At 38.5% G+C, this 71,840-nt stretch overlaps 6 protein-coding genes across 7 annotated transcripts; 4 read left to right on the forward strand and 2 right to left on the reverse strand.

Annotated features, from left to right (window-relative positions):
• Positions 1-313: 313 nt before the first annotated feature.
• LOC140767353 (putative disease resistance RPP13-like protein 1) lies at positions 314-5,377 on the forward strand. Of its 2 annotated transcripts, XM_073107222.1 has the most exons (3): positions 314-3,070; positions 3,176-4,037; positions 5,012-5,377. In XM_073107222.1, exons 1-2 carry the CDS (start codon positions 464-466, stop codon positions 3,527-3,529), a joined length of 2,961 nt encoding a protein of 986 aa, XP_072963323.1. In that variant the 5' UTR covers positions 314-463; the 3' UTR covers positions 3,530-4,037; positions 5,012-5,377. The 2 variants fall into 2 exon arrangements, with proteins under 2 accessions (XP_072963323.1, XP_072963322.1); XM_073107221.1 differs by having other exon boundaries at positions 314-4,037.
• Positions 5,378-12,710: 7,333 nt separating this feature from the next.
• LOC140767313 (phosphoenolpyruvate phosphatase-like) lies at positions 12,711-14,184 on the reverse strand. Its single transcript, XM_073107173.1, has 4 exons — positions 14,032-14,184; positions 13,737-13,852; positions 13,483-13,644; positions 12,711-13,173 (listed from the first exon to the last, which is right to left on the reverse strand). The coding sequence occupies exons 1-4, from the start codon at positions 14,167-14,169 to the stop codon at positions 13,095-13,097; spliced, it is 495 nt and encodes a 164-aa protein (XP_072963274.1). The 5' UTR covers positions 14,170-14,184; the 3' UTR covers positions 12,711-13,094.
• A 5,240-nt stretch (positions 14,185-19,424) lies between these two features.
• Positions 19,425-24,138, forward strand: LOC140767655 (putative disease resistance protein RGA1). The gene is made up of 3 exons (XM_073107650.1): positions 19,425-19,726; positions 21,259-23,576; positions 23,993-24,138. Exons 1-3 carry the CDS (start codon positions 19,425-19,427, stop codon positions 24,136-24,138), a joined length of 2,766 nt encoding a protein of 921 aa, XP_072963751.1.
• Positions 24,139-39,301: 15,163 nt separating this feature from the next.
• On the forward strand, positions 39,302-43,871 carry LOC140767656 (putative disease resistance protein RGA1). Its single transcript, XM_073107651.1, has one exon. It carries the CDS (start codon positions 40,122-40,124, stop codon positions 43,869-43,871), a length of 3,750 nt encoding a protein of 1,249 aa, XP_072963752.1. The 5' UTR covers positions 39,302-40,121.
• A 6,486-nt stretch (positions 43,872-50,357) lies between these two features.
• LOC140767657 (disease resistance protein RGA2-like) lies at positions 50,358-54,110 on the forward strand. Its single transcript, XM_073107652.1, has one exon. It carries the CDS (start codon positions 50,358-50,360, stop codon positions 54,108-54,110), a length of 3,753 nt encoding a protein of 1,250 aa, XP_072963753.1.
• A 1,761-nt stretch (positions 54,111-55,871) lies between these two features.
• On the reverse strand, positions 55,872-68,312 carry LOC140766732 (phosphoenolpyruvate phosphatase). The gene is made up of 10 exons (XM_073106315.1): positions 68,236-68,312; positions 66,644-66,841; positions 64,981-65,181; positions 63,052-63,163; positions 59,749-59,972; positions 57,939-58,077; positions 57,041-57,261; positions 56,741-56,862; positions 56,487-56,648; positions 55,872-56,128 (listed from the first exon to the last, which is right to left on the reverse strand). The coding sequence occupies exons 2-10, from the start codon at positions 66,821-66,823 to the stop codon at positions 56,050-56,052; spliced, it is 1,440 nt and encodes a 479-aa protein (XP_072962416.1). The 5' UTR covers positions 66,824-66,841; positions 68,236-68,312; the 3' UTR covers positions 55,872-56,049.
• Positions 68,313-71,840: the final 3,528 nt, after the last annotated feature.

Consider the following 71,840-nt stretch of genomic DNA (forward strand, 5'->3'; position numbering starts at 1 on the left):
GAGCTCGCCGAGGGTGGTGTTGACGGACCAAGAAGGGGCTCGATCTTGTGGCCGATAAAGGGGACGAGGGGTTCGTCGGAGGAGGAGAAGAGTGGGAGTGGGAGTGGGAGTGGGAGGCGGCTACAAGTGAAGTGAGGCTGTGGAACGAGCCAAAACCCAACAGTTTCCTCTATTTGTCACACTTAAATATCGAGGAAAAACTACTAGTTTCCCTATCATGGAGTTAGGAGGAAGGAGCAGGGCCACTCAATGGCCGCTTTATTCAACGACACTATCCTTGACGTCGGCTTGTACGAGTGGTTCTGATGAAAGAACGTATTTGCTGCGCATTTGCACAAAGCGTACAAACGGAAGACGGCAAGCCGGAACTGGGCTTCCTAAATATAAGATAGAAGGAGAGCTAGCTATTCTCTTTGTTCTACTCCTCCAGTTGTAAGGAAGAAGGAGGAATAGAGCTTCTACAATGGCGACGGGATTGGTAGTCGGTGGATGGTTCGCGTCGAGCATCGTTAGTAACCTCATCACTTCCCTCATATCCTATGTTAAAGAGGACCAGTCCAAGAGGCAGCTCGGCCTTAAGGCAGAGCTGAAAAGGCTAGAGAAGGCCCTTCCCAAGATCCAAGCAGTGATGGACGTGGTCGATAGCTGCCATATCAAGGAGGAGAACCCAGAGCTGGCGCGTTGGTTGTGGCAGTTTAGAGATGCGGTTGACGAGGCAGAGGACTTCATAGATGAGATGGACTACTACCAACTGGAAGAAGAAATCAAGGGGAAGAAGAGCAAGGTGAGTCATGCTGCCTCCCGCCTCAAAACTATTTTTGATCGTGCCGTGCGTAAGGATACCACTTTAGAAAGGTTGAAGAATATAGTTAAGGGATTAGATGAGGTTGCAGCTGATGTAGGGCATTTTGTTCATTTGGTGGGCAAATTAAAGCACAAGCAACCTTCGAACACGAGTAACCGTGATACTAGTTCCCTTTTACCTGTTGAACACAAAGTGGTTGGGCGAGATGATGAGAAAGACAACATAATAAACAAATTGCTAAGTTTCAGTTCTGCATCTGTTAGGAGGAATTTTTCCATTCTACCTATAGTTGGGGTTGGAGGGATTGGGAAGACTACCCTTGCACAATTTGTGTACAACGACGAGAGAATAGAGAAGCACTTTAGCCCGAGGATATGGGTGTGTGTCTCTAATAATTTTGATGTTCTCTCAGTTACAAAGAAGATTTATGAAAGTTTAAAGCTTCATCAAAATCATACCATCAATAATCTTGATTTGCTTCAACGGGAGATTTTAGAAAGTTTGAAGTCGAAAAAAATTCTGCTTGTGTTGGATGATGTCTGGAATGATGATGATAGAGAAAGTTGGGGTAAGTTACTAACACCTTTCAGTTCAGTAGAGGGTGGAAGCATGGTCTTATTAACAACACGAATGGGAAAAATTACAAAGATGATGACAGGTACCATGGAACCTATATTCTTGAGGGGTTTGAGTGAAAAAAATTACTGGGATTTCTTTAAGAACTGTGCATTTGGTGGTGAGGACCCCAAGAATTATAACAAACTGCAAGATATTGGAAAGAAAATTGTAAAAAAGTTAAAAGGGTCCCCCTTAGCTGCGAAGACTGTGGGAGGGATATTGAGGAACAATTTAGATGATGAGCACTGGGAAGATATCTTAAATAGTGAAATTTGGGAACTAGAACAAAGCCAGAATGACATAATGCCAGCTCTGAGACTAAGTTATCAGCATCTCTCTTCACACTTGAAGCCTTGCTTTAGGTTTTGTAGCATATTTCATCAAGATTATGAGTTTGATAAGGAGCAAATTATCTACATGTGGGTGGCTCTAGGTCTGGTTCGGAAGCCTATGAAAGGAAATAGACGACCAGAGGATATAGGACATGAGTACTTCGATGATCTGGTGAAAAAATCATTTTTTGATTGTAAAACGAGTTACGCAAGAGAGCACTATGTTATGCATGATTTACTCCATGAGCTTGCAGAATTTGTTTCCCAGGGTGAATGCTTTAGAATTGATGAGAGCTCTGGGCCCAAAAGTATACCTACAAGTATTCGTCACTTATCAATCAGTAATTCTGTTGCTCTTCCAATACCTGAGATCATCAAACTCAAAAACTTGCGCACACTTTTGATAAATTCAGATTCCAGTGAAGATGACATTCTTAAGGTGCTCAAAGGTCTGAAAAGCCTGTGCATATTGGTAGTGAGAAATTTTAATATCATTGATGACTGTATTAGTAGCCTAATACACCTCCGCTACTTAGCTAATCATGATATTTCTCATGTCCCTAAATCAGTGAATAAGCTTTACCACCTCCAGTTCTTGTATTATCATGGTAGTTTCTCCCCTGATTTCTCAAATTTAACAGCAGATTCAATCGACAACCTTATTAATCTTAGAATCCTAAGTACTCCGAATACTCGGAGGGGCAAAACATCAGGTATAGCGAGACTAACCTCACTTCAGATTTTGGAAAGGTTCATTGTTGCAGTGAATGGGAATAACTTTTTGGAGTTGAAAAACTTGCGAGAGCTCCGTGAACTAGGTATTGAGAACCTCAAAAACGTATCAAGGGTTGAAGATATCTTTGAAGCCAATTTGAAGGAAAAAGAGCACATCCAAAAACTGACTTTAAAGTGGACTGAGGGATATGATAAATGCAGTCGAAGCCCTGAGGTTGATGAACAGGTACTTGACACTGTTGAACCACATTCCAATCTCAAGAAATTGATAATAGAATATTATATGGGCCGCAGGAGTCCACATTGGATGTCTCTTCAATCTCTATCAAAGTTAGTATTTATTCAACTTGAGAATTGCAATGGATGGGAAGACCTATCACCTCTTGGACAGCTACCCTACCTTGAGTCTCTACAATTATATGGCATGCGTTCATTAAAGTCGGTTGGCAGTGCACCCGATAGGGGAACTGAGGTTTGCGTTTTCCCATCGCTGAAAGAGCTAAGAATTGAAAACATGCCGGCACTAGAAGAGTTTTATGGAGGAGCGACCCAATGGCTTCCATGTTTGAAAACTCTACAGGTTTTTAATTGCCCCAAGCTGAGAGTGTTTCCAAATCTGCCTTGTGGCTTAAGTGATTTGTTTATTCAAGGTGTGAATTGGGTTACTCTTCCACAATTGTGGCAGGACCAGGGAGAGGCATCATCGTCATCATCATCTCTTTCCTCACTGGAAATCTACTCTTGTGGAGACCTCGTGTCCTTAGCCGAGGGTTTGTTACTGCATCCTCAGCTTTTTACATCTCTCGTGGAGTTGTTCATAGAGAACTGTAGTGAGCTGACACATTTACCTATCGGAGGATTCAAGAAATTCACCTCTCTCAAGAAAATCATGGTATTCGATTGTCCGAAACTGCAGAACGACTCAACATCAGGAAGGTCCCTTCCTTCGTCGCTGAAATACCTTTATATATTTGATTGCTATGCACTGGATCTATTACTAACAAAGCTCCGCAAGACCTCGACTTTCTCCCTAGAGTGATTATCGTTGGCTGTACAAACATCAAATCCCTTCCCTTGGCAGAAGTGCTTGAAAGATGGAAAGCTCTTGAAAGATTGAAAGATGGAAGTGCTTGAAAGATGGAAAGCTCTAGAGCATCTCTGCCCGAAATCTGTATCTTGAATGCTGTATGGGAATCCGATCCTCAGCACTAGAAGAATGGGCGTTGAAGAACCGCACCTTGCTGCAAGCGCTATATATAAGAGATGTATCCTCTTGGCAGTTCCCGCTTGAAGAACTGCAAAGCCTCTGTTGTCTCCAAGTTCTAGAGGTATTCCACTGCAGAGAGCTCCAGTCACTACCAAAACTTCCATCATCGCTAAAAACACTGTGGTTGGATGACTGTCCTCCAGAGTTGGAGGAGAGGTGCCTACAAGATTCAGGTCCGGATTGGCCCAACATTCAGCACATCCCTAAGGTACAAATAGGCAAATACGATAAGGAGACATTAGCAGCTATTACTCTACAAGAACACAATCGCCGAACCCGGGTATGAGTTCTTTCACCATCCCCTTAATATTTAATTCCTCGGGATATCACAATGATTTTTCTATTCGTCCTTATATTTACATTTCTCCATTGTCTTTTCTTTTTCTATATCCAATGAAACTTTCATGTGCCTTCATAGCATTCCCTGTAGTCTAGTGCACCAGGATGCCCATTCTTCTTAAATTTTTAGTTAGTTAAATTCGTATAGGCAAGATCGTAGCACGTTCTCTCTCATTAACTATTTCCCTAGTTGGTCATTTTAGATTACTGAGAAACATGTTACACATTAGATGTTTCAGTAACATCAATACTACTTGGATTTTTCTGTTTGATCAATAACCAGTTTGCAATTCAGAAATGATGTAGCAAATTTTAATTTCAAGTTCAGTAACGCTAATGAGAACTTTATGAGATTCACATGTTTTTTCCAAAAAAATAGAAACTTATAGTTGATATCAATAATTCAGCTAATTACGATGATGCCTCTTCATCTTTATTTTTGTTGAAATAAAAGTGGACTTTTTATGATCCTATTTCAAAGAATTGTACAATTCCTACTGTGCTTATACGGTGGAGAAATAGTTTGGCTTGATGTCATGCTTTCATAGTTTCACTTAATACGGTTCAGAATAGTACGAAAACCATATTTGAATGACACTATAGGATAGATCCATATCAAATTATTTGCTTCTTTGTTTTAATTAGGTTTGAAAAACCGATATTGATTATTGCTCTATATAGATTCCAATCTTTTTGAAGGTTTTAGACAAGAAATGTGATTTCATGACAAAAACCCAAAAGACCATCAACTCATGATGTTGAAAAGAAAAGAAAGTGTTAGCAGAGATTGTGGTGGTCGGTTTGTATCTAGTGCACTTGGCTAGATAGAAATAGTAAAAATTTTCAATTTCCCAACAAGAAGGGACATGTTAGAGCTTCTACATCGTATTAATATTATGTTACTTTGCTGGGCAGGAATGAAGAATGCGGACGCTCTGGAGTAGAGGAAGCTGATAATTCTAGGAAAGGAGAAATAGAAGAAACGATTCTGTTGATCTTTGAAAATTTTCCTTTCTTTCATCCTGGTTGATTATGTCTAGTTTTTGCTGTCTTAATTTTGATGGTGATACTGTTTTGCTTGCTTTATTTTATTCAGTTTTGTGGTGAAATGATGTGATATTGTTGTTTTGGATGTTGAAACTTTATTTGGTGTGGGTTATAATGTTTAAACAGTGGATTAGGAGGTGTGGGATTATAATGTTTATGTTTTTTCTTTAAATAAAATAAACTCCTGATGTTGAACAGGAGAGATGGAAATTGTACACAAACTTGTTTTTGATAATAATATTTTCATTGAATTTCATGCCGATGCTTTCTTTATTAAGGACAAGGCCACGAAGAAAACGCTTCTACTCGGTAGAAGTAAAGGGGGTCTCTACCCAGTACTGTTTAGTCGCTCAATATCCACCACTCCTCATCATGCTTTGTCCGGTGTTAAGGTGTCATCCTCTCAGTGGCATCAATGTCTTGGGCATCCTACTTCAACCATTGCTAGGTCTATCTTGAAATCCAATAATTTAGATTGTTCCTTTGAACAAGAGTCCTCAGTTTGTAATGCATGCCAACGTGCAAAGAGTCATCAACTTCCTTATAATAATTCTGTTCGTGTCACCACCTCTCCTCTTGAGTTTATTCACTCCGATGTGTGTGGACTTGCTCAAGCTTCTATTGGAGGTTTCAAGTACTATGTAAGTTTCTTGGATGATTATAGTCGCTACACTTGGATTTATCTCTTTAAGCATAAATTGAATGTTGAGCAAATCTTTTATATTTTTCAAAATCATGTTGAGCGCCTCTTGAATTCCAAAATTTGTTCATTCTGATTGTGGAGGGGAGTACCACCGTCTCCATAAATATTTCCAACGTTGTGGTACTTTTCACCGTGTGTCATGCCACCATACCTCACAGCAAAACGGTGTAGCCGAAAGGAAGCACAGACACATTGTTGAAATTGGCCTTGCTTTATTAGCGCATGCCTCTATTTCTCTTAGATTCTAGGATGAAGCCTTCGTTACTGCGTGCTACTTAATTAATCGTTTGCTAAGCTATACTATTAATAATTCTACCCCTATTACACGCTTTCTCAACATTACGCTAGATTATACCTTTCTTTGCACTTTCGGTTGTGCATGTTGGCCTAGTCTTCATAAATATAATTCTCATAAGTTGTAATTTTGTTCCAAACTGTGTGTCTTCTTGGGGTATAGTTCCATGCATAACGGATATAAGTGTCTTGACAAAAGCACTGGCCGGGTGTATATCTCGCAAGATGTTGTCTTTGATGAATCCCTTTTCCCTTTTCCACGCCTCGGTCGGCCAACACTTCTTCTGACGCTATTTGTTTCCCTCAGTCTGATGCAGCTGCAGTTGCACCGCGTCCCATGCCTCCGATAGACGATCAGCGTGTCTGCATGATCGACGTCTCGGGTGCATGCAGTCTTAGGCTTGCTACCTCGACTCCTGGCCTAGGAAATCCTCCACTGCAGCAACCACTTAATGCGGCGACCTCAGCACTCGCGCCTTGGTCGGATTTGGCCCAATTTCCTGATGCACATTCACTGGGTCACGTAGCAGGCGATGCCAATATCAAGCTTGCACTAGATGCTGCTCTTGCTAATGCTCCACCTGTGCATCAAACGATTACTCGCCTCCGCGTCAACAAGACCTTCCCCAAGAAATTCACAGATGGCACTGTTCAGTACACTCCAAATCGTCGTGCTTTCTTTGCTGAGCCTATATCTCATCGTCTTGCTCTTTTAGATCCGGCTTGGTGCTTCGCGATGGAGGATGAGTTTGTTGCTCTTTAGAAGAATTGTACCTGGACACTTGTGCCACGTCCACTAGGCATCAACGTTGTTGGCAATAAGTGGGTATTCAAGCTTAAATAGCGTTCGGATGGTTCCATTGATAAACATAAGTTGTGTTTGGTTGCTCGGGGGTTCACACAGTAGTATAGTGTCGATTATTAAGATACTTTTAGCCCTGTTGTTAAGCCAGCCACTATTCGTTTGATCCTTACTTTGGCTATCTCCAAGGGATGGCATCTTCGCCAAATTGATGTGAGTAATGCCTTCGTTCACAATTTTCTTGATGAGGATGTTTATATGCAGTAGCCACCGGGTTTTAAAGATTCTCAGCATCTCCTATGTGTGCAAACTACCAAAAGCACTTTATGGTCTAAAACAGTCGTCTCGTGCTTGGTTTTCTCGCCTTAGCGACTATTTGCATCAACTTGGGTTTCAGTCCTCCAAGGCAGATACTTCACTCTTTCTGTTTCTCCATGGGGACATCACCATCTATATGCTTGTGTACGTGGACGATATTGTTATTGTTGGTTCTTTGCAGAAGGTTGTTGATCGTTTGTTGTGCACCCTGTCTTCCTCTTTTTTGATCAAAGATCTTAGTTGGTTGCACTATTTTCTGGGGATTGAAGTCATCTACAATTCAAGGGGAATCACTTTGATGCAGCACGAGTATGCCTCCAACCTTCTTCACCGAGCTCACATGGAGAATTATAAGAGCGTCTCAACCCCCATGTCTGTTACTAACAAACTTGTACGCGACTGTGGTACGGCTCTTGGTAATGATGATATTTTCTATTATCGAAGCATAATTAGGGGATTGCAATATCTTATGTTAATAAGGCCAAACTTTTCTTTTGCTGTAAATAATGTTTGGCAATATCTTTCCAAACCCACTGATATGCATTGGGAGGCAGTCACGTATCTTAAGATACATCAAGGGCACAGCAACTCTAGGACTCAGCATTCGACATTCTAGCTCCACCCTCCTGAGTGTGTTCACAGACGCAGATTGGGCTAGTTGTGTAGATGACCGCAAGTCTATGAGAGGCTTTGCAGTATTCTTAGATCCTAACCTGATCTCATGGAGTTCTCGCAAACAACCCACAGTGTGCCGGTCTAGCACTGAAGCTGAATACAAGGCCTTGGCGAATGGCACAGTTGAAGCAACATGGGTGCAATCTTTGCTAAAAGAATTGGGCATATGCCAGCCACGACCTCCAGTCTTTTGGTGCGATAATCTTCAAGCTACCTATCTAACAACCAATCCAGTTTTTCATGCACGGACAAAGCCTATAGAGGTGGATTTTCACTTCATCGGGGAGAAGGTTGCATTGGGTGCATTTGATGTCCACTTTGTATAGTCTAATGACCAGGTAGAATATGGTTTCACCAAACTGGCTACACGCTACATGCTTGATCGCCTACGACGCAATCTCAACCTTGTTACAGTTAAGATTGAGGGGAAATGTAAACATAGTAGATAGCGATATATTACGCATGCGAATTATGGCGTAGCATAATTGAAGGGATTAATTCTACTTATAGATAAAAGGATCTGATTGTATAGAATCATGAAGATATATTCTGTTGTACACCCTACCATATATCATGAAGATATATTATGTCTATATAAAGAGAATGACACCCGTCATCTGACTATTTCCCTACATCTCACCTATGTACCTGCTGGTACTTCCATCATTGTTGAAAATTCTGTGCATATTCTCTGTGCCCTGATGTCTGAGGAGGTAATTAATAAAAGATTAGTTGCTTTCTTGCATCCCTTGTATTCTTATATTATTGGCAAAGTGCAAATAAATGTAATGTGTCACAAGGAAATGACTATCCAATATGAATGTGAAAGTTATCATTGCATGTGTGTGAAGTGAATTAAATTAGTTGCTTTATCTTTTTTTCCAAAAAAAAAAAGGTACAGATGAATAAAAAAATGAAATAATACTTGTCAATTGTGTGTGAAGTGAATTAAATTAGGTTTGACTATAATATAAAGTTTCATTCTATTTAATTCAGTCTTAAAATCTATCTCATGTTTGAGTGTCTTACTAGGTTGAAGTATCAAGACGGATAGGTGTGAATATATCGTCCACTACTTAATATGCATTTGCTTACACATGTGGATCTATTCGTTTTGGATTTCATAATTATGAGGGACTTTTCACATTGAGTATTTTTACGTCTATAAAATTATTTTGAGAAAAGAAAAGCACATATGAATTCAACTCTCTGGACTAAAATGAATGAAATTGTTCTGAAATTGTTCTGATGTGGCCTAGAGATTTTTGAGGATTCATATGGTTTGATGCGTATATTTTGAAGATTTGTAGTTAAAATTTATGACTGAGGATTTTCTGTTTATCTCCTACTTGGTTTATGATTTCTGATAAAAAGGGAGAGAATGTTTTGGATTTGGACTATTCTGCTGTAACACCCCAAAACAAAAAAACAAAAAAAAATTACCCGACGCATGCGTCACGGAAGCCTGCGCACCCCGTCCTCCCTTCTCCTTCTTCTTCCCTTTCCCTTGCCGTGCACGCCACCTTCCCCATCTCCCTCATCTCTTCCCCCTCATCGCAGCCATCCCGTAGCCCCCTTCATTCTCTTCTCCACCTCACTACCCCTTTTCCTATTCTCTCTCTCGGGTTGCTGACGCCGGTGCCAACGGAGCCCGGACCGAGAGCCTTCAAGCTTGCCCCCCCCCCCCCCCCCCCCCTCCGGTAAGCCCTTCTCCCCTCCTTCCTTAACTTTTTCTTCCCTCCTCAGCCTCATGCTGTGCCGCCGGCATCGTCGGCCTCGTGCCGCACCGCCAGCGTCGCAGCCCCTCGGGCTTTCCGCCCTCCCTTCGTCTCCTCCCTCGGAAGAGGAATACCAAGGGAGGGTGGGGGGGTTGTTTAACCCCCCGTACCCCCTTTTTGTGGGCTGCGGTCATACCGCAGCCCACTGAGCCCTTGGTGGGCTGTGGTCCAGACCGTAGCCCACCCAACTTAGCCCACTAGGCTTGGGTTGGGTAGGCTATAGACCGCAGCCCACCAACCAAGCCTTTGGTGGGCTGTAGACCGCTGCCCACCAACCAAGCCTTTGGTGGGCTGTGGTTGGACCCCAGCCCACTTCGGCCAAACTTGTGGGCTACAGCCCACCTTGGCCCCTTGCCTATTGGGTTAGGTTTGAGCCTAACCCAATACCTCTAGCTTAGCTCTTTTGGGACCATTTGGACCCTATAACCCCATTTATCTTTTACACCTGATTTAATTAGCCTGATCCCTCGTAATGATAATTTAGTATCATGTGAATTTTAGGATAACATAAGACTCGCCCTAGGAGACTCTTGACTCATGTAATTGCCAACCATAAATACGCTAATAAGATAATTAATTCTATTAGTTCGCTAATCTTACGTATGGCATTACTTGCGTGAATTAATAGGATTAACACCGCGTGAGAAGGATTTTGGGATTCCGGAGGAGTCGGCTAGCTGACGAGATTTACTATTCGGTGGAGACCCCAGGCGAGTAGAGTTATACAAATCTAGAATAATATAATTACAGTCATTATAACTGTCATGACACTGTAGGAAATGTCGGTATTAATGCATGCAGTTGGTACACCCTGTTATATCTTTTGCATATGTAGTTATTGATAACCTGCTCATTATAATATTATGAGAATGTTAATGTAGCATCAACATTAGTGTGATAATGCTTTACATGTGTCCTAAATGGTATACCATTGCATAGATGTATGATTGTTGTGAATATAGAATGTAATGATAATGATGACTATAACATGCTTTATACACTCATAAACACTACACCACTTCCATCTATCATTAGTAGTCGAATTCTGACTAGGTATTACCCTTACTCACTCAGCCCAGGGTTAAGGGTAGAGTATATCTTATATGACTATACTATTAGTGGCCTACACCTGAGGTCGGGAAGCCTGTGTGGCATTCAAGTAGTTATACTGCATAGTTAGGACTAGATTATGATGATAGAAGAACATGATTGTGAGGCGAGGATAAAACTCTAGCGATACTCGACGACGCAGGGTTAGGGCATCTGTTGATGAGCTGAGGGCTCCCGATTCTCCCGCCGAGGGCGGTGATGATTTAGAGAGAGTGAGATATGGGCTTACGACCGGGGTCCTGAGTCTGATGGCCACAGACAACCAGTCACATGTAGTGTCGCCATACACGTGTAGGTGACATTACCGCTAGATATGTATATATCCCCCCTCGATGTATGAGATGATGGATGATTGTTTCTTAAGAGTATTTACCCTGTGTGGTGAATAGCTCGGTGAGCGATGATAAGTATGATTAATGCTTTAGTAGACACGAGATGACTAAACTGCTATTTTATTGCTATGCATAACATGTAAAACCTATGATTGAGATGTGTACGAATATGAGATTGTATCAAGCTTTATATCTATGTGAACTTATCATGATACGTTTAGGAACTAGCATGTTCCAAGATAGTGATTGGTAATCTTTATCAATTGCATTGACTTAGTAAATTGTGGTAAGTCATTTCAATAAGCATATCGTTATCATTAGCGAATATAGGCATACATTGGATATACACATGTGATGTCATTATTTTAGATTGTATGGATTCTACTCGCTGGGCTGTAAGCTCACTTCTCGTGGCGGTATTATTTCATAGCTAGGGGACGCAGGTGCGGGTAGCGAGGAGTAGCTACTTTTCCTTTTCAGTACGTATGTTAGTTGTATTAAGCCTCTGCGAGGGTGTGATGATGACGTTGTATTTTTGGACTTTAGCAAAGTATTTTGGATATATATTTGGAAGACTTGTTTTGACTTGTGGAACTTGTATCCGGACTTTTTTAGTTGAGTTTATTTATGGTGAAATTGTGCTGTTGTATGGCTTGTGAAATCCTTGTACTGACAGGTCATGTGATACACCACGTGGGAGGATTTACCCACGCGGTTTACACGTGTATTTGGAGGTTTGGCATTCCTTACCTTTAGAAAATTGAACTAGCGGAAGAAGTAAGTTTTTAGATCACCATCAAGCGATGAGGAAAAAGGGGTTTATTTTTAGCAAATGAAATGCTCAATTCATTACCACCAATAATAAAAGTAGTTTATTTTATTGGTAAAAGATAGGGTACCAATTGTAATTTCACTATTAATATGTAAGACATACTATCTATCACTAAATCCAAAACCCCAATGCCACAAACCGTTGACATCCGCAATTTAGTTTTGTAACTTTGCTGATGAAATAAACCCATGGGTACTTTAAGGTTAATGATAACATGATATATTGGATCCTTTGTTGGAAGAAGCAATGGAAGATATTTAATTTAGCGTTCCATTGCTCTGAATTGACCTGACATGAGAGTAGTTGGAGAACAGCTATGGGAAATAAGAGAAGAGTATCGAAGGAGTCTCAAGAGAAAATGAAGTAATCCTTCCCACATGAGTTTGAGAATGCATTGGCAAGTGAATTCATTTGATTGCATCTTTCTTTTTCAGTAGGATGTCATTTTGAACTCAAACTGCCCATAGTCCTTTTATTATCTGTGCATGGCTCTTTCATTTTCATATCATCCAATTTTATTTTTATTTACTTCTTTATTTTTTTCCTTCTTCTTCTTCTTCTGGATTTGACACAAAACAATTACACAACATCAAAAATTGGATACCCGGAGAGGAGTTTGTATCTCAAGATACTGCTTGTTAATGCCATTGAGAAACTATTGTTGCTATCTAGAGTAGTTTTGGGACTTTTGTCTGTGTTTTATGTTTAAATGCAACATTTAAATGTTCCAAACTTTCTTCTTATCATTACAATAGAACAGTAAGTTTGAATCATCACTGGTTGACAGAGTTTGATTCCTCATAGGACACTCAAGGTTGTCCTTGAAATGCAAGATGTATACTGAATCCTGCCAGAGGAATGTTGCACAATCTATTACAGTTTATCACACCCAGTTTCCTAGAATCGATGCATCTACTTCTCACAGTACTTAACAGAACAAACTCAACAACTTCTTCAGAAGGTATGTTTTTATTTTCGGCCCATACATGAGAAAAGTTTGATGCAGACTGTTTTTCAGCTTTTCAGTACATCCTGATACAGCCTCCAACATTTAAAAGCTTTTCAATTCAATACATCCTGATACAGCCCCCAAACATTTATAATCTTTCAGAATGTGGCAACGAAGATATCGCAGTTCTGGGAATGATGATGCTTTTTCAGTCTCCTTCGACGAGCATTGCTTGCCCTGTCAGCGTGGCAAATCATTTTGATCAGTTGACAAGAGTAAAAATATTTTGAGAAAGATAAATAGACATTGCATGATTTCTTTTTCCCAATGCCAGAATCTCAGTAAATTTGATATCAATTTTGTGATGGAGGGTTATTTACTTATTCTGTTATTATGCGAGAGATATAATGTTAGTACTAATCAGACAGAAGATTAAGAGAAAGCAACTTGTTTTCAGTAAATTTCAGGTTTCAGTGAAACTTTATTTTCATAAACCCGGCAACCAAAAAGTTAAAATATTTTTCTACCGGAGTCCGTTAAACTCACCAGTATTGGTTGTGAAATACAACAAGATCAGTTGGCACAGGCTTCCCATCATCATTTCTATTCCATCTGTAGAAAGCATGAGTTCTGTTTTTCAATTCTAATGTAGAATGTCCATAACTGGCCTCTCTAAATGCAGAGTAGTCTGGTTGCGGGTCAGAGAACCTATCAATTAGGAAGAAAAGAATGTGATGATCATTCAGGTATAGAATTAACTGAGAAACATTGAAAGGTTTTCTTCTGCAAACTTCCTTTACCGCAAAGCAAGACCTTCCTGATTGCCTCCATCACCAACGGTTACATAAATAGGAGCAGATTTATTAGGTACAGGATTACCAGATGTTATATTGTAGTTGACGTTAGAGATTCGATACTGTAGAAGAATAGAAATCTCAATTAGATGAAAAATGTTAAACAATTATTTAAAGGAGATACTATTTAATCTCCCAAACTAAAGAATATGTAGTATAATTGAGAAAGAGCATAAGATGCATCTTTTTAGTGGAAAGTAAAATCAGCATATCTACTTAAAGATATAGCTGAGGAAATCACCGATCTCTCATAGGCATGGACATGGCCTGCAAAGATGATGTCAACTTTGTACTGTACAAACCAACTCTCAAAAGCAGCTCTCATGCTTTCACCCTCCATATAGTGTGCTTCATTGCTGTTGTAAAGCGGCGCATGCATGAGCGAGATTAGCCATGGTGTCTTCTCCCTGTCCACTGGTTGCAGTTCCCTCAGAAGCCAATGCCATTGAGGAGTGTATTTAACTAATTCCAAGTTACCTGCACATTCAGTGCATGGATGAAGAAAGTTCGGAGAAAAACAACTTGAAAGAAATCATATGATGACAGCATGATGTAAGAGAATGCACGAATAAAATCATGTAGTAGTAATCTTTTAGCGTCTCCAGGTGCATCAAGCTCCCACTAATGCAGGGTCTGGCAAAGGAAGAATATATGCAATCTTGCCTCTATTACTAGAGAGACTGGTTACACGGCTTGAGCTTGAGATATTACCACTTGACAGACTGAAACAGGAAAGGAACTAAATATGATCTCAACTAGCATACAACTCCGTCAAAGATCAGCACAATTACAAGGCAAGAAGATTCTCAAGTTTATCCTCACAGTGCACTGACTTCCACAAGCTAACTCCTGTTTGGGCTTGAATTTATCTAAAACAAAAGATTTTTGTAGCTTCATTCTCTTCCAATTAAGCTTGAAAAGACCAGATTATCGAACTCAGGGGTTCAAGAAATACAAGAGAGCTAATAGCTGTTACTGGTACTACTAAACTAGACAAGCCCCCGCGACCTTGTTGATTTATTGCAGCCTGGTTGACTCCTGAAACTTTTGTCTACAGATAATAAATACATTTAAGCATAACCAAGTAAGACATTGTTAGTAACCACATTATATAAATGCTCAATAGAAAAAGATTAGAATAATAAGGTGAACATTACCGAAAGGAGAAGATAACTTGAGAGCACAATGATATCACGGCATTAGGCGTTGTGTATCTACAAATATGGTTTGAAAGTAGAAACTTCTCCCTAACTTCACACTTGTTTTATTTGCCAACAGGATAAAATAGGCCACGCTTCCATGTGGAATATCGTAGTTGCTCCTCGTTCTTGATGACCATGGGAAAATATCTTTTTAAATTTCATCGTGATCTTACTAAAAGCCTAGGACATTGCCTCAAATTAGTTGTGATGGATCGATTTTTAAAGTATGCAATCTTTACACTAGATTTGCTATAGTACATCACTAAGGAAATAGCTAGTTTGTTTCTAAGTCATGTGGTCAACTATTGGGGAGTTCTACAAAACATCGTGAGCAATAGGGATCCCCAATTCTTAGATCGATTTAGGATAGAGTTGTTCAAGCTCTTAAGGTCAAAACCTTACTTTTTCACAAGCCGTCATCCCCAAACTTATGGCCAAACTGAAAGAGTGGATACTCTTCTTGAGCAATATTTGTGGCATTTTATAAGTGCTAATTAGGGAGATTTGGTCAAATTACTTGACATTGTCCAATTCTCATACAACATGTTGTAAAGCTATGCATAAAAGAAAAAAAAAACTTTTTCAAAATTATCACAAGACAATAATCTTTCATACCACATACTTTGGTGGTTGACCACATATGCAGTAGTACTTCAACATGTCTTGCCAAGGAGTGGCATTAAAATATAAAGATTATAAAAGTCTATCTTGAGAAGGCATCACAAAAGATGAAAAAGTGAGGAGACAAGAATCAAAAGCCTCGAGACTTCAAAGAAAGGCAACTTAGTGATAGTGAAACTCCAACATTTTAGTGATGCCATTGCTCAAATTTTTTTTGCAAGGTGCATAAAGGATGTAACACCCAATAAAAAAAATTAATCCACCTGTGCTAGCCACAATCCATACCAAATTATCCTTCATTTTCTTTTTTTTTTCTTCTCTTCCCTCCACTTGTAATCACCCACATTTTTCCCTTTCTTCTTGTTGTGCCACACCCATCGCTAGAGCATTGCAAGTGTGAGCAGACCCTTTTTCTTCAACCATCAATGAATCCTCTTTCTCCTCCTCAAGATAATTTCACTTGGTTACATGTAGTCTTCCAACTTTTTTTTTTTGGGTGATTTGGCTTTTTCAAAGAGATTGTTTTGTGACCTCATGTTCACTCCACACCTGCTCAAAAAACCTTCTCTCAATGTCCTTATGTCACAGGTGTCGTATCGCCAGTTTCTTAGGATATTTTCATTGGTTGCTGTGTTATTTTCCTCTAGATGAAGCTATAGTTGCCTTTTCTTTAGAGCCCTCATGGCTTGCTTGGTTATAATAGAAATCTCCATAGTCGTTGACCATGGAGTGGATATTCCCTTGCCGTCGACTACACCAATCGACCCTCCCGGCCTTGTGCATCCTTTCTTGACTAGTTGTTGGTAGCATAGCTAGCCTCATATGTTGTTGTTGGTGATTGTTAGTAACCACCTCCTTATCCTCTCTTGGTTTGCCTCTCGCTAAGAGAGAAGGGGTTAAGTTAAGCTTAGGTTGAGTCTTAACCTAACCCAATTGCCTATGAGTGGGTTACGAGAAGCACAACTTGAGTTATGCCTAGGTTGGGCCTTGGGCCCAACTCACTATTATCCATCATCATTTCTGTTGCACACCTTCTATTGTGGTTGTGGATTCACACCCTTTTTGTTCTACAACCACCTCTATTCTATCTTCTTCTTTTTTTCTTGTTTGTTAGGTATGTTTAGGTTGATGGTTTGGGATTCTTCTTCGATTAGAAGAAATTCACAAAGTTGTGCACCTATGACAATTGGATCGTGACGGAGACGCAGGCTAATCTTAGGCCTTTATGCATCTGTGCATTTTGCTTGGCTGTTTTTCTTATTGTATTTTGTGTAAGCTCTAGTTCTTGACATCTTGATTTTTTTTTTTGTTAGCATATTTACTGTTGTAACTAAGTGGAGATCTTGTATATCAAGAGTCATTATTCTATCTCTCTTAATTTCTGTATCAAAAGTTTCTATTGAATGATTAAAACCTGCATCTATGGGCTTTCCTAAAATAAAAAAATGAGATAGGGTATAGACAAATATTGATTATGTGGGGACGACATTATAGGGAATAGAAAAGAAGACCAAGATAAGATATAGAAAAAATGACAAATGGTTCTTTAATAGGGAGGCAAATAAAATAAAGGGTAAATGTCACAAACCAGATCTGGACTGATTCAGATGTAAAAAGATTATGAAAATTTAAATGGTAGTAGCCTCATGAGCTGGGGTTCTAATTCTCTAGTTTCACCTAAATTAGAGATCGGGATGAAAAGTTAAAAATAAAATAGTAGAGATAGGTCAGAAAATGGCAGAACGATAAATATCTGATGTTGTGGCAGTCGTTGGAGGGTAGTGGACGACAAGGATCATGGTGGATGGCCGTAGGGTAGGGTGGCTTCTAGTAGAAGAAGGTGGTTAGGGTTTGGAAGATCGAGATACTTCTACGACTATGATCTACTCTTAAAAAGATAAAGCGATCTAACTGCTATGATAAAAGATAAGGACGAAAATAATAACTTGGCTAAACTTAAATTTCTTTAATGATAATTATCAACACATATCCACCTGTATTATAGGAGTAAAATCTCTAGCAGATCGGATCCACATCCGAATTATCCGATTTATTTGAAATTCAAAAAATAAGATAAAGTTAAGTAACTAACTTAACTTTGACTCGACTTAACCCATGTGGTCTAATCATAACAATCCATCACACTTCCGACACCTTGTCCTCAAGGTGACTAGTCTCTCACATCCTTGTACTCATACAACTTGTCATGCCAACTAGTGAATTCAGGTTCTTCCTCGAGTTTGCCCAAGAACATGACGTGGGCTGGCTGGCGTTTGTATTTATGACTGGGGGTAAATCGATCATCATAGTAAAAACACAAGCCTTTCTTCGATGCTCTTCCAAGTTGTTGGGTACAAAGCGGCGTGTGATCATCTATCGGTTAGATTGAGCCATTGGTGTAGGTTGAGTCAAGGTAGATGCCTTCTCTAGTGGCCCATGGGCTTGGGCCGTCTTTCTTCTCTCCTCCTTGCAGATCTGATTCAGCTGATCCAACTTAGACTCCATCAGAACAGCTAAAGAGAAGGCCTCGTCAGAAGTAGTGGGCCTCAAAGCCTTGACCTCAGCTTGAATGTCAGGTCTGAGCCCACTAATGAAGGTACTCTTCAAGGCCGAGTCAGACCAATTAGTGACTCGGTTGCATATTCACTCGAACTCCTCCTGATAAGCTCAAACTATTGTTGACTAAGTCAGCTTAGTCAACATGGCCTAAATGTCTTCGTACTGGGTCGGACCGAACCGAGCACAAATCGCATCCTCAAAGTCCTGCCAATACTCAAATAGTCGAGTCCACTCAGCCAACTGGTACCACCTAATCGCCACGTCCTCCAAGTGGAACGAGGCTAGCTGGACCTTCTAGTGGTCGGGTGTGCCATGGTATATGAAAAATTGCTCTACTAGATAGATCCAATCTAGTGGGTCTCCTCTAAAGAATTTTGAGAAATCAAGCTTAATGGTCTGAGCTTAGATCCTAAAATGTGGTCTATCATTGCCGGCAAAGTGACCTCATGGTCGAGGTTGGTCACGTGGGTCATAGGCCCACGGGTTCGACTTAGTTTGATGACGCGAGCCCAGTGGGACATTCCACCATTCATCCTTGGGTTCATACTCGTGCACGGGGTCATATTCATGGGTTCCAAACTAGTTCGCACAAGGTGGTCAAACTAGTTCGTAAAAATTTGGCATTCCTCAAAAATCGTGACTTCATCACCTTCATTCAAATAACCTAACCATAACCCTATAGCTGAATTTGAAATTCGACCTAGGGGCACCACCATAGGTTGCATGGGGGACAACGACGATTGGGTTTGATCGTGGGTCGCCAGCAATCAAGCCCTAGCTGGTCCTCACAGTGGTGGAATGGCACCAAGCTACGTTGGAAGGCCGAACTCGAGCTCGAGCTCAAGCTGCTGTAGCGGCGGCCATGGTGCATCGCCGACAAGTCCACCGACCCTAGGCGGCTGCGGAAGGGACTAGTGGCCCCACTACAGGGGAGTGACGATGGCGGGAAGCTACGACGGAGCCACCCCAGGTAGGAATAGCTTCCCAAGGTGATGGTTGTCTAGTTTAGCCACCCAACGATCGCTAATAACTACGACAGCCACCACGGGTTGGCAGTCGGCCTAAGAAAGCTAGCCGTGGCTATCGGTGGTCATGGAAGCACTGGACCCACAGCCACCAGTCGAGGGTTTGCTGCAACATAAACCGCCATAGCTCGCGATCTTCCAATCGGTGCGCGAACGACGGCCTAAGCTCAACAGCGGGGGTCCCATGGAAGGGACTAGACGTGGCAGCGGGGGTCGGGAGTGATCGGATGGCCACTGATGGGAGGCTAGGATTTTTAGCCCTAGCTCCCACCGTAGATGGGCAAGACAACTCGGGGGCCATATCTAGCAGCTGCTCCAGTGTCGCTGCGACGGCGAGCTTAGTCTATAGGGAGAAAGGCATTCTTTCTCAACCAGAGAAGGGGTTTTCACCGACGGTTGGACCTCCTCTCCACCTTCTTCACGATTTGAAGTTGGTGGCCGTGGTTGGACTATTTCTGCTGCAGTTGGCGGCGTTGGCAACGCTGGTGGCACGGGCTAGCTACATTGGGCTAGGAGAACAGCCGTCAAGGTTTGGATTGTCTTCTCAATCCTTTTGAAACTCTCCTTTGCTTTGACTAAAAAAAAATGCCTTTGCCCACACTGGCGGCTCATCGTCGACAGTTGCTCATGGTAGAGGGGACACCAGAGATACTTCCACATTAACAGAGATGAGTTCCTAACCCTCCATGATCGCTTCTTCCTCGTTCATCTTGGATCGCGTGTTAATCATCGTTCGAGGAACGTTGGCTCTAATACCAATATTACAAACCAAATATAGACTAATCCAGATGTAAGAAAATTATAAAAATTTAGGTTAGTAGCCTCGTGAGTTAGGATTCTAATGACTTTAGTTTCACCTAAATCGGAGGTCGGGATGAAAAGTTAAAAATAAAACAATGGAGATAGATCAGAATAGGGTAGAACGGTAAATATTCGACGTTGCGGTGGTTGTCGGAGAGTAGCAGACTGCCAAGGGTGGTGGTGGGCATCCGTAGGGTAGGGTGCCTACTGGTGGAAGAAGGTGGCTAGTGTTTAAAAGATCGGGATACTTTTATGGCTATGATCTACTCCTAGAAAGATAAAATAATCTAACAACTACGATAAAAGATAAGGATGAAAATAATAACTTGGCTAAACTCAAATTTTTTTAATGAATATTATCAACACATGTCCACCCCTATTTATATAAGTAAAATTTCTAGCGGATCGAATCCATATGCGGATTATCAGATAAAGCTAAGTAACTAATTTTATTCGACTAAACCCATGTGGTCGGATCGTAAAAATAAATTATAATCCGTAATTAAATTTTTTTCATAATTTTCCTCTTCTTCTAAGTAAATTTAGTCTCTGTATAATATTTTTAAATTTAATAATTTTAATTATCTTAAAAATATTTACTCCAATAATAAAATTAATAATACATTGTCTCTTTCGGTTCATCAATATCTTATCTTGTTTTTGAGCTTATCTTCTGTGCATCAGTTCAAACTTTGCCCGAGTAATGCACACCAACTTGTACTGCGTAGCTGTCTGCCTTCAAATCTTTGTAAATTTAAAATTTAATGCCAACCGCTAATGTCAACGCGTAGCTGTCTGGTTTCAAGTCTTTGTAGACTATTAAACTTATTGCCAACTTGACCCGGCTTCTATAGCTAATGTCAACGAGCCATTGATTAGAAAATGGAGCGCATGTCTTTCTGGCCTTCTTGGTGTAGGAACTACGAAAGGTGTGAGGCTGTGAGCCCTCGATGAACTATACATTATTTAATTGCCTTTTCTATTTAATTGCCTGTTGTTTATAGTTTGTGAGCCACGAATTATCCATTAGCTAGACAAGGATGACAACGCGAGTGTTAGACACGTAATGCAAATAAATTTGGACTAAGCCCTCCTCCTTCGATTGACCTCCATGCCAGGTTGCACGTAGAGTTATAAATGATGGGAGGATGGTGTGCATTTGCCCAGCGCATGCATAAAAGAGAGAGGGTGAGAGGAAGTCAAGTGTGTGCTTTCTTCTATTTGCTGATTCTGTTTGTTCTCCTCTTGATTTGTTGTGAGGAAGAAGGAGAGGAGGGCTTCCACAATGCCAGTGGGATCGATTATTGTTGGAGCAATTGCATCGGGCATCGCTAGAAATGTGATCACTTCCCTCATATCCTACGCCAAAGACCAGTTCAAGCAGCAGCGTGGCCTTCAGGCGGAGCGGCAAAGGCTGGAGAAGGCCCTTCCCCTCATCCAAGCTTTGCTAGAGGCCGTCGATGGAGGCCACGTCCTCAAGGAGAAGAACCCAGCACTCGAGGAATGGATGTGGCAGTTCAGAGATGCGGTTGAAGAGGCAGAGGACTTCATCGATGAGGTTGAGTACTACCGACTGGAAGAAGAAATCAAGGGGGAAAGGAGCAAGGTGAGTCGTGCTGCACCTCGCCTCAAAACTATTTTTAGGCGTGCGGCATATCAGGATCCCACTTTAGAGAGGTTAAAAGACGTCGTCAAGAGTTTAGACAGCGTTGTCGCTGGTATGGGAGATTTTATTAATTTGGTGGACAAATTAAAACACAACCAAGCTTTGATCCCCCCTAACCGTGATACTTCTTCCCTTTTACCTGTTTTACACAAAGTGGTGGGGCGAGATGATGAGAAAAACAAAATAATAAACAAATTGCTAAGTTTTGATTCTGCATCTGTTAGGAGGAATTTTTCCATTCTACCTATAGTTGGGGTTGGAGGGATTGGGAAGACTACTCTTGCACAATTTGTATACAACGACGAGAAAATAGAGAAGCACTTTAGCCAGAGGATATGGGTGTGTGTCTCTAATAGTTTTAACGTGCTCTCACTTACCAAGAAGATTCATGGATTGGTAGTTGATAAAGAACATACCGTCGATAACTTTGATCAGCTTCAAAGGGAGATTTCAGAAAGTTTGAAGTCAAAAAATGTCCTGCTTGTGTTGGATGATGTCTGGAATGATGATGATAGAGAAAGTTGGGATAAATTACTAGCACCTTTCAGTTCAGTAGAGTGTCGAAGCATGATCTTATTAACAACACGAATGGAAAAAGTTGCAAAGATAATGACGAGTACCATGGAACCTATATTCTTAAGGGGTTTGAGTGATGAAGATTACTGGGATTTCTTTAAGGACTGTGCATTTGGTGAAGAGGACCCCAAGAATTATAACAAACTGCAAGACATTGGAAAAAAAATTGTAGAAAAGTTAAAAAGGTCGCCCTTAGCTGCAAAGACTGTGGGAGGGATATTGAGGAACAATTTAGATGATGAGCACTGGGAAGATATCTTAAATAGTAAAATTTGGGAACTAGAACAAAGCCAGAATGACATAATGCCAGCTCTGAGACTAAGTTATCAGCATCTCTCTTCACACTTGAAGCCTTGCTTTAGGTTTTGTAGCATATTTCATCAAGATTATGAGTTTGATAAGGAGCAAATTATCTACATGTGGATGGCTGTAGGTCTGGTTCAGAAGCCTATGAAAGGAAATAGACGACCAGAGGATATAGGACATGAGTACTTCGATGATCTGGTGAAAAAATCATTTTTTGATTGTAAAACGGATTTCGCAGAAGAGTGCTATGTTATGCATGATCTACTCCATGAGCTTGCAGAATTTGTTTCCCAGGGTGAATGCTTTAGAATTGATGAGAGCTTTGGGCCCAAAAGTATACCGACAAGTATTCGTCACTTATCAATCAGTAATTATGTTGCTCTTCCAATACCTGAGATCATCAAACTCAAAAACTTGCGGACACTTTTGATAAATTCAGATTCCAGTGAAGATGACATTCTTAAGGTGCTCAAAGGTCTGAAAAGCCTGTGCATATTGGTAGTGGGAAATTTTAATATCATTGATGATTGTATTAGTAGCCTAATACACCTCCGCTACTTAGCTAATCGTGGTATTTCTCATGTCCCTAAATCAGTGAATAAGCTTTACCACCTCCGATTCTTGTATTATCATGATAGATACCTCCGTGATTTCTCAGATTTTTCAGCAGATTCAATCGACAACCTTATTAACCTTAGAATCCTAAGTACTCCGAATACTCGGAGGGGCAAAACATTTGGTATAGGGAGACTAACCTCACTTCAGATTTTGGAAAAGTTCATTGTTGCAGTGAATGGGAATAACTTTTTGGAGTTGAAAAACTTGCGAGAGCTCCATGAACTAGATATTGAAGGCCTCAAAAACGTATCAAGGGTTGAAGATATCTTTGAAGCCAATTTGAAGGAAAAAGAGCATATCCAGAAACTGACTTTAGATTGGACTGGGAGATATGAGGACTGTAGTAGAAGCCCTGATGTTGATGAGGAGATACTTGACGCCCTTGAACCACATTCCAATCTCAAGAAACTGAGTATAGTATGTTATATGGGCCGCAGGAGTCCACATTGGATGTCTCCTCAATTTCTATCAAAGTTAGTATCTATTCAACTTCAGACTTGCGATGGATGGGAAGACCTATCACCTCTTGGACAGCTACCCTACCTTGAGTCTCTACAATTAGGTAGCATGCGTTCGTTAAAGTCGGTTGGCAATGCACCTAACAGGGGAACTGACGTTCGCGTTTTCCCATCGCTGAAACTGCTATCTATCAAAGACATGCCAGCACTAGAAGAGTTTTATGGAGGAGCGACCCAATGGCTTCCATGTTTGGAAACTCTAGAGGTTTCTAATTGCCCTAAGCTAAGAGTGCTTTCAAATCTGCCTTGTGGCTTAAGTAAATTGTTTATTAACAATGTGAGTTGGGTTACTCTTCCACAATTGTGGCAGGACCAGGGAGTGGCATCATCGTCATCATCATCTCTTTACTCACTGGAAATCCACTCTTGTGGAGACCTCGTGTCCTTAGCCGAGGGTTTGCTACTGCATCCTCAGCTTTTTACATCTCTCGTGGAGTTGTTCATCCAGAACTGTAGTGAGCTGACACATTTACCTATCGGAGGATTCGGGAAATTCACCTCTCTCAAGGAACTCACGGTAATGGTTTGTCCGAAACTGCAGAACGACTCAACATCAGGAAGGTTTCTTCCTTCGTCGCTGCACAACCTTGGTATAGGGCATTGCGATGCACTGGATCCATTACCCAACAAAGCTCCGCAAGACCTCGACTTTCTCACTAGAGTGATTATCAATGGCTGTGCAAATGTCAAATCCCTTCCCTCGGCAGAAGTGCTTGGAAGATGGAAAGCTCTAGAATATTTGTCGATTAAGGATTGCTCACAGCTAGAATCCCTGGGGGGTCTGCAAGCACTCCCATCCCTCAAGTATTTGAAAGTGAACAAATGCCCTAGTTTAGTTGCAGATGCTTCATCATCATTGTCAAAGTCGCTAGTAGAACATCCCTCTTCCTCAACTTCCTTAATATTGGACGCGATTCGCATCGACGATCCCTCGCTGTTATGCACTGTGCCATTGAAAAGCATCTCCGCCCGAAATCTGCATCTTAATTGCTGTATTAGAATCCGATCCTCAGCACTAGAAGAATGGGCGTTGAAGAACCGCACCTTGTTGCAAGAGCTACATATAAGCGATGTATCCTCTTGGCAGTTCTTGCTTGAAGAATTGCAAAGCCTCTCTTGTCTCCTAGTTCTACGGGTATACCACTGCAGAGAGCTCCAGTCACTGCCAAAACTTCCGTCATCGCTAAAAGAACTGCGGTTATATGACTGTCCTCCAGAGCTGGAGGAGAGGTGCCTACAAGATTTAGGTCCGGATTGGCCCAAGATTCAGCACATCCCTACGGTACAAATAGGCAATTACGATAAGGAGACATTAGCAGCTATTACTCTAGAAGAACACAATCGCCGAACCCGGGTATGAGTACTTTCACCATCCCTTTAATATTTAATTCCTCGGGATATCACAATGATTTTTCTGTTCGTCCTTAATTTTACATTTCTCCATTGTCTTTTCTTTTTCTATATCCAATCAGGTGCCTTCATAGCATTCCCTGTAGTCTAGTGCACCAGGATGCTCATTCTTCTTAAATTTTTAGTTAGTTAAATTCGTATAGGCAAGATCGTAGCACGTTCTCTCTCATTAACTATTTTCCTAGTTGGTCATTTTAGATTACTGAGAAACATGTTACACATTAGATGTTTCAGTAACATCAATACTACTTGGATTTTTTTGTTTGGTCAATAACCAGTTTGCAATTCAGAAATGATGTAGCAAATTTTAATTTCAAGTTCAGTAACACTAATGAGAACTTTATGAGATTCACATGCTTTTCCAAAATATAGAAACTTACTTATAGTTGATATCAATAGTTCATCCTTATTTTTGTTGAAATAAAAGTGGATTTTTATGATCCTATTCCAAAGAATTGTACAATTCCTACCGTGTTTATATGGTAGTGAAATAGTTTGGCTTGATGTCATGCTTTCATAGTTTCACTTAATACGGTTCAGAATAGTATGAAAACCATATTTGAATGACACTATAGGATAGATCCAGATCAAAAGATTTGCTTCTTTGTTTTAATTAGGTTTGAAAAACCGATATTGATTATGGCTCTATATTGAAGGTTTTAAACAAGTAGTGTGATTTCATGACAAAATCCCAAAAGACCATCAACTCATGATGCTGAAAAGACAAGTGCTAGTAGAGATAATAAAAGAATTTCAATCTCCCAACTAGAAGGGACTTGTCGAGCTTCTACATCAGATTAATACTATGTTACTTTGCTGGGCAGGAATGAAGAATGCGAACGCTCTAGAGCAGAGGAATGAAAGAAGAACCAGAAGAAATTATTCAGAAGAACCAGAAGAAATGATTCTGCTGATCTCTGGAATTTTTTTTCTTCCATCCTGATTGCTTATGTGTAGTTTTTGTTGTCTTAGTTTTGATGGTGATACTATTTTGCTTGTTTTATTTTGTTCAGTTTTATGGTGAAATGATGTGATATTGTTGTTTTGGATGTTGAATTTATTTGGTGTGGGGTTATAATGTTTATGTTTTTCCTTTAGAAAAAAAATAAACTCCAGATGTTAAACTGGAGTGACGGAAACTGTACCGATCCATTTTCATGTAGTGGTTTTGTGGAATTTTTCAAGTTAATTAATTGTAAGTCTTCTGAGAAGATCAAAGCAAGAGTGAAATGATTATTACATACTTTGTTATTCAACATCTCCGAGTGGCACATTTCAAGTTGTATTAAAGATAATACGAGTGAGAAATTTGATACTTGTATTTATTTACCCTCTTCCAAATTCATGATGACTTTCAAAAGTAAAAGATCGTGGTCTTTATATCTGATATCATTGTCAATCTTGCAACTGGTAAATGCTTCTTTCACGTACTTATCTTAGCTCACAAAGACTGCAACTTTGGCAAACAATGGACTACATAGAACATTAAAGGGATAATTGTTTCTCTAAAAGGAATCGTTGCAGCCAAATCCCTCAAAATATTTATTCTCACAAATAATCCCATCCATCAATTATGAATTTGGATAAAGATTGATTTGTACCGTTTTACCTCTCCTTTAAACTGTGCCTTTTCACAACGTTTTCCCCAGATATCACACTCCGATAGAGGGCGTGTACGAGATGAGGAGGTGGATGTCAGTAAGTTCCAAGAGGGATTATGATATAAGTCCAAAATTGACGGGTATTTATATAATAAAACAGTTATTCAATGTTTGGTGCAATCTATAATCCATTCCAAGAATTCATATACATTTTTTTTTCCTTCTTTCCAGATGACATGACACGTCGGATCCCCATGAGAGAATCCTGATACTCTTTTGCCGAAGAATTTCTTGACTTGGCATTCCTTACCTTCAGAAAATGGAACTAACGGAAGGAGTAAGTTTTTAGATGACCATCAAGGGATGAGGAAAACAGGGGTTTAGTTTTAGCAAATGAAATGCTCAATTCATAACCACCAATAATAAAAGTAGTTTATTTTATCGATAAAAGATAGGGTACCAATTGTAATTTCACTATTAATATGTAAGACATACTATCTATCACTAAATCCAAAACCCCAATGGCACAAACCGTTGAGATCCGCAATTTAGTTTTGTAACTTTGCTGATGAAATAAACCCATGGGTACTTTAAGGTTAATGATAGCATGATATATTGGATCCTTTGTTGGAAGAAGCAGTGGAAGATATTTAATTTAGCGTTCCATTGCTCTGAATTGACCTGACATGAGAGTAGTTGGAGAACAGCTATGGGAAATAAGAGAAGAGTATCGAAGGAGTCTCAAGAGAAAATGAAGTAATCTTTCCCACATGAGTTTGAGAATGCATTGGCAAGTGAATTCATTTGATTGCATCTTTCTTTTTCAGTAGGATGTCATTTTGAACTCAAACTGCCCATTGTCCTTTTATTATCTGTGCATGGCTCTTGCATTTTCATATCATCCAATTTTATTTTTATTTACTTCTTCTTTTTTTTCCTTCTTCTTCTTCTTCTGGATTTGACACAAAACAATTACACAACATCAAAAATTGGATACCCGGAGAGGAGTTTGTATCTCAAGATACTGCTTGTTAATGCCATTGAGAAACTATTGTTGCTATCTAGAGTAGTTTTGGGACTTTTGTCAGTGTTTTATGTTTAAATGCAACATTTAAATGTTCCAAACTTTCTTCTTATCATTATAACACCTATTGTGACAATAGAACAGTAAGTTTGAATCATCCCAGAACAAAGAAAGTAGATACTTGCATGGGAGCACTTACACCAACATTGGTTGACAGAGCTTGATTCCTCATAGGACACTCGAGGTTGTCCTTGAAATGCAAGATGTATACTGAATCCTGCCAGAAGAATGCCACGCTGACAGGGCAAGCAATGCTCGTCGAAGGAGACTGAAAAAGCATCATCATTCCCAGAACTGCGATATCTTTGTTGCCACATTCTGAAAGCTTATAAATGTTTGGGGGCTGTATCTGGATGTATTGAATTGAAAAGCTTTTAAATGTTGGAGGCTGTATCATGATGTACAGAAAAGCTGAAAAACAGTCTGCATCAAACTTTTGTCATGTATGGGCCTAAAATAAAAACATACCATCTCAAGAATTTGTTGAGTTTGTTCTGTCAAGTACTGTGAGAAGTAGATGCATCGATTCTAGGAAACTGGGTGTGATAAACTATAATAGATTGTGCAGTCGAAACGAGTAAAAATATTTTGAGATAGATAAATAGACATTGCATGATTTTTTTTTTCCCAATGCCAGAATCTGAGTAAATTTGATATCAATATTGTGATGGAGGGTGAAACAACACCCGACACAGTATGTATCTAAATCCTAGTTAATGATATCACTTCTTTACTTAAATAAAAATTGAAAGAAATATTAAAAAGCAAAAGTAGAGATGAACGTCAAGATTTTAACGTAGAAAAACCTAAACGAAAAAAAAACTACAGATCCAAACTCGGATCAAACCTAATCACTAGAATAATGATAGTTACAAGACTGACTCACAAAACAATCCGTCGATTCTTACGAGTTTGTTCTTCTCAGTCTTGCTCGCTAGAACTCACGATTCACTGCTTTTCATGATTGATATCCAACCTTAGGAGCCCTCAAGATTGATTTTTCATCTAGATAGTCCTTAAGACGAAAGTTTAAATTTTGTAGAAGAGTCGGACCTTGTTCGTTGAAGAAGCGATGTAGCCTCAAGAATTTTCGTTCAAATTGGTTCACCAACACCACTAGAGTTAAAACATCACAATACTTATATAAGATCTCCAAGATATAACCAAATCCAAGTCTTATCCAAACTCACGAAAGTCCTAAAATTACAAACTTCGTAGGTGCGTTTGAACGCGGCTTGGGTGCGTTCGAACGGCCTGACTTGATCTCAGGTGCGTTCGAACGGGCCCAAGTGCGTTCGAACGTGGCGGCTTGATTTTCATAGGGTGCGTTCGAACAGGCAAGTACACTCCTCTGGATGTATGAATGCGCTGTGAATGTAGCAGGGTGCATTTGAACGGCCAATGACTGCATTCGAACACGCGCAGAAACAACACCCTCTGTCCGTGCAAACGCCCGCACTTGCGTTGGAATGTGCTTGTGACCGCTACTCTCTATCTGTGCAAACGCCTGCGCTCGCGTTTGAACGCACTTGTGAACGCTACTCTTTGTCTGTGCGAACGTCTGCGCTCACATTCGAACGCGCTTGTGAACGCTAGTTACTGTCTGTGCGAACGTGCTCTGAACGCAGTGTGATCGCGATGTGAACTCGAAAACTTTTCTCCTTTAATCTCGCAATTCTTTAAACCAAATACTTTCTAGACTTATATAAATGATCATATATATGTATAATATACAATTGACAACACTGAAAATCTAACAGAGGATTATTTACTTATTCTGTTATTATGCCAGAGATATAACATTAGTACTAATCAGACAGAAGATTAAGAGAAAGCATCTCCAGGTGCACGAAGCTCCCACAAATGCAGGATCTGGCAAAGGAAGAATATATGCAATCTTGCCTCTATTACTCGAGAGACTAGTTACACGGCTTGAGACATTACCACTTGACAGACTGAAACAGGAAAAGAACTAAATATGATCTCAACTAGCATACAACCCCGTCAAAGATGAGCACAGTTACAAGGCAAGAAGATTCTCAAGTTTATCCTCACAGTGCACTGACTTCCACAAGCTAACTCCTGTTTGGGCTTGAATTTAGGTAAAACAAAAGATTTTTGTAGCTTCATTCTTTTCCAATTAAGCTTGAAAAGACCAGATTATCGAACTCAAGGGTTCAAGAAATACAAGAGAGCTAATAGCTGTTACTGTACTACTTAACTAGACAAGCCCCCACGATCTTGTTGATTTATTGCAGCCTGGTTGACTCCAAAAACTTTTATCTACAGATAATAAATACATTTAAGCATAACCAAGTAAGACACTGCTCGCAACCACATTATATAAATGCTCAATAGAAAAAGATTAGAATAATAAGGTGAACATTACCAAAAGGAGAAGATAACTTGAGAGCACAATGATATCACTGCATACCACAGCGGAGAACTGCTCTTCGAAGCCATATAAGGCCTTGTGTATCTACAAATATTGTTTGAAAGTAGAAACTTCTCCCTAACTTCACACTTGTTTTATTTGCCAACAGGATAAAATACGCCACGCTTCCATGTGGAATGTCGTAGTTGCTCCTCGTTCTTGATGACCATGGGAAAATGTCTCTTTAAATTTCATCGTAATCTTACTAAAAGCTTAGGACATTGCCTTAAATTAGTTGTGATCGATCAATTTTTAAAGTATGCGACCTTTACACTAGATTTGCTATACTACATCACTAAGGAAGTAGCTAGTTTGTTTCTAAGTCATGTGGCCAACTATTAGGGAGTTCTATAAAACATCGTAAGCAATAGGGATCCTCAATTCTTAGGTCAATTTAGGATAGAGTTGTTCAAGCTCTTATGGTCAAAACTCTACTTTTCCACAAGCTGTCATCCCTAAACTTATGGCCAAACTGAAAAAATGGATACTCTTCTTGAGCAATATTTGTGGCAATTTATAAGTGCTAATTAGGGAGATTTGGTCAAATTACCTGACATTGTCCAATTCTCATACAATATGTTGTAAAACTCTACATAAAAAAATAAAAAACTTTTTCAAAATTATCACGAGACAATAATCTTCCATACCGCATACTTTGGTGGTTAACCACATATGCAGCAGTACTTCGACATATCATCTTGCCAAGGAGTGGCATCAAAATGTAAAGATTATAAAAATCTATCTTGAGAAGGTAGCACAAAAGATAAAAAAGTGAGCAGACAAGAATCAAAAGCCTCGAGACTTCAAAGAAAGGCGACTTAGTGATAGTGAAACTCCAACATTTTAGTGATGCCATTGCTCAAATTTTTTTGCAAGGTGCATAAAGGATGTAACACCCAATAAAAAAAACTAATGCATCTGTGCTAGCCACAATCCTTACCAAATAATCCTTCATTTTCTTTTTTTTTTCTTCTCTTCGCTCCACTTGTAATCACCCACATTTTCCCCTTTCTTTTTGTTGTGCCAAACCCATCGCTAGAGCATTGTAGGTGTGAGTAGACCCCTTTTCTTGAACCATCAACGAGTCCTCTTTCTCCTCCTCGAGATAATTTCACTTGGTTGCATGTAGTCTTCCAGCTTTTTTTTTGTGGTGTTTTGGCTTTTTTAGAGAGATTGTCTTGTGACCTTGTGTTCACCCCACACCTGCTCGAAAAACTTTCCCTTAATGTCCTTGTGTCATAGGTGCCCTATCGCCAATTTGTTAGGGTATTTGTATTGGTTTTTGTGTTATTTTCCTCTAGATGAAGCTATAGGTGCCTTTTCTTTAGAGCCCTCATGGCTTGCTTGGTTATAATAGAAATCTCCATGGTCGTTGACCATGGAGTGGATGTTCCCTTGCCGTCAACTACACCAATCAACCCTCTCGGCCTTGTGCATCCTTCCTTGACTAGTTGTTGCCAGCATAGCTAGCCTCATATGTTGTTGGTGGTGATTGTCAGTAACCACCTCCTTTATCTTCTCTTGGTTTGCCTCTCGCTAAGAGAGAGGAAGGGGGTAAGTTAAGCTTGGGTTGAGTCTTAACCTAACCCAGTTGCCTATGAGTGGGTTGTGGGCAGCACAACCCGAGTTATGCCTAGGTTGGGCCTTGGGCCCTTGGTTGTAATTAACTTCAATATATTTGGCCTAAAATGAGACTCTTGCATGGGAGACCAGATTTGACACAAGATGAAGGGCACGAAAAAAATATTGGGTTCTTCAAATTCAACGTGCGATCATCAAGCCATCAATGGAGCCAACATATTATTTTGGGCCTAAGACTAGACCAAGTGGATTTATTTGTTATCTTTCATCCCAAGTCGCTATGTATAGTTGTGACCATATTAGATCAATGCATTAAATATTAATTATCAAGAATTATAATCTACTCACAATAATTGTTATAAGTCAACTTTATTTTTGCATAGCAGTGAATTAGGGGTACCTATAATTGGTCCTAGTGGCACCTAAGACCGGCAATACTAATATCATTGTTATTTGGATTATAAATAGAAGAGTTTATAGTATATCCACCTAATCTCATAAGACATTGGCGCTTATTTATGTTTTAGTTCTATATAGGTATTATTCTTATGTATGGTTACTTTCATAACTTTGGTAGATTCACCACTGTACGAGAAAGATCTTAGAGCATGAGGTTTAGATAATTGAGGAGTGCATGCAACTGCAAGTTAGGCAAATGAATCCTTCATAGTCTAGGAGTAGTAAGGACACTATAGTTATAATATATTTTATGGATTTGTGGTACTCAAGTCATGCATGTACATATGCTTATTTAATATTCAACATAACTACATTTTATTGTTTCATTTTGCATGATAACATTTTGTTACTTCATTTATAATAGCTACAATGATCATTTACTCGCTCAGTCTAGACTCGGGGCAGAGCATATATCTAATATCAATATTTATATCGGCCAAAAGTCGCTAGGTCCGTGTGGCTAACATCGTGTACACTAGTTTGAGCTAATGTGAATACTATCAAATATTGAGATTAGACACTTATTGATCTTAAATTATAACTAAGAAATAGATTTCTTTTCCTTTCTCTTTTTTTTGCATATTCCCCTTGAAAAAAGAAAACCTAATTTTCTTTTTATAATACTTCATATGGGCCCCACTTCAATCTACTAATAGGAAATCTATAACAGGACTTGACTAAGTCCTATATGGAACGAGCCAAAACCCAACAATTTTATCTATTTGTTACACTTTAAATATCGAGGAAAAACTACTAGTTTTCATATTGTTGAGTTTTGAGGAAGGAGCGAGGTAATAACTCTATCTCGGACGTCGGCTTGTGCGAGTCATTCTGAAAGAACATGTTGGGTGTGCATTTCCACAAAGCATACAAACAAAAGACGACAAGGGGGAGCGAGGCTTCCTAAAGATAGGTAGAAGTAGAGCTAGCTATTCTCTTTGTTCTACACTTCCAGTTGTAAGGAAGAAGAGGGAACATAGTTTCTAGAATGGCAGTGAGATTGGTAGTTGGTGGATGGTTTGCGTCGAGCATCAATAGTAACCTGATGACTTCCCTCATATCCTATGTTAAAGGGACCAATCCAAGAGGCAGCTTGGCCTTCAGGCAGAACTGAAAAGGCTACATAAGGCTTTTCCTAGGATCCCTTGTATTCTTATATCTAATAGATATGAAAGGAATGATTAAGATCCGATAACATGGAAAACTTGGGTGGCCAGTTTCCCTCTTGAGCCTTCCTATGGAAACTTTTCTCGAATAGTGTCCCAACCCATGAATACCTCTATGGACTGAGATGTGGGCCTAATGATAACTGTGAGATGTGTGGCTTGTTCCCTGAAACAGGGACGCATCAATTTTACATGTGTCATTTTGCACTTGAGGTTTGGGCTTGTCTGGCTGAGCTGATCAAGACAGAAAGGTACAAGGCTTGGTCATTGAACCGGAATGGATCACACACAGGTGGAATATGGACCCGAGGACTAATAGTATGATTAAGGCTACTATCACGGCCACGATTTGGGGAAATTTGAAAGGAACAAAATTTCAGAATTTTCCAAGATAAAAATCAAGGGCAAAAGTGGTGGTAAGGAGGGCACTTGTGCTAGATCAAGAATATATGAAGAAGCCTGATGGTGTGAGTCGACCGAAAAACATTACCATAAAGGTGCGATGGGAACCTCCTCCTTTGGGTTGGGTGAAAATTATTGATGGGTCCTTCAAAGAGAGAGAATATTAGGAAGGTGTCTGGTTCACCATCAGAGATGAAAAAGGTGAATTCCTACAGGCAACGGTAGTTCTGACGATTAGAAATTCAGCTAACTATTATGAGGCTTGGGCCATGCAGGCGGGCCTGAGAAAAGCCTATGGAAAGTGGGATAGCTGGTTGTGGAGTCTGATGCTGCTACCTTGATAAGAATATTCAGAGGGGAGGACAGTGGCCCATGGCAGTTAAAAGGGATAATCCAAAATTGTTACTCAGTTTTGTCATCATTTAGAAAGATTAAATTCCTTCATACATATAGAGAATGATTGGTTATCTATGTTAGGGAGGAAATCTGCTACAAAATCTGTTTGGGGTAGGACTAATAAGCTGCCCCTGGAGCTAGACTACATTTTTGTTTCAGATAGGATGGACATTGAATGGGTCCACAGCCTTGGATGGCCTAGCTGTGGGAAAAATAAGAGCGTGATGTAACCATTAGCTGAGATATCAGCTCATTTTAAATCCAAAAAAAAAAAACATGGAAAGCTTGTAAGGACTTATGTTGCATTATTTGTTTGGATTCTTCCTCATCTATATTTAGATTTAGTTCTTTTACATTCTTTTGCATTATTTGTTTGAAGGTTTTAACCAAGAAATATGATTCATGACAAAAATCCAAATGACCACCAACTCCTAATGTTGAATATGGGATGTCAGGGAAATCTGGCCCATTGGCCCATCAGACCTTGCGTGGGCCAATAGTTCCTGGCTCCTAGAGCTAGCTTGTTGTCAAGCAATTCTCATGTCTTACTCATGGTTATCATTGGCATCATGTTTTGGCTTATATGGAAGCACCGTAACAGTAACAATATTGTATACAACTCGTTCCGTGAACCTCCTATGATAGTGTAAGAAAGAATGTTCGTCCTTATATAAGAATGTTATGAGATCTTAGCTCCACTGAACACTGGGCCTTCTACCCCTTCTAGGCTCATCCGCTGGGAACCCCCTCTATCTGGTTTTCTCAAACTAAACATCGATGTCTCTTTTTCGGGTCCCAACAAATCTAATAGGGCAAGCTTCATGCTGCGCACCTCACTTGGTTCCCCAATTAGCGCGGCAATCGGTATAGCGTTTATCTCCACTTTGGCTATTGAAGCAATCGGCCACTGGGAGGCCCTCCTTTATATCCGTCAATGGGGATCTCCCACCTAATTATCGAAATCAACTCTTTATTGTTCATGAATATTTTGAAGGGTCAACATTCGGTTCCTTTGACCACTACTGCGATCATTGATGACTGTTTATATTTGTTATCTTCTTTTTCTTTTTCATTCATCAACCATATATAGTTAACCAATCAGCTGACTAACTCACAAATTATGGTAGAAATATGGTTCTTAGTTGCACTTGGGAGGGCTAATTAATCCACTTCTTTTCTCAAGAAAAAAAAGGATATAAAGTGTTAGGTGGAGATTGTGCTGGTCGGCCGGTGCACTTGACTATGTTAGGAGAAAGTGCTAGAAAATTCAAGAGAAGATTGATCTTTTGATACTAGACACAAGATGAAGTGGATAAAAACTTTAAACTTTTCTTACTTCACTTACTTGGCATAAAATAAAATCACACACATACACACATACAAACATATATATATAGTAGTAGTTTACATGATTCTTAGTTATACTATATAACTCTTTGATTTCTAACTTCTAAAGAACTGAAAAGATTGCTATAATTCAAAGGCATAGAGAAGGCTAAGAATCATCTCAAAACCAAAGAACCAATGTTAAATTATTTTTGAATTCTACACTAGCCAATTAATCTAATTGACTAGTCATATGGGCTAACTTAATATTTCAACATTCTCCTCTTAAACTAGACCATTTTCATGTCGAGTTTTTTCTTCAATTTGGTGAAAGTATCCATCTTGGGAGCTTTGGTGAATATGTCTGCTAATTGATTTTTAGTATTGCAATACTTAATCTCGATTTCATCATCTTTGACCAAATCTCGAATGGAATGATATTTAACTTGAATATGTTTACTTCTACCGTAGAAGATTGAGTTCTTTGTAAGTGCAATTTTTAATTTGTTATTATAAAATATATTTGTGCCTTTTTATTATAGAGGATCGAATGCCTCGACGACCATAACAACAGTTGTAGATAGGGATGAAAACGGATCAGATACAGATCGGATAGTGCTTAACCCATATCTATATTCATAATTTGTATTCAGATATGGATATTGGGCGGATATTAAAATTTAAAACCATATCATAATTAAATGGATACGGATAAAATAGTTTTCGAATAAAAGATTGGATTTTAAACGGATGTGGATTGAATTTTAAACGAATTATAACCTTTCTTTTGGAGACAATTAACACAAAATATTAAGAGTTAAAAAAATTCGCATGTCAAATACATGTAAATTTAGCAAAACCGATCTCTATAGATCATATAGAGCACATTATTAGTAATAATATCAATATTTATTATTTAAATAACTACAAATTGTAAATTATTCAAAAAATACATGGGTAAATGGATATCCGATATCCATATCTGTATTCGAAAAATTATTCAACCCGTATCCTTATCCGTATTGAGTTGTTTACCTGTATTCAAATCCATATTTGAGATTTTTTTCAAAAATTTTATCTATATCTGAATTCGTATCAGGGTAGGATGTAAATTTTTCCGAATTCGATCCTAAACGGGTTGGATAATAGGTTGGGTCGGAGTTAATTTGACCCGTTTTCACCTCTAGGTGTAGATGATTATTATAAAGGCTGAGGGGATCTATATGAAGAATATCACAAGATGGGGATCCAAGGAAGAACCATGCAGCTAAATTTTCTAAAGATCAAAGACAGATTGGATCTACCATGTTGAACAATTTATTACATACCAAGGAACACCGGAGACCCACAAGGTCCTATTGGCCTCTTTCTACTTAGAAAGACGGTCATCTACTGGTACCATGCGGCACAATGAGTGCGTCCATTTTAGTTTGGCGCAAATTTGTGGAAACCTAATGTGTGTAGTTTAGCACGTCATTATGAAGATTTCTAGGTAGTCCTCACTAAACTAACCCAAGACTATGGTTCGAGCCTACCAGGAGGAGTTCGAGTACGTTTACAACCGAGTCAGGGGCTAGATAGACTTAAACCTTGAAGAGCATTTCAACATTGGCTTCGGCGTGATATTCAAGTCGAGGTTAAGGCCGCATGATAGTTGACACTCCTAAAGGCATTCTCTACCACACAAATAATAAAGAAGATTCGAGAGTTCTGGATCTTAACAAAAACACATTAGACCAATGCAGACTCAAGGTCTTAACCTCAACCATGAGTAGTGTTCTCAGTACGTCGCACTCTACTGGGTCTTGATTTTAGCCGAGACTAGCAGTAGCCTCTATTAAATCAAGGGTATCCTAGCTGCCTCACTCCTTCGCAGGCTGAGGAGTGACTATCTTAGGAGCTATCATTCTACTACGATGAGCAATATGTGATGGACAGAAGTGTGCGAAGGTTTCTATCACGCCCCAATTTAGAAACATGAAGGCTGCGAATCTCTAAGATAAACCTTGAGAAAACACGAAAGCACAAATAGTAATCAAATCCTAAAATAGATTGACACAACGGAAATCCTCCACATTAAGAGTTTATGAATTAGTTCTAGTTATTTAGATTTTTTTTTTCATGTCAGATTAGTATTTGTTGAACCTTATAAATGATCTAGATATTATTTTAGTTAGATTATTTTTTTGAATTAAAATCTTTGACTTTATTTCTGTTATAATAAATTTTGCTTCCTTTGGCTTCATATCTCTTGGGAAAAATCTAATGTCTCTAAGCAGGGTGCAATAGTTCCAACAGCAATCATGTTCTCTTATTTTCATTTTCGTATAGGGCTTATTTGGTTGCGGAATAAAGAAAAAGTGGAATTGGAATAAAATGAGGACTTATTATAGAATATAGAAAAATTTTATTCTAATTCTAACTTGGTGTTTGGTTGTAAAAGGAGGAATAAGTATTGGAATAAAAGTATGGGATAAAACAATTTTTGGTTGTGATAGTTGGAATAAGGGAAACCTATGATCAGATTGACCTTATTGTCTTTTCTTTGTTGAATATAAATGCATATTTGTTATTTTGTTATTTCTTCTTCTTATTTGAGAGAAAGATAAGAAATGAGTTTAAAATTAAATATAAATTATAAAATGTTTTGGTGCAAATTACCCTTGTTGTAGTTTTACTTGGTATATCTGATGATAGATATTTTTGATCTAGAATTTGAAAAAAATACTTTTTTATTATCTTAAAATGTGAAGACAATAAAAAATTCTAACTAATCATAATATTTAAATTTAAAGTTTAAATATTCAGAAAAAAGATACTAAAGTATATTTAACATTTGATGCTAAGTAATTAAACTAAAAACACTATAGTAAATATTGATGCTAAGTAATTAAACAGATCTAATAAGTAATTAAACAATAATGTAGTAAAACAAGTGATTAAATAATAAACAGTAATTAGACAGATCAGAAACTTCAAACATTACATTAAAAAGATCAGACACTTCAAACATTTTGTCTGCCTTTTTCTTCTTCTTCTTCTTCTTCTTCAGATGGTCACCTTCGATCCTTGAGGCACCTCTTCTCCTAAGTTCTTTCACAAGAAAGAAATGGAAACAACAAATGCATTGAACTTATCTCTGCAGCCTTCTTCTCCATGTCAATATCTTCTCTCATATCTTCATTCTCTAACCTGCAAAAAGAATCATAATAATCGAATCTTTTCCATAAAGCAAGATATATCACATAGAAGATCTACAATACCCACTTGGCAGATTTATCAAAGAAAAAGAACTTCAACTGAAATCTACACCAAGAAAAGAAGGATTTTGCACCGAAATCAACAAGACCAAGCAAAGAAAGAGACAACAATAATATAAATAAACAAGAAGACACATTGAAGAATTGACCCCCGGTTACTTCAAGTGGTAACCATTCTTATCATTTGAAGTTATTGTTCAGAAACATTAGGCATATAGAAAGTATGGTCTTGATAAAGATTTAAACAATAAGTGATTACTATTGCATTCTTCTTACAGAAGTTCAGCAGGACATCATCGCTGAAGCAGTTACTCCATCAGTGACTAGAACACAAAATGAAGCTAATGGATCTAATGTGACAGAGGAGACCTCTTTTGATGAAGCTACCAAAATGGACTTCAAAGAACTCTCATATATTATTATAAATGGTAATATTCTCTCAGTTTGAAGCTAATATCTAGATAGCCAAGCTAAATTACTAAACGAGGTCCAGTACCTGAAGTAGCTCAATATTTCCAAGCTGCACTGGAATTAGACCATCAATGCCCGGGGCCGAGGGCGGAGAGATCGTCCGAAGACCCTCTAATCCACCGGAATCCAAGCCCCCCGACGAAATCGTTCGAAGAGGAGTTAAAATAGGTGACGTCCGGGGGCTCGCAAATCTAGGACGGGAACTCTCCGGTGAGATTGTTGTAGGAGTCGAATCCCACGAGATTGGAGCAGTTTCCCATCGAGTTGGGGACGGGGCCGGAGAGATCGCTGTGCGCGAGCAAGACGAACCGGGTCTTGGCCTTGTAGAGGGAGTCGACGGCGATCTCCCTGCGGCAGATGAAGGACATGGAGTGGACGGAGGAGAGGAGCTCGCCGAGGGTGGTGTTGACGGACCAAGAAGGGGCTCGATCTTGTGGCCGATAAAGGGGACGAGGGGTTCGTCGGAGGAGGAGAAGAGTGGGAGTGGGAGTGGGAGTGGGAGGCGGCTACAAGTGAAGTGAGGCTGTGGAACGAGCCAAAACCCAACAGTTTCCTCTATTTGTCACACTTAAATATCGAGGAAAAACTACTAGTTTCCCTATCATGGAGTTAGGAGGAAGGAGCAGGGCCACTCAATGGCCGCTTTATTCAACGACACTATCCTTGACGTCGGCTTGTACGAGTGGTTCTGATGAAAGAACGTATTTGCTGCGCATTTGCACAAAGCGTACAAACGGAAGACGGCAAGCCGGAACTGGGCTTCCTAAATATAAGATAGAAGGAGAGCTAGCTATTCTCTTTGTTCTACTCCTCCAGTTGTAAGGAAGAAGGAGGAACAGAGCTTCTACAATGGCGGTGGGATCGGTAGTCGGTGGATGGTTCGCGTCGAGCATCGTTAGTAACCTCATCACTTCCCTCATATCCTATGTTAAAGAGGACCAGTCCAAGAGGCAGCTCGGCCTTAAGGCAGAGCTGAAAAGGCTAGAGAAGGCCCTTCCCAAGATCCAAGCAGTGATGGACGTGGTCGATAGCTGCCATATCAAGGAGGAGAACCCAGAGCTGGCGCGTTGGTTGTGGCAGTTTAGAGATGCGGTTGACGAGGCAGAGGACTTCATAGATGAGATGGACTACTACCAACTGGAAGAAGAAATCAAGGGGAAGAAGAGCAAGGTGAGTCATGCTGCCTCCCGCCTCAAAACTATTTTTGATCGTGCCGTGCGTAAGGATACGACTTTAGAAAGGTTGAAGAATATAGTTAAGGGATTAGATGAGGTTGCAGCTGATGTAGGGCATTTTGTTCATTTGGTGGGCAAATTAAAGCACAAGCAACCTTCGAACACGAGTAACCGTGATACTAGTTCCCTTTTACCTGATGAACACAAAGTGGTTGGGCGAGATGATGAGAAAGACAACATAATAAACAAATTGCTAAGTTTCAGTTCTGCATCTGTTAGGAGGAATTTTTCCATTCTACCTATAGTTGGGGTTGGAGGGATTGGGAAGACTACTCTTGCACAATTTGTATACAACGACGAGAGAATAGAGAAGCACTTTAGCAAGAGGATATGGGTGTGTGTCTCTAATAATTTTGATGTTCTCTCACTTACAAAGAAGATTTATGAAAGTTTAAAGCTTCATCAAAATCATACCATCAATAATCTTGATTTGCTTCAACGGGAGATTTTAGAAAGTCTGAAGTCGAAAAAACTTCTGCTTGTGTTGGATGATGTCTGGAATGATGATGATAGAGAATGTTGGGGTAAGTTACTAGCACCTTTCAGTTCAGTAGAGGGTGGAAGCATGGTCTTATTAACAACACGAATGGAAAAAATTACAAAGATGATGACAGGTACCATGGAACCTATATTCTTGAGGGGTTTGAGTGAAGAAAATTACTGGGATTTCTTTAAGAACTGTGCATTTGGTGGTGAGGACCCCAAGAATTATAACAAACTGCAAGACATTGGAAAGAAAATTGTAAAAAAGTTAAAAGGGTCCCCCTTAGCTGCGAAGACTGTGGGAGGGATATTGAGGAACAATTTAGATGATGAGCACTGGGAAGATATCTTAAATAGTGAAATTTGGGAACTAGAACAAAGCCAGAATGACATAATGCCAGCTCTGAGACTAAGTTATCAGCATCTCTCTTCACACTTGAAGCCTTGCTTTAGGTTTTGTAGCATATTTCATCAAGATTATGAGTTTGATAAGGAGCAAATTATCTACATGTGGGTGGCTCTAGGTCTGGTTCGGAAGCCTATGAAAGGAAATAGACGACCAGAGGATATAGGACATGAGTACTTCGATGATCTGGTGAAAAAATCATTTTTTGATTGTAAAACGAGTTACGCAAGAGAGCACTATGTTATGCATGATTTACTCCATGAGCTTGCAGAATTTGTTTCCCAGGGTGAATGCTTTAGAATTGATGAGAGCTCTGGGCCCAAAAGTATACCTACAAGTATTCGTCACTTATCAATCAGTAATTCTGTTGCTCTTCCAATACCTGAGATCATCAAACTCAAAAACTTGCGCACACTTTTGATAAATTCAGATTCCAGTGAAGATGACATTCTTAAGGTGCTCAAAGGTCTGAAAAGCCTGTGCATATTGGTAGTGAGAAATTTTAATATCATTGATGACTGTATTAGTAGCCTAATACACCTCCGCTACTTAGCTAATCATGATATTTCTCATGTCCCTAAATCAGTGAATAAGCTTTACCACCTCCGATTCTTGTATTTTCAAGATAGTTTCCCCCCTAATTTCTCAGATTTACCAGCAGATTCAATCGACAACCTTATTAATCTTAGAATCCTAAGTACTCCGAATACTCGGAGGGGCAAAACATCAGGTATAGGGAGACTAACCTCACTTCAGATTTTGGAAAGGTTCATTGTTGCAGTGAATGGGAATAACTTTTTGGAGTTGAAAAACTTGCGGGAGCTCCATGAACTAGGTATTGAGAACCTCAAAAACGTATCAAGGGTTGAAGATATCTTTGAAGCCAATTTGAAGGAAAAAGAGCACATCCAAAAACTGACTTTAAAGTGGACTGAGGGATATAATAAATGTAGTCGAAGCCCTGAGGTTGATGAGCAGGTACTTGACACTGTTGAACCACATTCCAATCTCAAGAAATTGATAATAGAATATTATATGGGCCGCAGGAGTCCACATTGGATGTCTCTTCAATCTCTATCAAAGTTAGTATCTATTCAACTTGAGAATTGCGATGGATGGGAAGACCTATCACCTCTTGGACAGCTACCCTACCTTGAGTCTCTACAATTATATGGCATGCGTTCATTAAAGTCGGTTGGCAGGGGAACTGAGGTTTGCGTTTTCCCATCGCTGAAAGAGCTAAGAATTGAAAACATGCCGGCACTAGAAGAGTTTTATGGAGGAGCGACCCAATGGCTTCCATGTTTGAAAACTCTACACATTTCTAATTGCCCCAAGCTGAGAGTGTTTCCAAATCTGCCTTGTGGCTTAAGTAAATTGTTTATTGACAATGTGAGTTGGGTTACTCTTCCACAACTGTGGCACGACCAGGGAGAGGCATCATCGTCATCATCATCTCTTTCCTCACTGAAAATCCACTATTGTGGAGACCTCGTGTCCTTAGACGAGGGTTTGTTACTGCATCCTCAGCTTTTTACGTCTCTCATGGAGTTGTACATCCGGTGCTGTAGTGAGCTGACACATTTACCTATCGGAGGATTCGGGAAATTCACCTCTCTCAAGGAACTCACGGTAAAGGGTTGTCGGAAACTGCGGAACGATTCAACATCAGGAAGGTTCCTTCCTTCGTCGCTGCACACCCTTGATATACTGTTTTGCGATGCACTGGATCCATTACCCAACAAAGCTCCGCAAGACCTCGACTTTCTCACTAATGTTTTTATCATTGGCTGTGCAAACATCAAATCCCTTCCCTCGGCAGAAGTGCTTGGAAGATGGAAAGCTCTAAAACGTTTGTTGATTGAGAATTGCTCACAGCTAGAATCCCTAGGGGGTCTGCAAGCACTCCCATCCCTCAAGTATTTGGAAGTGAACAAATGCCCCAGTTTAGTTGCAGATGCTTCATCATCATTGTCAACGTCACTAGCGGAACATCCCTCTTCCTCAACTTCCTTAATATTGGACGATATTCACATCGACGATCCCTCGCTGTTATGCACTGTGCCATTGAAAAGCATCTCCGCCCGAAATCTGCATCTTGAATGCTGTATGGGAATCCGATCCTCAGCACTAGAAGAATGGGCCTTGAAGAACCGCACCTTGCTGCAAGAGCTATATATAAGAGATGTATCCTCTTGGCAGTTCCCGCTTGAAGAACTGCAAAGCCTCTGTTGTCTCCAAGTTCTAGACGTAGACCACTGCAGAGAGCTCCAGTCACTACCAAAACTTCCATCATCGCTTAAAGAACTGTGGTTATATTTCTGTTCCTCAGAGTTGGAGGAGAGGTGCCTACAAGATTCAGGTCCGGATTGGCCCAACATTCAGCACATCCCTAAGGTACGAATAGGCAAATACGATAAGGAGAGATTAGCAGCTATTACTCTAGAAGAACACAATCGCCGAACCCGGGTATGAGTTCTTTCACCATCCCCTTAATATTTAATCCCTCGGGATATCACAATGATTTTTCATGTAAAAATTGTTTGAGTTTACTTTGATTTTTATTTTTAGTTATTTGCCTATATTTATTTTTTCTTGATAGGCTAAAATTTTCAAATAATTTATGAGATTGGTGGTGGACGAAAGTTGAGCGGTTTCCTCTATTTTCTTATACTTAAATATAGAGGGAAAAATAAATACTAATTTGCCTATTATTGAGTTGTGAGGAAGGAGCAAGGCCACTGAATGGCTTTTCTGAAGATCAGTGTGAAGAGAAGATGCGCTAAGATAGGTTCACCTGTGGCCAGTTGGATGCCTTCAAAGAGTTTAAGCTTTTGAGCCTCGAGGAGAAGAAGAGAAAGGAAATTTGAGCCAATGATGAACAAGAATGGAGATAAGGGACATTCTTGCCGCAATCTGCGGACTAGGGTGAATTGGCTGCTAGAATTGTCGTTGACAATGACCTCAAAGGCGACTGAGGAGATGCAACCAATGATCAGCTTGATGAAGGGCAAAGGAAAACCGTGTAGCTTTAAATAGTCACCTAGAAAATTCCACTCTATCCTATGAAAGGTTTTTGATAGTTCAGCCTTAAGCATGAAAGTGCCAACTTTGCTCTTGGAGGACTTTAAGTAATTGACCATTTCTTGAGCAATGTTTTGATTGTCAACTATTTGCCTATCGGGGATAAATACAATCTAAGCTTGAGAGATTATTCCAGAGAGGAGAGGTTTCATTCTTAGTGCCAAGATCTTTGCAATTGCTTTGTAAATCACGTTGCAGAGACCAACTGGGCGGTAGTCACTACAGTTATAGCCTCTTGCTTTTTAGCAATGAGGACTATGTTGGAATGGTTTAAGCTAGGCTCCATGATACTCAAGGAGAAAAAGTTTGATTGTAAGGCAGATATTAAGCTTCCAACTATCCCAAAATTGGAAGAATCTTGCATTGAAGCTATCAAGTCCAGGTGCTTTGTTCAACCCTAAACTCCTGACAGCAGCTTCAATTTCTTCATTAGAAGGGCTCTCAATGAGAGAACCGAGAGAGGCGAGCAGGATTTAACGGATGTCAGAGGTCGATGTAACACCTATACTCTATCACATGCATGCCACGAGCCCACCCTGAACATGCGGCAATTTGGTTAGTTGCTGACAATCAAATAAATCTTGTATCAATACTATAATTTATCCACCAACATCTAAACCATGAATAACTCACGTCAAGAGACCAACGAAATACTAATAACTCTAATAGGACCCCACACAAGCCACGACATATCATTAAGAGCATCTCACAATTATATATACACAACAATTATATGTATATATATATATATATATATATATATATATATATATTAAGTACAAAGTCACTTATTTATAGTAATGATAAGGATAAAGATATCACTCTAAAATGTCTAATACATCATATAATATAAAAGAATAATTCTCTTTTCACCCCTGAACTATCACCCGTTTTCACAATAACCCCCTGAATTTTTTTTTGTACACACTGACCCCTTGAACCATCATAAATACCTCACCCCCTGACTCTGTTTGGCAAAATTAATGAATTGACCAAATTACCCCTCTACTTATAATGACGGGATAATTAAGTGCCTTAACTAATATTAAATATTTTATTTTTAAAAAAATTCCTTCATTGCCCGGCCCTATTTCCCATTCTAAACAAAATTTCTTCTTTAGCGTGATGAACGATAGGTCAACCGTGGCTTTGCGGCGGATGAGGTCGGCGAAGGTCGGGGGCCAACGGTCTCAAGATGTTGAGGGCCTCATCGAGCTTGGTGCTGTGGGCCTGGTCGATGGTCTCGGTGAAGGGTGCGTCGTCATCGTCGTCGAAGACTTTATCAAAAAGGCGAAGCTCGCTTGAGAAGATGACGTAGACGGTGACGCGTGCGACACAGATCCAGATGTGGATTTTGGACTCGAGGGCATCCCACTTAAGAAACTGCACATCGGCGATGCTTCTCAACACCGAGGCGGCAAAAGTAGAGGTCCACAGCCGGTGATGTAGAGCTTCTCGATACCGAGGTGACCGTAGCCAGTGGAGATCATCTGCCGGAGATAGATCGAAGGTCGTAGATCGCGTTGGAGGGAAGTAATTCCCAGCACTTATCATTGACGGTGGCATCTGAGACTCCGAGGTCGAGTACCGCTGCTTCGTCGCCCTCGATGGGAGACGAGAAGGCCTTGCCTCTTCATTGGCTGCAGCGAATGAGGAGCTAGTCGTTGGGGCAGTCGAGGTGACGATATTGTTGGGGCAAGAGAGGACGTGGTCGAGGCGGGAGGTAGAGCAGAATCAGTCGATGCACGTAGGGAAGAGAAGCCAGTCGTCGGACAAGGACTTCTTCTGACACGAGGTGGCAGTGGGAAGGGTGGAGGATTTGGTGCTAGTGGCAGTGTAGGAGAAGGTGTGGGCAGTGGTGGTTTGGGTGTGGTGGTGGTGCATGAGGGGTTGGATGAGGAGGAGGATTTAGCGATGGCGATGATGGTGGTGGAGTTGGCGGTGGCAGTGGGCAGGGTGGAGGGTTTGGTGTTGTGTTGGAGGAGAGGAAAAGAGGCTATATATAGTTGCTCACGACTTCCACGTGCTTAAGAGGGGTATTTTCATCATATTGTTATCACATGACTATCACATAACAACTTATTGACGAAAATATGTAAAGGAGCCCTAATGGAAGGGGTCAAGTGAGGTATTTATGATAGTTAGGGGGTCGGTGTGTATCAAAAAAAGTTTTGGAGGTCATTATGAAACGGGGTGATAGTTTAGGGGGTGAAAAAGGAATTATCCCTAATATAAACTCATCTAACATACAAAGCTAATAACACTCCACTCCTCAAACGCTAGCAAGGCTCCTAATGGTGTATCCTGCAGAATTTGCCCACTTGGGTTTTTGGAAATGCAAAACAAAAAGGTCATGAGCTAAAAACTAAGTGACTAGACCTTATCTAAATCAATGATGCTAAATAAAGAGTAAATCATGTACTGAATAATATGAATCAGAAAAGAACATCATGTCATGAATGAGTACATTAATGTATACTCAACAATGTATGAATAGATAATAAATATCATATCATATCATGGTTAATCAAGTATATAATTCTCAACAATGTATAAATAAATATTTAGTTATATTATCATTATAACTCCCTCAATTATAATACATATGATGTATGTCGACCATGACTATGTTATGATATCAAACACAACCACAATGATGTATGATGACTACTAAAAAATTATGTGTATCAACTAATAATAGAATTATATGAATTTTTCAACATCTCAATTATCAATATCTAATTTTTAAAGTAAAAAACCAAAATGCTTTAACATTTGGCAGCTCATTCACCTTCAACTTGAAAACTCCTTTTAAAACTTATTGCGACCTTGCCCATAGACCAGGCTTCTATAGCTAATGTCGACGAGCCAATGATTAGAAAAGGAACGCATGTCTTCCTGGCTACGAAAGGCGTGGGGTTTCCTCCTTCTGTTTCACTTAAAATATAGTGGCTAAACTACTTGTTTGCCTAGTATTATTGAGCTGCGAAGTTGCGAGGAAGGTGCAATGAGGGCACTGACATTGATGTTTTAAAATGAATGAAATTGTTCTGATGTGACTTAGAGATTTTTCAGGATTCGTACGGGTTGATGCGTATATTTTGAAGATTTGCAGTTAAAATGTATGACCTGAGATTTTCTGTTTATCTTCTACTTGGTTTATGGATCTTTTATAATTTCTGACAAAAAGGGAGAGAATATTTTAGATCTGGACTGTTCTGCACTTGACTTGGTTAACGTTAATATGCAATCTGGTATTATATGCTCGTTAATTATGCTTATGTGAAAAAATGCATGTAATGTGATTTTCTATTTGATGCTTATATGAACAGTACTTGATATTATTTTTTCTTCTACACATGCATTTCTTGTGATATCTAGTGTTTGTGATTGTTTTATGTTTATTGAAAAATTCTAGATGTCTGTATCATGCTCTCGGAGCAGCCATGAAGTTCCTTACGCTACACAACACATTATCTTTCTCTAACAATTAGTGTGTTTGATTAGCTGTGATTTGTTGACCTATGATAATACCAACCCACAACATGCTCAGGATAGTTCATTTCTAGCTTTTGGTCTCAAATGTTTTGTTTGGCTGATGCATCATTAGTCAAATGTTGTAACTGTAGTTTGTTTGCTTTACTACTCTTTGTATGATCTGGAACAGGTTAGATGCTTTTTCCCTACTCCACATGCTTGAATTATAATACTTCATTATGTTTTGAATGTTATAAAATTGGTTTACTGGGGGCATTCATGATGCAAAACCCAACACAATTATTTATGTAGCTGGGTCGCTTGTGGTGAATGTCTGATGTCATTTTGAATTTCAATTCCTATATCCTAAACATCTCTGTGGAAAGAGGATTCTATTTATATATGAAATAAGAGTGCTTCCTTGGAATTGTGACACAGTTCATTACTTTTCTACTTCCAACTAGCATTCAACATCAGATCAAGAGATGACAAGAAATACGAAATCGGGGCCTAAGAAAGTATTAGACCTCGCAATAGAGTAATAGCATACTGGGACATTTTCTCTTCTAAATATGTAAGAAGGCAAGTGGTTTTGAAAATTCTATGGATTCAATTAATGGAGGAATTCAGATATCAGATCACACCCCCCCCCCCCCCCCCCCCCCCCCCCCCCCACGCACACACACAAGCAATTTTTTGATTTCCTTTCATCACTGCCTGCTTTATCAGATGTTTATTCTGGTTATTTTTGCAACTCCCTCTTTATATATCAGAACTTCACTTTGATTTTTATCACCACCCTTTCAGTACAGTTTATACTTTCCAATATCATTGGCTCATCCATTAAATATTTGATCTTCCTATTTCATGTATTAGGTTTGGACATGTAACATTGTACTCTTTCTGTTTGTCAATAAGATTTCTGTTTTGTCAGTAAGCTTTCTGTTTTATCAACAAATGTTCATTATTTTCAAACACCTCACCAGCTTTAGTTCATATCTATGTTCAGTCGACTTCTTTGCTGTTCGAATAGACCTTCGGGAGTTCAAACACTTTTGGCAGAGAACATAAAGATTGCGGGGTATTTTAATAGCTTTTCAAGCATGCAAGCGTTTGAGCTGAAGTTGATTTATGAGTCTAACTTAAAGTGATTTTCTCGAGAGGCGACAGATTTATTTAATTTTAAGAGTTACTTAGATTGGATTGATCAATCACGAAAAGTAATTCATCGCTAATTTTAGTGAGCCAAAATACTTTAGATATAACTATGAAATTCAACGGGCCGTTTGTAAGTGATTCTTATAAAATATTCGTAATTTTCACGTAAGTTTAGAATTTTTCATATAAAAATTATTTATTTACCTATATTTATTTTTCTGTGTAGACTGCTATTTTCTAAATTAGAATTAGCTTAAAATTTTCAAATAGTTAATGAGATTGGTGGTGGACGAAAGCTGAGCGGTTTCCACTATTTTTTTTACACTTAAATATAGAGCAGAGAAGCAAATACTAATTTGCCTATTATTGAGTTGCGAGGAAGGTGCAGGGCCACTGAATGGCTTTAATTAATGTACTTACACTTAAACGTATTACCTTTTTACTTCACTGAGTTGGGTATATCCAAGCCATGCATGGCCAACTTCTCAACCCCAATATGATATAAAGACACTAACATGGAAGTCTTGCTGCGAACTGACAACGAAGTGGAAAGCTTTGAATTAGGTTCTTGGAAACTTTCACACACTTAAAAGATAATCTTCGTGAAATTACTGACAAATTCCAACGAATGAAACGGTCATACTTTCTTTACTAATTGGCAAGTCTTTTTATTTAATTGCCTTTCGTTTATAGTGTTTGTGAGCCATGAACTATTCATTAGCAAGTGAAGGATGCCAACCCGAGTGCTACCCTAGCTAAGCATTCAACTTGAAAACTCCTAAAGTAAAAAACCACAAATGCTTTAACATGAGGCAGCTCATTCGATCACATTCAACTTGAAAACTCCTTATAAAACTTATTGCCGCCTTGCCCATAGACCAGGTTTGGTCCTTCTGTTACACTTAAATATAGAGGAAAAACTACTTGTTTGCTTATTATTGAGTTGCGAAGTTGCAAGGAAGGTGCAATGGGGGCACTGACATTGATGTTGCAACTGTTACACTTAATGGCTTTAATTAATGCACTTATTCTTATACGTATGACCTTTTCTCTGTGATATTTTAACTGTCGTGAAATAGGATATGGGGGCACTGACATTGATGTCAGGAGTCAAGCTTTGAAGGAGTTGTTAACGTGAACAAAAGGGAGAGGAGGTACGCTCTCTTCTGTTTGGTAATTCTAAATGATAGACAGAAGCAGAGCTAGGAATTTCTCGTTGTTCTTCTCTTCGAGGCTTCCACAATGGCGGTGGAGTTGGTAGTCGGTGGATGGTTCGCGTCGAGCATCGTTAGTAACCTCATCACTTCCCTCATATCCTATGTTAAAGAGGACCAGTCTAAGAGGCAGCTTGGCCTTAAGGCAGAGCTGAAAAGGCTGCACAAGGCCCTTCCCAAGATTCAAGCGGTGATGAGCACTGTGGATAGCGGCCATATCAAGGAGGAGAACCCAGAGCTGGCGAGTTGGTTGTGGCAGTTTAGAGATGCGGTTGACGAGGCAGAGGACTTCATAGATGAGATGGACTACTACCAACTGGAAGAAGAAATTAAGGGGAAGAAGAGCAAGGTGAGTCATGCTGCCTCCCGCCTCAAAACTATTTTTGAGCGTGCCGTGCGTAAGGATACGACTTTAGAAAGGTTGAAGAATATAGTTAAGGGATTAGATGAGGTTGCAGCTGATGTAGGGCATTTTGTTCATTTGGTGGGCAAATTAAAGCACAAGCAACCTTCGAACACGAGTAACCGTGATACTAGTTCCCTTTTACCTGTTGAACACAAAGTGGTTGGGCGAGATGATGAGAAAGACAACTTAATAAACAAATTGCTAAGTTTCAGTTCTGCATCTGTTGGGAGGAATTTTTCCATTCTACCTATAGTTGGGGTTGGAGGGATTGGGAAGACTACTCTTGCACAATTTGTATACAACGACGAGAGAATAGAGAAGCACTTTAGCCCGAGGATATGGGTGTGTGTCTCTAATAATTTTGATGTTCTCTCACTTACAAAGAAGATTTATGAAAGTTTAAAGCTTCATCAAAATCATACCATCAATAATCTTGATTTGCTTCAACGGGAGATTTTAGAAAGTTTGAAGTCGAAAAAAATTCTGCTTGTGTTGGATGATGTCTGGAATGATGATGATAGAGAAAGTTGGGGTAAGTTACTAGCACCTTTCAGTTCAGTAGAGGGTGGAAGCATGGTCTTATTAACAACACGAATGGAAAAAATTACAAAGATGATGACAGGTACCATGGAACCTATATTCTTGAGGGGTTTGAGTGAAGAAAATTACTGGGATTTCTTTAAGAACTGTGCATTTGGTGGTGAGGACCCCAAGAATTATAACAAACTGCAAGACATTGGAAAGAAAATTGTAAAAAAGTTAAAAGGGTCCCCCTTAGCTGCAAAGACTGTGGGAGGGATATTGAGGAACAATTTAGATGATGAGCACTGGGAAGATATCTTAAATAGTGAAATTTGGGAACTAGAACAAAGCCAGAATGACATAGTGCCAGCTCTGAGATTAAGTTATCAGCATCTCTCTTCACACTTGAAGCCTTGCTTTAGGTTTTGTAGCATATTTCCTCAAGATTATTCGTTTGATAAGGAGAAAATTATCTACATGTGGATGGTTCTAGGTCTGGTTCAGAAGCCTATGAAAGGAAATAGACGACCAGAGGATATAGGACATGAGTACTTCGATGATCTGGTGAAAAAATCATTTTTTGATAAAATGGATTGCCCAATAGAGCGCTATGTTATGCATGATCTACTCCATGAGCTTGCAGAATTTGTTTCTCAGGGTGAATGCTTTAGAATTGATGAGAGCTCTGGGCCCAAAAGTATACCTACAAGTATTCGTCACTTATCAATCAGTAATTCTGTTGCTCTTCCTATACCTGAGATCATCAAACTCAAAAACTTGCGCACACTTTTGATAAATTCAGATTCCAGTGAAGATGACATTCTTAACGTGCTCAAAGGTCTGAAAAGCCTGTGCATATTGGTAGTGAGAAATTTTAATATCATTGATGACTGTATTAGTAGCCTAATACACCTCCGCTACTTAGTTATTCATGATATTTCTCATGTCCCTAAATCAGTGAATAAGCTTTACCACCTCCAGTTCTTGTATTATCATTATATTTTCGACCCTGATTTCTCAGATATACCAGCAGATTCAATTGACAACCTTATTAACCTTAGAATCCTAAGTACTCCGAATACTCGGTGCGGCAAAACATCTGGTATAGGGAGACTAACCTCACTTCGGATTTTGGAAAGGTTCATTGTTGCAGTGAATGGGAATAACTTTTTGGAGTTGAAAAACTTGCGAGAGCTCCGTGAACTAGTTATTGAGAGCCTCAAAAACGTATCAAGGGTTGAAGATATCTGTGAAGCCAATTTGAAGGAAAAAGTGCACATCCAGAAACTGACTTTAATCTGGACTGAGATATTTGATGACTGTAGTAGAAGCCCTGAGGTTGATGAGCAGGTACTTGACAACATTGAACCACATTACAATCTCAAGAAACTGATAATAAGATGTTATGTGGGCCGCAGGAGTCCACATTGGATGTCTCCTCAATCTCTATCAAAGTTAGTATCTATTCAACTTGAGAATTGCGCTGGATGGGAAGACCTATCACCTCTTGGACAGCTACCCTACCTTGAGTCTCTACAATTAGGTAACATGCGTTCGTTAAAGTCGGTTGGCATTGCACCCGACAGGGGAACCGAGGTTTGCGTTTTCCCATCGCTGAAAAAGCTAAGAATTAAATTCATGTCGGCACTAGAAGAGTTTTATGGAGGAGCGACCCAATGGCTTCCATGTTTGAAAACTCTAGATGTTTTTTATTGCCCCAAGCTGAGAGTGTTTCCAAATCTGCCTTGTGGCTTAAGTAAATTGTTTATTGACAATGTGAGTTGGGTTACTCTTCCACAACTGTGGCACGACCAGGGAGAGGCATCATCGTCATCATCATCTCTTTCCTCACTGAAAATCCACTCTTGTGGAGACCTCGTGTCCTTAGCTGAGGGTTTGTTACTGCATCCTCAGCTTTTTACATTTCTCGTGGAGTTGGACATCGACAACTGTAGTGAGCTGACACATTTACCTATCGGAGGATTCGGGAAATTCACCTCTCTCAAGGAACTCACGGTAGAGGGTTGTCGGAAACTGCGGAACGACTCAACATCAGGAAGGTTCCTTCCTTCGTCGCTGCACTACCTTGCTATAGATGATTGCTATGCACTGGATCCATTACCCAACAAAGCTCCGCAAGACCTCGACTTTCTCACTGAAGTGATTATCAGTGGCTGTGCAAACATCAAATCCCTTCCCTCGGCAGAAGTGCTTGGAAGATGGAAAGCTCTAGAACGTTTGTGGATTGAGGATTGCTCACAGCTAGAATCCCTGGGGGATCTGCAAGCACTCCCATCCCTCAAGTATCTGATGGTGAAAGAATGCCCCAATTTAGTTGCAAAGTCATCATTGTCAACGTCGCTAGCGGAACATCCCTCCGCCTCAACTTCCTTAATATTGGACGAGATTCACATCGACGATCTCTCGCTGCTATGCACTATGCCATTGAAAAGCATCTCCACCCGAGAACTGCATCTTGAATGCTGTATTGAATTCCAATCCTCAGCACTAGAAGAATGGGCTTTGAAGAACCGTACCTTGTTGCAAGCGCTATATATAAGAGATGTATCCTCTTGGCAGTTCCTGCTTGAAGAACTGCAAAGCCTCTGTTGTCTCCAAGTTCTGCTGGTATACCACTGCAGAGAGCTCCAGTCACTGCCAAAACTTCCATCATCGCTAAAAGAAATGCGGTTATATGACTGTCCTCCAGAGTTGGAGGAGAGGTGCCTACAAGATTTAGGTCCGGATTGGCCCAAGATTCAGCACATCCCTACGGTACAAATAGGCAATTACGATAAGGAGACATTAGCAGCTATTACTCTAGAAGAACACAATCGCCGAACCCGGGTATGAGTTCTTTCACCATCCCCTTAATATTTAATCCCTCGGGATATCACAATGATTTTTCTGTTCGTCCTTAATTTTACATTTCTCCATTGTCTTTTCTTTTTATATATCTAATGAAACTTTCAGGTGCCTTCATAGCATTCCCTGTAGTCTAGGGCACCAGGATGCCCATTCTTCTTAAATTTTTAGTTAGTTAAATTCGTATAGGCAAGATCGTAGCACGTTCTCTCTCATTAACTATTTTCCTGGTTGGTCATTTTAGATTACTGAGAAACATGTTACACATTAGATGTTTCAGTAACATCAATACTACTTGGATTTTTCTGTTTGGTCAATAACCAGTTTGCAATTCAGAAATGATGTAGCAAATTTTAATTTCGAGTTCTCATTTCAGATTAGTCTTGTGAGAACTTTATGAGATTCACATGTTTTTCCGAAAAATAGGAACTTACTTATAGTTGATGTCAATAATTCAACTAATCGCGATGATGCCTCTTCATCCTTATATTTGTTGAAATAAAAGTGGATTGTTGTGATCCTATTCCAAAGAATTATACAATTCCTACTGTGCTTGTACAGTGATGACACTACAGGATAGATCCATATCAGATAATTTGATTCTTTGTTTCAATTAGGTTAGAAATACAGATATTGGTTATTGCTCTATATAGATTTCAATCTTTTTGAAGGTTTTAAACAAGAAGTGTGATTTCATGACAAAAACCCAAAAGACCATCAACTCATGATGCTGAAAAGATACGAAGTGTTAATCAGAGATTGTGGTGGTCAGCTTGTAACCAATAATAATAAATGTAGTTTATTTTATTGGTAAAATATAGGGTACCAATTGTAATTTCACTATTAATATGTAAGACATACTATCTATCACTAAATCCAAAACCCCAATGCCACAAACCGTTGAGATCCGCAATTTAGTTTTGTAACTTTGCTGATGAAATAAACCCATTGGTACTTTAAGGTTAATGATAGCATGATATATTGGATCCTTTGTTGGAAGAAGCAGTGGAAGATATTTAATTTAGCGTTCCATTGCTCTGAATTGACCTGACATGAGAGTAGTTGGAAAACAGCTATGGGAAATAAGAGAAGAGTATCGAAGGAGTCTCAAGAGAAAATGAAGTAATCTTTCCCACATGAGTTTGAGAATGCATTGACAAGTGAATTCATTTGATTGCATCTTTCTTTTTCAGTAGGATGTCATTTTGAACTCAAACTGCCCATTGTCCTTTTATTATCTGTGCATGGCTCTTTCATTTTCATATCATCCAATTTTATTTTTATTTACTTCTTCTTTTTTTTCCTTCTTCTTCTTCTTCTGGATTTGACACAAAACAATTACACAACATCAAAAATTGGATACCCGGTGAGGAGTTTGCATCTCAAGATACTGCTTGTTAATGCCATTGAGAAACTATTGTTGCTATCTAGAGTAGTTTTGGGACTTTTGTCTGTGTTTTATATTTAAATGCAACATTTAAATGTTCCAAACTTTCTTCTTTTCATTATAACACCTATTGTGACAATAGAACAGTAAGTTTGAATCATCCCAGAACAAAGAAAGTAGATACTTGCATGGGAGCACTTACACCAACATTGGTTGACAGAGCTTGATTCCTCATAGGACACTCAATGTTGTCCTTGAAATGCAAGATGTATACTGAATCCTGCCAGAGGAATGTTGCACAATCTATTATAGTTTATCACACCCAGTTTCCTAGAATCGATGCATCTACTTCTCACAGTACTTAACAGAACAAACTCAACAACTTCTTCAGAAGGTATGTTTTTATTTTCGGCCCATACATGAGAAAAGTTTGATGCAGACTGTTTTTCAGCTTTTCAGTACATCCTGATACAGCCTCCAACATTTAAAAGCTTTTCAATTCAATACATCCTGATACAGCCCCCAAACATTTATAATCTTTCAGAATGTGGCAACGAAGATATCGCAGTTCTGGGAATGATGATGCTTTTTCAGTCTCCTTCGACGAGCATTGCTTGCCCTGTCAGCGTGGCAAATCATTTTGATCAGTTGACAAGAGTAAAAATATTTTGAGATAGATAAATAGACATTGCATGATTTTTTTTTTCCCAATGCCAGAATCTCAGTAAATTTGATATCAATTTTGTGATGGAGGGTTATTTACTTATTCTGTTATTATGCGAGAGATATAATGTTAGTACTAATCAGACAGAAGATTAAGAGAAAGCAACTTGTTTTCAGTAAATTTCAGGTTTCAGTGAAACTTTATTTCATAAACCCGGCAACCAAAAAGCCACTGAGATGTTGTAGTAGATATAGATTGCTTAAAATCAGTCAAAAAGTTAAAATATTTTTCTACCGGAGTCCGTTAAACTCACCAGTATTGGTTGTGAAATACAACAAGATCAGTTGGCACAGGCTTCCCATCATCATTTCTATTCCATCTGTAGAAAGCATGAGTTCTGTTTTTCAATTCTAATGTAGAATGTCCATAACTGGCCTCTCTAAATGCAGAGTAGTCTGGTTGCGGGTCAGAGAACCTATCAATTAGGAAGAAAAGAATGTGATTATCATGCAGGTATAGAATTAACTGAGAAACATTGAAAGGTTTTCTTCTGCAAACTTCCTTTACCGCAAAGCAAGACCTTCTTGATTGCCTCCATCACCAACGGTTACATAAATAGGAGCAGATTTATCAGGTACAGGATAACGGTTACCAGATGTTATATTGTAGTTGACGTTAGAGATTCGATACTATAGAAGAATAGAAATCTCAATTAGATGAAAAATGATAATCAATTATTTAAAGGAGATACTATTTAATCTCCCAAACTAAAGAATATGTAGTATAATTGAAAAGAGCATAAGATGGATCTTTTTAGTGGAAAGTAAAATCAGCATATCTACTTAAAGATATAGTTGAGGAAATCACCGATCTCTCATAGGCATGGACATGGCCTGCAAAGATGATGTCAACTTTATACTGTACAAACCAACTCTCAAAAGCAGCTCGCATGCTTTCACCCTCCATATAGTGTGCTTCATTGCTGTTGTAAAGTGGCGCATGCATCAGCACGATTAGCCATGGTGTCTTCTCTCGGTCCACTCGTTGCAGTTCCCTCAGAAGCCAATGCCATTGAGGAGTGTATTTAACTAATTCCAAGTTAGTTGCCACATTCAGTGCATGGATGAAGAAAGTTCAGAGAAAAACAACTTGAAAGAAATCATATGATGATAGCATGATGTAAGAGAATGCACGAATAAAACCATGTAGTAGTAATCTTTTAGTGTCTCCAGGTGCACCAAGCTCCCACTAATGTAGGGTCTGGCAAAGGAAGAATATATGCAATCTTGCCTCTATTACTCGAGAGACTGGTTACACAGCTTGAGACATTACCACTTGACAGACTGAAACAGAAAAAGAACTAAATATGATCTCAACTAGAATACGAAGCTCTTCGACCATATATAGCACTAGCAGACCACTCCGTAAAAGATCAGCACAGTTACAAGGCAAGAAGATTCCCAAGTTTATCCTCCCAGGGCACTGACTTCCACAAGCTAACTCCTGTTTGGGCTTGAATTTATCTAAAACCAAAGATTTTTCTAGCTTCATTCTCTTCTAATTAAGCTTGAAAAGACCAGATTATCGAACTCAAGGGTTCAAGAAATACAAGAGAGCTAATAGCTGTTACTGTATTACTAAACAAGATAAGCCCGACCTTGTTGATTTATTGCAGCCTGGTTGACTCCAGGAACTTTAATCTACAGATAATAAACAAATTTAAGCATAACCAAGGTGAAGATCAGAAAAATAAGGTGAACATTACCAAAAGGAGAATAACTTGAGAGCACAATGATATGGGCAGATGCGCGTCTCACTGCATACCACAGCGGAGAACTGCTCTTCGAAGCCAAATAAGGCGTTGTGTATCTATGCAAATATGGTTTGAAAGTAGAAACTTCTCCCTAACCTCATCATAAAAGCAAGGAAAGAAGTATTACAAGAGAAAGCAACAGGGAAGCTGCCTATAATGAAGAAATGATAGATAGATGGTCAGAAGAATTTAAAAATAGAACTACACTTAAATGGATGATAAGACAAATAATTTACGGCAATCGAGTTACTTTCTATATCAAAGAACACGATATAGACAATTGCCTAAATAATGGATTTATAGTTGTTAACTCATCAATTGCTCTAAAAGTTTAAGTTCTCAGAGAATGATGACTTTTATATTTTATATTTTAATATTCCTCGCACTTCTTGGCTTGAAACATTTTAAGAGGCCCAAAAAAAGGCCTTGACTTAAATGGGTGAAAATTTTACATTTTTTAAATAACAATGAGTCTAGCAAGATTTCAACTCAGAATATATATACTGATATTATATTAACTTATCAATTGCTCAAAAAACTTAAATCATTAGATAATAGTGGTTTTTACATTTATATTTTATATTCAAAAATCCTGTGGTTTAACTTTGAGGCTAAGACATTTTGATGGACTTGATTTAAAAAAGGTGAAAATATTAAATAAATGGACCTGACAGAATTTGAACTCAGGACCTTTGCTCTGATACTAATATACTATGTTAACTCACCAACTACTCTAAAGGCTTAAGATTTTAGAGTGGTTGGTGAGCTAACAATGGTTTATAAGCATCCAAGCAAGTGTCCATCTTGAACACCTATATTCTAGAATATTATGTCCTATCAATATTTTGAACTAAATTTGAACATTAAACCAACATCTCAAACTCTTAAGTATTTTTCATAATTTGGCACAGCCCAACAAAAAGGTCATTCCATACATGGTAATTTTACATACCTAAGCAGCATTTTGATGCCAAGTGCAATAGGAATCCAATTTATTGTAGTTTCATAGCAGTTTAAAATTCTGACCAAATAGAAAATTAAGCCAAAGTTAACCTCTAACAAGCAATACAACAACAAAATTTGCGCCTGAGTCATGATGGTTAATATAGCAAACAATTCAGATCATAGTTATTATAACCGAATTGGACTTGGATCAGTGAATTGACCACCAAGATAGTTCGACCTTGTTATCAAACTAGAAATGTAATTGACCAAACGCCGACAACTAGTGAAAAGTGAAACCTTTTATGTGAACAGACTGAGTTGCTTATTATTTTTTAATATTACCTAGTTGGTCCTTAATATTCAACTATTCTATTATTTAACTTAAGGGAGTTTAGTCCTAAATTAAAATAATTGTATTTTTCAAATTAAAAGTGTAATTAAGATAAGATTTTGTATAAGTCATGATCTTATGTACTTAAAACTAAATATTAATTAAAAATGGCTAAATAATGGAAGAAATGCAATTGTATTGTAGTTATTGCTTTTATAGATGCTTTTTTTTTGTTTTTAGAATTATATAGAACTATAAATATATTATTTAAATATTTAAAATAATCTTAAGTAAACAAACGATCTGACTTGGTGGCCCACTAGTTGACCCGACCTCTAATTGGGTCAATGTCCATACTGATTATGATAATCAAATGCTCTTCTTGTCATCTAGAATAGAAAATATCTGGTTAAGTCTGTCTCACATAAGTAAACTAAGGAAATGATAAGCATAGACTTGAGATTAAGCATATGGAACAAAAATTACCAAATCAGGTCTGTACTCTATTTCATGATTTCCAGCAGTCCAAATCCATGGCTGATATGCAGCACTACGTTCAACAAACCGACCCCATGTATCCCAGCGAATGCCATCATTATGTTCATATCTATCAGCATAAGAGAGGTCCCCAACAAATAAAACAGTTTGTGCCCCTGTTTGCATGTAATGCTGAAGAGTGGAAAGCGAATTATATGTTTGTCCCAAATCACCTAGGATTTAGGAAATCAGTTCAGTAACATATAGATAATCTTTAGAAAGCCAAAACAAGGTTAAAATGGTAAGCCTCATAATCATGTACAGAGAAAATAATACATGCTATTTTGATGGAAAATAATTATACATTCAAGAAAATATTCATAATGATATATTCAAATTCATACTTATCGTCCAACTGTTCCAAGCCGATCATAAAAACTAGGGATGGTTCTTGATATATTTTGTTTCCATGCGCTACATTGACAAGTACTATATCACAAAGTTCACTAGAGATAATTTGATGCATGGACAAGAGAAATATGACGACTTGTGGTTCTTGGGCATTCCAACTTTAGGCCATTAGATACTATCAGTTTTGGTGTAAGAACTGGAATATTTTCTTTAGAAGTATATCAACAACCTGGAAATAATAGGATATACCAGTAGTGCTTCGAAAAGAAAAGGATGTAAAACAGAAGAATGCTGCATTGCTGAACACAATCAATATACTATTACATCATTGTAATAACTTACACTCGAAAATCTTTCTCTTTAATAAAATTACAATACTCCAAATCCTAACCTCTTTATGAGGTTCTATCTTTTAATCACTAATTCCATTTCAGGGCAATGTTCGAAAATGTGGGCATGCCATACAGTCAAGGAACTGCATAGCATATATATCAATATATGGAATGCAGGTGCATATTTGTGCAATATTTAATAACACTATAAATATGTGAATACAAGTAGGAAACGAAAAGAATCAAAATTTCTGAAACAGAAATTTTAAAGGTAGGACCCTATCCCTATACAAGAACTTGTTGTGGAAGTTATCATTGAAAAAATAATGTCCTAAGGCTCCAATAAGTCATATGCGGTTCCTATGCAGATTCACCATATGAGAGGCAGCAAAAAGCATATGCGGCCGCATATGCGGTCACATGAACTGCCTTTGGAACATTGCTTGATGTTAGTAGAAGTCATATCCTCACATATAAAAGTGACTTTTGATTGGTCATTCTCCATTTAACTCCTCTTTACCACTCTTCACACTTAACTAGAGTATGCTCCTCCAAAAATGGCCATTTGACTACATATCAACATGGCAAACCATCAAACGGAGTCTTCATAGGTTTCTCAATGTTATCTCAAGTTTCATAAAATTAATCTTCCTAGCCACAATCAATTGATATTATAATACTTTATGTAACTTATATCAACAATCCTTTAGCTGTTAGTTTCCGAAGAGGACCTCGTGTCGTTGCTGATGGGTCCGGCAAGCTTCGCATCGTGGACCTCATGCTGTTAGTTTCGCATAATGAGACTTAAGCATATCATTAGTTTGTTACTCACATTATCACTACTTGTGTTTTATTATTCACGTTATGAGTATGGTTATTATTATTAATTGTTAAGCTTTGGTTTTTATATTATGCTACATGAATTTTGGTTTTATTAGCTTTTGGGTGGATTCAACCTACTAAGCTATAGTTGTTAGCTCATAAATCCCTATTAACATTTTAGATATTAGTTGGCATGGTGAATGAGCATGGTACACTGGGGACTCTATTTCCACTTAAGATTTAGTCTTCTACCTTCGATTGCATTAGTTATTTCTAAAACTATTTGATCTACCTTCAGTTGTGTTAGTTATTTCTATTTCTATTTGGAAAGGTATTTGTTGCTTTACTTTTTACTTTTTAGTTGAGAGATATTGGTTTTATAACTTATGTATCTTTATTTCTTTGCGAGTTTTTGAATTGGAGTCAAGTAATTTGAGTTCCTTATTATTGTGGATTTAGATAGTTATTATTAAGACTTCGTGTATCTCAAGCTTTACTGGAATACACGATCAGTAATAATTTCAAATGGTCCATACAATAGATACAAGGGATTGGCCATAATAAAAAGGGTTTTAACTCTAAACTGTAACTTCATAACCTAGTGTAAAATTTAAGAGTAAAGCGTCTTAATTCAATAGTAAAGAGGTCTTAATTCAAGTATAAACCTTCAGGATTCGGATGTTATCTACAAGGTTTAAAAGTCAACACATAAAACATCACAAGTTTGGCAACTGACAACCCATTTCTAACATATCAAACTCCAAAAATATACAAATATTAATAGTGGGAGCCACCTAATAATACCTAGGGATAGGGCTTCAAAATTATTGTATTCTATAAATAGGTCTTACCTAATGCCTAAAGTTTTTAATTTACAAACATACTGGTGTTTGAATTCATGAGGCACCAACTTATGAGCTTTAGAAAGAAAATAGCATAAGAACCCTTACCCTAGGGTAGGGATTCTATGTGGGCCAATCCATTAGGTTGGTTTGAGGGTGCCATTAGATGCGCGTCAACATATTAATCATGCCCATTTAACAATTCCGATTGCGCCCTTAGTCGAATACAAGGGGGTGTAGGATTAGAACAAGTATAAACAAGGGCATCAAATGTGCATAATCAATGCGTTGAGGTGCATCCAACGAATAGGTCAGAGCTAACCTACATAGGATCGACCAACACTAAATCCCAATCCCTTACCCTAATCATCAAAGAGAATACTTCTAAAAGTCAAGCTCTTGATGTTAAAGGACACTAGGCAAGACAAAGATCAATTAGATCAGCTTTATACATGCAAAGGAAAGTTATTGATTCTTTGGAAGAAAAATTATGTAGCTCTAGTTTTATTTTAATAAATAACTTATAGGATACAGTTTACAAAAGGGTGTCTTGAATTCTTGATAGGAATAACGGCAACGTCAACACTATATTGGCATCCTTCGAAAAATTATAACCTACTGCATGAAAGAAATTATAGATGTGAAATTGATCAACCATCATGATATTTATTAGCCTGTCCAAATTTTAACACAAGAGAAACCTAACAGACAGGTTCAGTGCACCTATACTGTGGATTTTCCACAAACAGTTTTGTGCAGTAACATAAAGCATAAAAAAAACTGTATTATTGTGAAATTTGAAACATCATAGATCACCAAATATCAAAAGCTCTCATTCGAATTTGTGAAAACTAAAAGCAGGATAAGCCATAAGCAACGATAAGGGAAAGAAAAAGTTTACAAACCTATAATTCCAAAAGTGTAAGGAGCATCTGGATCAATATCTGGTGGTGTCTGGAACCAAAATTCACGTGCTGAATCGCCCTTTCCGATCTTGTAATAATATTTGGTGTTGTACTAGACACATGAAAAATAAAAATAAGATTCAGGAATGGTTGGATAGTTTGGATAGTGGTTCATTCGAGTACAAGAAAGAGTCACACGAGAAGAGATGATAGCTGCAGAGTGCAAGATCTTCATCAAATGGATTTCTTTACAGTAGAAAATAAATTGCAATACATAACAAGTAATTTTAAAACACCCCTTTTATTGTTCTTAAGCATGGTGGATCTAGCAAATCTGCCCAACTCCATTTTTCACCTGTAATACAGTAAGAATTAAAACTAAATTTGTCTGAGTTAATTTTTTATGACAAAAGCTCATATCCATTAACATGTGGCGCAATTCACTTCATATTCCAAATATGCATACAACTTGCTACATGCAATGCCATAATTTTATGAGCCTGTGGCTATTCAGCAGCTGGACTAGAGGCCAACCATTCTTGTTAGATTAGGCACCTAGGCAATTACCGAGGGTCACTATCCATCCACCGACAGTGCAGCAGAGAAAAATCTCCTATTTTGAAAGAGCACCACAAAGGCTCGAACTAGGGGCCCAACATTTCGAGGGTCCCACATTGCGAGGGCCCCTAATCATGTAATACATATGCTAGACACTACTACATGTAACAACATAAGAAGTCACCAAGTTTCTCTATTTAAACTTAAAAGCACTCCTAAATTGCTTTTAGCACTATTAGAAAAGGAATCTCAAACAAACATTACATAAGATGTCACCTGTTCCAATGAATGTGCAAGTTGTGAGTAACAATTATGTGGCATCGTTACTTCAATTTCTCAAATAAATAACTTTATACTCTGTTGTTATGAACAAGAGAAAATAATTAATATTATATTAATAGCTTAACCTTAAACTTATGTTGGCCCCTCTACTGACAGGAAAATACAATAACCAAGAATTTTGAGACATGTAAAGTTTCTTTAGTAGAAAAAAGTATAGTTAACCTTTCATATCATATAATCAAACAAAACTATACATAAGTGCTCATACATTGAAGTATTGAACTATTGAGTTGAGTTCCAATCATAATTTATATCAACTTGCAAGTACATCAATCACAACAAAAGGGATACAGGATTATCCAGAAAAAAATATATATATCCATCTCAGAGATTGAATAATATCTATGTATCTTCAACACATAATGACATGACTTGGTAATTGAAAGTACAGCATGAGACCAAAAAAGAATATAATATGATATGAACACTCAATGCATCTACCATGACAATCATTTAAATGAAGTTTGGATAGCTCGTCATTTTAACATTCTACTGTTAGCCACATATATGAGGCTTATATAGTAAATTTATAAACAAACCCTCCTTTAAAGGCAGAAATTGGTTGGCAATTTGCCACTGAGCATATATACAAGAGTCTATTCATCCAGAAGCCTGACAAAATTTGAACAAAATTCAAAGATGAAAGAGGCATTAGGAATTTAGTGCTTAATCTATCTGCTGTATAGCAAAAATCTCTACTAATAAGAATTCATAGTTAAGTCATGATGTGTTAAGATGAAAGAACGAATTTAATGATTTCAGAAAACTAAACAATTATAATATCAAGTGATCAGATATCATGGAATAGCATGTTCAATTGTCAGTTATATGAAATATAAATAAGAAAGCAAAAGATTATAAAACACAGGGCACAGTAAATGGCACATTAAGTTTTATGCTATAATTTGAGAAGTTCCTGAAACTCTATTTCAGTACATCTAGAAGCAACCAGTAACCATTGGAAGAACAAATAGTTGGAAATTATCTCTCTTCAAATATGCAAGAAAAAAGTGTAATGTAAGGAATTACCTCAAGCCCATCAACAAGACAATGGTGTATGTATCCAGACTTATAGTCGTAAAATGTATAGTTGGTAAATTTCCCCTTAGCTGTGCGATCAAATTTTTTCTCTGCGGTACCATATAAAACTTCGCTTGTCCCAGGTTCAGAGGTTGTAACCCATGAGATTATAACAGCTTTTCCATCATAATCACCTTGAGTAATATGGACCTAACCAAAAAATTAAACAAGAGAAACGTTCAATACTTTATGGGTAAGGAAGGTCCTGGAAGACGATATTATTACCATATACTAACTAGTAACTATGTAGCAATTCATTATATATTATAATTTTATCATATCCAATGCCATAATTGATTTGCTTAATTAATGTTACCATTCTTTAACAGTTCTACTTCTTCCTCTTATAAATTGCCTTCTCTCATCTAGGCCATTATTACATCTACAGTTATATCATTTGCAGAGAATGGCATTTTGATGTAGCCTATTCATTAGAAGAGCTACCAAACCACCTAAGAAGTCCCAGGTGGTCAACCTTCAAAGGCTTGGTGCCTTGGTGGATAACTAGGGGACGTACCAAGTTACCAGTTAGGCAGCTGCCTGGAATTGAAACAGTTCTGGATAGCCCTTTGGTAAGAAAGCTTAAATCTTACTGTCCATCTAAAATTTTCTTGCATAGATTGAGATATAACTTGGCACTGTAGTTTATGGAAAAACTGTTGCAGACTAGAAAAGTATTGAGAAATATAGCAACTTACTAAACAGTTATATACTTTACAATAGTGCATAGCTTTAGTTTGAACCAAAGGTTTTTAAGTGCCATGCAGGAATTTTATCCCATTATTATGCAGACCACATATATGAGTCAACATGTCATAGCATCCTGTTGCTACTCGACAACCAAGCATATGAGTTGCTTGCCACTCGTTGTGGAGATAGTAAGACAACAAATTGTATTCAGACACAAGTTTTGGGGTCAGTATTAGAAATAACTATTTAATTTTCAGTCAAAAGAATATGAACATTGAAATTAACACATGGTGACAATAACAAAAGTAGAAACACAGACCATCCTTATAATCATATGAACATAAAAATCTTAAATCATAAATATATAAGAAGCCAATACCTCGGATTCTACGATTCTATGGGAACAAGTAACAAAAAATGGAACATAATTTATACAAAATTATAAATAGAAGTATTAAAAATTAAGAAATAGATTAAATTAATAAGTGAATTCACCTTTTCTGTGCTCAGATCATTGAAATTTTGTTTTATAAGAATCGCTACTTGGCATGGATTTATCTCTCTGTCTCACAAACTGATTTTAAAGAAAACCAAGGCATCTCATCACAAACTTTGACCTTTTCTGTGCTGAGATGTTAAAAAAAGAATTTTAGAGGAATTGTACTTGGCATGGATTTATGAATTTATGTTAGTCTCTCTCCCCAGTTAACCTCCCTCACACAATTAACTTTCAAAACCAACCACAGGCCAAAGTCATGAAAGGTGACCAGAAAAAGATCTCCAAGCCAGATGAAGAAGAGATACATAATCGACTTCAATTTGGTTTAGTATGTTGAACAGAGCATTAAGATAAAAGTTGATAAATGAAGAGTATATCTTTGAGGTATGCCCATGTAAATAATACATGCATATAAAGAAGTACCTGCTCGGGGGCATTATAGCCCTTCGGAACTATAAAGGCTTCATCCTCATAAGGAATGTCACTAGATGGCCACTCAGAACGAATAAAAGAACTTGTGTGCCCAGAAATAGCAATTTCCACAATACATAGAACAAAAAGAGATAAGATGAACAGACTCTGAAGCCCCATAGGTTTCAGCATACGAACTGCAACTTTGGCCTGAAATACGCAGATGATTCACATTAGAAAGAGAAGCCATCAACAGATCAAAGATACTATTCTATGTGCTTCATAAAAGTTAAAGTACTGGGATACCAACAATTATATGTGTTCCATTTTATTTTCTTTTTCTTTTTTCTTTTTTCTTTTATTTTAACAAAAAGGCTGACAGCCCAGTTTCATTCAAAACTTAATTGCCCCTAGATCCAACACACACACACACACACACACACACGTACTTTTGGTGAAGGGATTCCATATCACCAAATCATTATTAGAAGATAAAAGCTTTAGAAGTGTCCCTGTTATAAAGTTGCAAAGCAGCCCAAGATATTTTCCTCTCACTAGGTTGTTGAGGGTCAATCCACTCTTTTAAGAGAACTGGAACATCATCTTATCAACTAAATTAAAAAATTTAATGTGCATATAACTATCACCATAGTTAACCCAGATTTCAAACCACAGAACTGGAATTCACTATCTTAAACTAAGACATATATCATAGGAGGCAGTTGGATATCATGAGACATGAGGACAGAGGCCAAACGAAATGTTAGCTGGAAACATCTAAAGGTATATGATGGCTACAGATTGAGATGAGTCATTCTCTGATCGTAGCAAGTAATTCATATTGATCTTGTAAATTAGAGCAAGATTCACAGAAAGTATCAGAGATGTGTTTAGTCTATTGGATGTGTATATTTCGAGAAGGGTTCCCTTCATAGAAAGAAGCCGCCCTCATTAAGCCTAAAAGAAATGTTACTGATTTTAAATCCAGGATATCTACAAGGACACTAATGTTCCTAGACAAAATTGGTTGCAATTTTTTTATAATTCGTCTTGAATCATCATGAATGCTTGAAAATAGCTACAATTATCAGTAACCAAGAACACCCTATCCCTTATGGTTAAAGCTACATCCAAATGGCCCGGATGAACGTATATAGACATACAATTCGATCTACACCTCAAATTCTGTGCAAACACTGATCAATGAGCTACATGCTACAACTATAAAAATTTCAATCTGAAGTAATCCCACAAAAGATTCGATAGCAGCCCACAGAGCATCTGGATTAAGACAAAATTTCGGCAAACAAATTCCTCCTTACGGGTTCTTGCGTGATCCATTTCCCTTGCAACCAAAACAATTCCTTAAGATCAAAACCTCAACACCCACCAACCCATCAACCTTGCCATCAAAGCCAACCTATCTGTTCTCATCTAAAAACGCTTCAAACAAATAAAATTTGAAGGAATCGAAGAACAAGCAAATAAGTTTCTCTTCCAGCTTCATTCGAATCCTCAAAGTCGGAAAAAAGGATAAAACTTTCATAGGAAACCAAAAAAAAAAAAACTTTTTTATTGATTTCGTGACGGAGAAGAACACTTACGTCGTCGGATTTACCAAAAATCGCGATGCGATCCAGAAGAGAAGAGGCGTACTTTGGATGGGTTGGTTAGTATATATATATATATATACCAAAATATGGTCCTATGGAAGCATAGGTGGGGAAGTGGGGGCCAGGGCAGGGGCAGAATCGAAATATAATTAATAAAAAGGGCAAGGGGATATTCTGGGACTAGAGTAAGAGGACCTCTTTGTGACAAAATAATGGATGCTTTGGTACTAATATGAGAATGATCTTTGTTGGACTTATTGGTTTCTTTGGATAAGTACCAAAAATATATATAAATTTTGGATTCAATGAATAGGTAACACAATAAAATCCAAATTTGGATCACATATATGTCACAATTTTTGTCCTAATGTTCCTAGGGAATTTCAAGAGATAAAATTATTATTTTAGGATATATTATTTGACTAATAGGTTAATTAAAGGATAATTATATTTTATTAGGGTAGGGTTGTCAAAAAAGCTCGCCGGTGCGCAAGGCTCCTGTGATCGGCTCGAATAGATTTAATATATAATATGTTAGATGATATTATACATATAGATAAAAATAAAATGTATAAATTTTATATAACATAGTTGGTTAAAGTAGCTTACTAGAAAATTAGATGTTTAGTCCCATATCAAAAATTAGATAATACAGATATGCCGTTATAATTATCTTTCCCGCTAATTGCAATAAAATTAGACTTGTTGAATTAGTCTAATATAACACTAAGATTTTGGTTTGAACTAATTGAGCCAATTGGAGCTAGTTTGATATTTCGGTGAGCCAAGCCAAGCTCAGGCTGAAGGTATCCTAATTTCAAATCGAGCCGAGCTAAGCCTAGCTTGCTCAAGCTTGGCTTGTTTACACCTCCTAGTTAGGGGCGGCAAAAATTGACCCAAGACAATTATTCAATTTTTAAATGGATTTGAGTTTATATTAATCAGATTCGGATCATAATCGTATCAACTTGTATAATTATCGAGAGATAAAGTGACACAAATGAAACTATAAAAGGCTGAAGTGAATTTAAGCCTAACCACATAGAGATAAAATATAATTTACCTGAATTAAAATTAAATGAGTGGATGGTAAGAGAGAAAAGAGAGAATTTTTTGAATAATTTAAATGAAATCAAGGGAATAATTTGAATAGTATTTTAAAATTTTGGAATAGGAATAATTTGATGTTTATTTTCTAATCCAGAAAAAGTGTTTAATCCTGGAGTGAAGTAAATAATTTTTGTTAGGATAGTAAATAGTTTGCATCTGCTATTAGTGAAGAGATCCAGTGGAATAGTTATTACGGAACAACTCCCTTGGGAGCTGGGACTTAGCTGCATGCTATTAACTATGTGGCAGTTGATTGAAGACAAAAATGACACAAGAAGGGAGCATTTGGATTCTGTCCGCATGATTGGAATATTTTGGAACTAGTTTTCCAGGAGAATCTAAAACTGAGACTTTGGTTGACATGAATTATTGGGCTCAATTGTCTGTTTGTAATTTTGTTCCTAATTGAATTTAACCACATTATCCCTTCCAAATAATATTCTTTTTTACGCATTAAGTACGTTTTAAAACTTAAATAAATTCAAAGAAAAAACCTAGATGTGTTTTCCCATCCATTATCTTCTCTAAAATTCCATCTCATTCTGCTTTTCTAATCTTACCTCTCTATAGTTCTGACTTGTTTGAGTTTTTAACCTAATTGGGCCCCTTCATAAATTTGTTTCAATGGCATACTCTATCCTAAACGTCCAAGAGAGATCTATTTTGGACATGTCCGACTGGGACCTCATGATCTTGATAGAAAATTGTTGAACTTATTGAAATTTTACGGAAGTTGTAGAATGCTATACTAATCAAAGCTCTATTCTGAACATAATCAATGATCTTATTGACCAATTATTTGAAAATGATATATAGTTTTTTCTCCTATTAAGAATACTTGAAGAGAGGGAAATAATTTTTCATTAATTTATATTTATTCTTTATGTACTTCGATCTAATATTTACTGTAACAATTCAGCCCCCTAAAGAATAAATTTATTGGTTGCATGGCATGGCCTTGTGCCATGCATATCGGTAGCTCATGCTAAGAACGCCATGCGGCCCTAGGCGTTGGCTAGTAGGGGTGTAAACGAACCGAGCTTGAGCGAGCCGGCTCTAGCTTAGGCTCGGCTTGAAATTAATTTCGAGCCCTCTAAAAATGTTTAGGCTCGGCTTGGCTCAATTCGAGCCACGTCATATTGAATTGGGGCCAAGCCCGAGCTTGATTAAAAGCAGAGGAGGGGGCAATAGGGACAGTAGGGATGGCGACTTGTTGAGGCTAGAGGAGGATGAGGAAGTCGGATTAGAGGAAGATGATGAGGAGGAGGACCATGGAGAGAAGAAGGCAGCAACTTGCCATGGCCGGAGGTGGTTGAGGAGGAGGTGAGGCCGACAAAGAGGAGAAGGCGGCGACGGCTTATCGATGGAGAACGAGGAGGCCAAATGAGGTGAAGGAGGAGGAGGAGACTGACGACAATAGAGGAGGAGGCCGATGCCAAGATCGAGGTCGACGTCGATAGAGGAGGTCGACGTCAATAGAGGAGGCCATCGCCGGAAGAGGCCGGAGTAGCCGATTGGAGGAGGAGGAAAGGATGAGGAGATTGGATGGGTTTGTTAGGATATTTTTATTAGATTTAGAATTATGGTTAGTATAATCAAAGATCTAATGGTAGCCATTGGATAAATATCCAATGGTTAATTTCAGAGATAGGTAGGCTGGTAGCAAATAGCTATTGGATAATGATCTAATGGTTAATTTCAGAGATCTAATGGTAGCCATTGGATAAAGATCTAATGGTAGCTATTGAATAAAGATCTAATGGCTAATTTTAAAGATCTAACGGTAGCCATTGGATAAAAATCTAATGTTTAATTTATATATAATATTAATACCATATAATGTTAATAAATATTATACTTAAGTCGAGCCTATCAAGCCGAGTCTGAGCGAGTTGGCTCCAACTCAGGCTCAGCTCAAAAATGATTTCAAGCCTTCTAATCCAGCTCAGGCTTGGCTCAACTATAGTCGGGTTTCAGTTGACCCAAGTCTGAGCCGCTCGTTTATTTTGACAGCCCTACCAGCCAAGCTAGGTGGTAACGGTGTGCCTCGCCACCACAACTATCCCTCCCTACTTTCTCTCTCTCCCTTTCTTTCTCATTTTTCTCCTCTCTCCCCCTCCCTCTCAAACTCTCTTTTGTGCCAATGGTACGCCACCTCCAACCACCTCGGTTGCTAGCACACTAGTGAGCCTCCTCCTTCCTCCTTTCCCTTCTTCTCTATTCTCTCTCTTTCTCTCAATTTTCCTTTCCCAAATTGGTCCACCGGAACTGAGCCACCCAAGAGAGGCCGGCAATTGGCTGGCCAGCACTGGCTGAGCCCCTCCCCGATGACCTGGTTCCCTCTCTCCCTTCTCTTTCTATTATTTTCTTTTTCTTCCTCTTCTTCTTCTTCTTCAATTCCTCCTCATCTCTCTACAACATAGCTGGTAGCGAAGTTTCCAATTTATTTTATTTTTTGTTTTTATTTGATTTTTATCAATTGTTAA

The sequence above is a fragment of the Typha angustifolia genome, chromosome 9 (genome assembly GCF_048772165.1).
Source record: "Typha angustifolia cultivar Huaian chromosome 9, ASM4877216v1, whole genome shotgun sequence".
In the NCBI taxonomy this organism is placed as follows: Eukaryota; Viridiplantae; Streptophyta; class Magnoliopsida; order Poales; family Typhaceae; genus Typha; species Typha angustifolia.

Bases quoted from the DNA above. Each gene is read 5' to 3' on its own strand.
- LOC140767313 (XM_073107173.1), bottom strand. From the start codon at position 14,169: ATGCATGCGCCGCTTTACAACAGCAATGAAGCACACTATATGGAGGGT. The intron at 13,645-13,736 runs GTAAAGGAAGTT...CCTAATTGATAG, and splicing joins CAGGAAGGTCTTGCTTTGCG to GTTCTCTGACCCGCAACCAG. The intron at 13,174-13,482 runs GTGAGTTTAACG...CCACGCTGACAG, and splicing joins GTATTTCACAACCAATACTG to GGCAAGCAATGCTCGTCGAA.
- LOC140767656 (XM_073107651.1), top strand. From the start codon at position 40,122: ATGGCGGTGGGATCGGTAGTCGGTGGATGGTTCGCGTCGAGCATCGTT.
- LOC140767655 (XM_073107650.1), top strand. From the start codon at position 19,425: ATGGCCACTGATGGGAGGCTAGGATTTTTAGCCCTAGCTCCCACCGTA. The intron at 19,727-21,258 runs GTTTGGATTGTC...ATTTGTTGTGAG, and splicing joins CTAGGAGAACAGCCGTCAAG to GAAGAAGGAGAGGAGGGCTT. The intron at 23,577-23,992 runs GTATAGTATGTT...CAATTGTGGCAG, and splicing joins TTCCAATCTCAAGAAACTGA to GACCAGGGAGTGGCATCATC.
- LOC140767657 (XM_073107652.1), top strand. From the start codon at position 50,358: ATGGCGGTGGAGTTGGTAGTCGGTGGATGGTTCGCGTCGAGCATCGTT.
- LOC140766732 (XM_073106315.1), bottom strand. From the start codon at position 66,823: ATGCTGAAACCTATGGGGCTTCAGAGTCTGTTCATCTTATCTCTTTTT. The intron at 56,649-56,740 runs GTAAAGGAAGTT...CCTAATTGATAG, and splicing joins CAAGAAGGTCTTGCTTTGCG to GTTCTCTGACCCGCAACCAG. The intron at 56,129-56,486 runs GTGAGTTTAACG...CCACGCTGACAG, and splicing joins GTATTTCACAACCAATACTG to GGCAAGCAATGCTCGTCGAA.
- LOC140767353 (XM_073107221.1), top strand. From the start codon at position 464: ATGGCGACGGGATTGGTAGTCGGTGGATGGTTCGCGTCGAGCATCGTT.